The 72,089-nt window shown below is 35.1% G+C and overlaps 2 protein-coding genes across 3 annotated transcripts; both read right to left on the minus strand.

The window, feature by feature from the left end:
- Positions 1–7,555: 7,555 nt before the first annotated feature.
- Positions 7,556–11,161, minus strand: LOC120072005 (uncharacterized metal-dependent hydrolase YabD). Of its 2 annotated transcripts, none has more exons than XM_039024436.1 (9): positions 11,005–11,161; positions 10,166–10,311; positions 10,002–10,075; positions 9,820–9,901; positions 9,312–9,362; positions 9,057–9,157; positions 8,786–8,939; positions 8,267–8,494; positions 7,556–7,821 (listed from the first exon to the last, which is right to left on the minus strand). In XM_039024436.1, the coding sequence occupies exons 2-9, from the start codon at positions 10,307–10,309 to the stop codon at positions 7,711–7,713; spliced, it is 945 nt and encodes a 314-aa protein (XP_038880364.1). In that variant the 5' UTR covers positions 10,310–10,311; positions 11,005–11,161; the 3' UTR covers positions 7,556–7,710. The 2 variants fall into 2 exon arrangements, with proteins under 2 accessions (XP_038880364.1, XP_038880361.1); XM_039024433.1 differs by lacking the exon at positions 11,005–11,161 and adding an exon at positions 10,577–10,998.
- An 8,049-nt stretch (positions 11,162–19,210) lies between these two features.
- Positions 19,211–19,693, minus strand: LOC120066975. Its single transcript, XM_039024896.1, has one exon. It carries the CDS (start codon positions 19,691–19,693, stop codon positions 19,211–19,213), a length of 483 nt encoding a protein of 160 aa, XP_038880824.1.
- Between the last annotated feature and the right edge of the window lie 52,396 nt (positions 19,694–72,089).

Consider the following 72,089-nt stretch of genomic DNA (forward strand, 5'->3'; position numbering starts at 1 on the left):
CTTTACCTGATGTCTTTGATCTTGATCTTCCAATTGCCTATAGGAAAGGTACTCATAAATGCACCAAATATCCCAATGAAAACTATCTTTCTTATCCTAGATTGTCCGACTGTCATAAAGCCTTCACATCCAAAATAACCAACCTATTTGTTCCAAGGAATATACAGGAAGCCCCAAATGATTTGAATTGGAAATTAGCAGTGATGGAAGAGTTCAATGCACTGAAACAAAATTGCACATGGGACATAGTTGAACTACCAAAAGATAAGAAGACAGTGGGATGCAAATGAGTGTTCACTATAAAATGTAAAGTTGATGGTAGTATTGAAAGGTACAAGACCAGATTGGTTGCCAAGGGGTTCATTCAGACCTATGGCATTGATTATCAAGAAACATTTGCTCTAGTAGCTAAAATTAATTCTATTAGAATCTTGTTGTTTGTGGCAGTTAATTTTAATTGGCCTCTTTATCAACTTGATGTGAAGAATGTCTTTCTCAATGGGGATCTTGAAGAAGAGGTTTTTATGTACTTGCCACCTGGTTTTGAGGTGGATCTCGGGATTAACAAAGTGTGCAAGTTAAAGAAATCATTATATGGGCTTAAACAATCTCTCAGAGCATGGTTTGAACGGTTTGGAAAGGTAGTCACAAGCTATGGATTCAGTGAAAGTCAAGCTAATCATACTATGTTCTATAAATATACTGGAAGTGGTAAGTTGGTCATTTTGATAGTGTATATTGATGATATCATTCTTACAGGTAATGATGAGACAGGACTGAATATCTTGAAGAAAAACCTTGCTAATAATTTTCAAATCAAGGACCTTGGAACCTTAAAGTATTTCCTAGGAATGGAGTTTTCCAGATCTAAAAATGACATTCTTATCAACCAGAGGAAGTATATTCTTGACATATTGAATGAGACAGGTTTACTTGGTTGCAAGATAGCATAAACTCCTATTGAGAAAAATTTAAAATTGGTTGCTGCAACTGAAAAAGAAATAAAAGAAAAGGAAAAGTACCAGAGGCTTATAGGGAGACTCATATACCTCTCTCACACACGTCCTGACATTACTTTCGCAGTTAGTGTAGTAAGCCAGTTCATGCATGCTCCCGGGTCAGTTCACTTTGAAGCAGTTTATAGAATTTTGAGATATTTGAAAGGTACTCCAGGAAAAGGTATATTATTCACGAAGTATGACCACCTAAACATTGAGGTTTACACGGATGCTGATTGGGCAGGAAGCACGACTAATAGAAGATCTACTTCGAGGTATTGCTCTTTTGTTGGAGGAAATCTGGTTACTTGGCGAAGTAAAAAATAAAGTGTGATTGCAAGAAGTAGTGCTAAAAAGAATAATAGTTTTTAGCATAACAACCCTCAAACTATCTCCACAATGGTATGATATTGTCCACTTTGGGCATAAACTCTCATGGCTTTGTTTTTTGTTCCACCCCAAAAGGCCTCATACCAATGGAGATAGTCATCATTACTTATATACCCATGATCCTCCTCTTATCTAACCAATGTGGACTTTGGTCGCATTCCTAACAATATTATGCATCTTTTAGGATTTGTAGTTTCCCATGTGCGGGAAGAAGTATTAGTATTAATGGTTTGATATGAAGGAGATGTAAGGGTTTGATAATAGGTTCTATATTTCATCCAATGGAAAAAATATATATTTATTTTAAGTTTTTCCATTGTTTTGTAATATTCATCACGAATCTCACTTTGTTTAGTTTCGGTAAATGATTCAAAAAATTTATTCCTTTAAGAGTTTATTTTTGTCAGACCAAAACTCTTTATCTAATTCTATTTTGTTAATTATAAAGGGTTTGGAAATAACATTTAACTGGTTAATATTTTGTTAATTATAAGGTTGATTCCTTATCTTTTGTATAAAAAGGTTGTGGTATTATATTATCAAACCGTACTCCTGGAAGATTTATAGAAGTATTTGGTTGAGGAGGTTTATACATAGTAGAAAATCTAGGAGGTTCATACGTAGTAACAAATCTAGGAGGTTCCAATCTTGAAGATTGAAACTGCATTTCTACACTTCCGTCTTCATTTTCAATCATACAGGTTAATTTTGGATCTTCAATTGAAGGTTTAAAAGCGTCTTCTAAATTCCATCTGGGATTATGAGTAATTTGATCCCAAGATAACATTTTTGGAGTAAAAGTATTTAAGTATTCCGTATTGGCTTCCATTAGGAGGGTTTGGTCTTTGGGAGAAGTCTTAAGAGCTTCGGGGGATAAATTTGTATGCATTAGTTTATAATGTATTCGAAATATTCCTACAATAGATTCAGTTTGTGGTTCCCAATCCATGTTTTGAATTTTAATATCAAGCATTAATGATCTAAGTATATTTCAATTACTTAAAGAAACTGAAAAGTTTGGATAACAATTGAAATAGCTGGTCCTCGTTCTAAATTTGATTCGACTATAGAAAGTATTGAGTTTGAAAATTTTTTGTCTTTTATCACGTAACAGTAATAGAATTGGAGTATCTAATCCTATTCTATAAAGTGGTTTTATGGCAATTTGAACTAATCCTATATGAAGAAATTTATATTTTTCTTGGTATTGAAGAATTGATTGTCTTGAAAATAAACAAAGAATTTCTTAGAGTTTATTGATTGAGACTAATTGTTCTGTGGTTTTGATTCTATAATCTTGAAGAAAATCAAATTTTCCTATTTGATAAATTGTTTTAATATCTACTTTTGGTATATTCCAATTATGGAGGTTTTTCTCTATTTTTGCTATTTGATTTCTTGACTATTCACTATGGAGGGTTGAGAATCATTTGAATAATCTTCCATTAAATTTGAGTTTTTTGTATTATGAGTATTTTTCCATTAAAGTCCTATTATAATTCTAATTATCTATTATGACAAATAATCAGGATGCTGAAAATTCTACGGAACACTGAGCTTACCAACGGTCTTACGATTCTACTGATGAGAACACAAGGCTTACCAAAGAGTTATCCAATAGAATTAACCAGCAAATTTGGTTATTACCACAAAGGATAATTAGAATGTTATTAAGACAAAGACTTAATGACAATTTAATGCTAATGTAATTGGACTAACACACTCTACCAGTAAATGATCATGAAGCATGGAATAAAGCATGGAAGAAATGGAAAAAATGGAAAAAATGGACACGTGATGTGTGTGTAGCATGAAGAATATGGGATAGATGGAGTTGATGGAAGCATGCATGGCTGTCACGTGGCAAAGAGAAAAGTGAAATGATAATTCTTATAATATGGAAAATTATGATGATAGAATGAAATGAGCATGTTGGTATTGATGAGGCAAAGGTTTAATACAATATGTGTGTTTGAAATGATGATGAAAACTTTGTGTAAATTGAAAGTTAATAAAAGAAGACTAAATTATTGTTCAAATTATAAAAATTGGTGAAGAAAATTTGACCTAAATAAAGTAGGTATTGAAAATATTAAAATACTTGGAACTTACTTGAATTGTTTTGGAGAAATGAAGAACTTCTTTATTTTATAACACAAGGTACAAGTTCTCTTGATTTTCTCTCAAGGAAAAAACTCAAAAGATGCGGAAGGAAAAAGTCCCTAGATTCATAATAAGTCTCTTTTATAGAGATAGGAAGCTTAACCATTTACCTTGGGTGGACACGTTATAGGACACATGACACTAAAGTCTAAAAACCAAACATTTGTATAATACATTGAAGCTTAAATTTGACACGCGTACAACATTTTGTCTTCAATTGGATTTTGTCGTCTACTTATTTGGATCTCATTTTCTTCTTGACTGGTAATGGATGGAGATGAAATTTGTTGAAAAAATAATATTGAGCTCTTCTTCATTAATTTAATTTTAATTTAATTTTCAAATTTCAAAATTAAAAGAGGGAATTAACTTTTCTCCACTTAATTCTCTCAATCATTAATGTGCGGTGATTTTGCAGGAAATTTCTTTTTTCTCTTCTTCTCTTTTGGGTTGATACAGGAAAAAAATAAAACTCTCTGTAATTTTTCAAAAAAAAAAAAAACCATGCTAATTCCTCTAAAAAATCTCTCTGTTCTAAAATCTCAGAGCCCACACCTCCTGAGAAATTCTGATCCCAAGAGAATACAGAGGTCATTCTTATGGTGGTGTCCCTTGGATTTACCATTCGTTGGATCGTGATTGTTCGTGATCGAAGAGGAGCAAATTCGTGAAGAAGGTTTCGGCATTTTCAAGGGTAAGATCTTCTTCTCCTTCTTTTTTGCATGTTGTAAATTAAATATTAATTGCATAAAATGTGTTATGTAGTTTTATTGTTATGTAAAAATTAAAATTGGGTCAATCCTCGCTTCCGCCATAGAACTTCACAATTCCTTCAATTAGATTTTTAAAATTAACTCTACTATATAACTTTTGGTAGAAGTTATTTTCTCTTTACAATATGTGAGGTGGAGATCATATCTCAAAATTGGTGATAGTACAAATTCATGTAAAGTTGAGCTATACTCTGTTGATAATGCAAAGTTGAGTTATGTTCATATTGACTAAAATTTATCATCTTGTAGTCATCATGTCACAACAAAAATTTTAAAAAAAAAAAAAAATTAAAATATCATTTTAATTTAAACTTTAATTCTGTATCTATAAATGTCCAAATTTAGACTATACTTTCAAGTTTCACTTCAATGAAACTTCAAAACCCATAATGGTATTGAACACAATAATAAATAGTAGTAATAGTCTTTCATCGAAAAAGGGAACAAAAAGGAGTATACAAGAATATAAAATCAACCACATACCTGAAAGTCCAATCGAAACGTGGAACCGATGGTTGAAAATTCCCAGCAAGTGCAAATTCCAACAGAAGAAACAAACCCAATTAAAAGATGAGACGAAGTACTGTGATGGGATGGGGATTATGACTAAAGATGAGAAATGGTGAAGCATTTGCACAAGTAACATTTCTTCCGTTTCCCGTACTGAAGATTCAATATCCGATGAATTTTCTTGATATCAAAATGTTACAAAATTATGCAATAGGTCCTTTGTGATTAGTCAAAGTGCACAAGCAAAGTGCTCAATTGAATGCCACCAAAAACAAAAAACCTACAAGCTATGGCTACTTTAATATTGCATACAATTCATTAAATAAAAAGTACGGAATCAAGAAGATGAAAAGATGGAGAGTATGGTCCGGATTTTAATTATTGGTCATATTCTCTAATTGACGGGATTTCGTTAAAAATTTCCTTCGTTTTGGGAAAATCTGATATGAAATTTCCTTCGTTTTGGGAAAATTTGGTATGAATTATGATGGGATAGTAAAAAAAATGACCTATAGGAAACCACAAGGATCCTAATTGTGGCCGATGAGACAATATTTATGAGAAAAAATTATTTGTCGATCTAGATAAATTATATTAATTTTAACCCTACACATTCAATTTCATCCATCTAATGATTGAACCTAAATTAGGATTCATTTTAGGGGCTGTTTGAGGTGCTGAGATGATATAGGATGTGGAGAGTTCTGATGTCTAGAGAGCTGATGTTTGGAGAGTTCTGATCGAGTATGTTCAAACATTGAGATGATATACAATATACAGAAGGAAGATGACAGTGAGATACAAAACACGTTTCAAAAATAGGCCCACAAACAATTAAAATTGGTGAGATAAAATAATGGACCTCCAAACACTGAGATGATATAGGATGTGGAGATATACCATCTCATGTTGGACCCCCAAACAGTCCCTTAATGTTGTCTTATCTCTTCGTTGTTAGGACTACAGTTGCGGCCACTTTGAGTCAAGATAAGGCTATAAATAACCTAGTTTAATTCATACGTGTTTTAAGGTTTTCCATAAGCCTTATTCCTTGTGCAAAATTTGTGTAAAGGGTTGTAATTACTTTGATTCTTAGCGTTTTAGGTTTGTATTAATGGTTCTTGAAGGCTGAAGTTTTTATCTTTGGTTACTTAGTGAGTTAACATCACAAGTTTATCTCCAAGAGGATGAAGACAATTCAGCCATAAAATAGGATAGTGTGCACTTTCAGGCAGGTGGCTAGTTTTTTATATTTTCTGAATGCTGGACCCTAATGTGTTTTATTTAAAATAAATAAATCCTCTAAAATGTTTTATATTTAACAATGTCACTAAAAATTAGAAGGCGAAATCTTATTTCAAAAAAAAAAAAAAAAAAGAGAAAAAAAACTAAAAACTAAAAGGAAAAACCTACTGAAGAAGTAACTAAATATAAACAGCAATAGTACCAATCAAAAGTTAACAAACAATTATCAAAATGCTTTTTTTGCTCTGCACGGCAATGGAATTACCACGTTGACAGAACAAAGACAGTGAATACACAAACCTCTTTCCTCCATTTTAATTCTAGAGAAAGAATTAGAATTTTTGCACATATATAAGCATATATAAACAGGAGATGAATTTTTGCTCGTTCATACAACAAGCGCTTAGTTCATCTAAATGCATTGTTTTGCTCGTCCATATAACAAGCAAGCATATTCTAAATGCATTTATTTCTTTACCCAAGGATAGCAAATTATGCTTCTAAGGGAGGGAGAGGGAAAAAGAGAGGTAGACTCGCAGCAAATAAATTACCTGGTGTCTGCTCATCTCTTAGTCCATCTTATGACCTTACAGCTCCAGATTGAACTCTGTTTGTGGCAGCATTAATGCTATCACACTCTGACGGCCACTTTCGCACGGCCAATTCCGACGAACAACTCCTGGCTTCCACAATCACCTCCGACGACCAACTCTACCTTCGCACAAACAACTCTGACGACATACTCTGACGACCACCTTTGCATGGCCAACTCCAAGCTCCGGCAACCACATCAGGTAAGTAACTCTAAGACCCAACTCTAGGCTCCAACAACTACCTTCGACGAAGACCACCTTCACACGGTCAACTCCAGGCTCTGGCAACCACATCTAACAAGTAACTCTAATACCCAATTCTAGGCTCCGACAACTACCTTTGACGTCAACTCCGACAAAGACCACCTTCGACAATCAACTCCGGAGACGACCACCTTTGACAACCAATACTAACATTCACCTCAGGTGACCAACTCCGACAAAAACCACCTCTTACTTGTAGGGTCCAAACTAATTGCACAATTCTCTTAATAATTAATTCGAGGTTAATTAGTTTTAAGTTCAGAGTCTACTTTGAATGCAAGAACACTAGGTACCATGGTCTAAGTTTATTGTTGGGGGAAACAGAAGCTTTTGGTTTGGATGCTTTGGTGGGTTCGGATGAAACAGAAAAATCTTACTCCAGGTTAGCACATCTACCTCTGAAATGCCATGCATCTCGGCATTGCCCATCGTATCAATTGTCAACTTGCCTACTATTAGTCATCTATGTCATCCATACATTTGAAATAATTATGAACGAATATTAGGTCAGTGGTCTAACGACCATGTTAATACATAAATCTACCTCTTGAACGCCATTTGTCCTGCACTGCCTGTGTTGTTAGAAAGTTCCCTTTTGTTGTTGATACACAATACCAAATACACGCACCATAAAGGCATCGCCTACGACTTTTATTCCACAAAAGAAGAGTTTATTGCTAGATGGTAAGATACATGTTAGTAAGATGAGAACACGAACAAGAGGGGGCATTATATCAAGTTGTTAAAACATCACCTAAATATTAGGACTCTTCCCTAAGAGGTTTGTAGACCTTTGAAAGAGAATAAATGCTCCGCATTTCTATAACTCAATTCAGCAAGTTCTTCTTTACTGATATCCAATAAAGATGCAACATAATCAAGGACCTGCAAAAGAGAATAAAGCATATGTTAAAAAAAGATGATGGAAAATGAACCAAGTCAAGACTGGAGCCGTAGACTTTTTTAATTTAAGATACAAAACAAGGCCAGCATGTGATTTAATTAAACGAAATGGCGGCTGAAGCCAACTCTACCTCTCTACTCCCGTTCTTGCTGAAGAGTAAGAGAGATTATACTTTTACTAATATTAAAAGTTGATAATCCAGATTATAAAATGCTATCAATGATCAGCAGACAGCTGTTATGCTGGTTTCCTTTAAGCCTTTTTTTTCCATTTCGTTTTTCTAATGTTTCTTAAGCCTGTTAATATAATGTACCATGGGTTGCCAAGTTGTTAAACCAACTATACATGCCTCTTTCACTTTTTAATGATATTAGACGAACATAAATATCCATCAACCAGCTATGAATAAAATATTCAGTGAAGTACATTTTGGATGTTTGCTGGGTGATTGAGAGTCTCTCTCGGCAGTGTTGATGCATCTGTAGAGGAACAAAGCAAAGTACTTTGTTGTGAGCCTGTTGGGGCAGATTGTTCTTGGGTCTTAAGAAATTCAGAAAGGGAAGGATCGCCTTCAACCAAATATAGGGAGTCTGACTTTGACTTGGGAAGTGCATCAGGCGCATCAGTCTCCAACAAAATCCTATCTGAGGGCACCTGGAAAAATTCATAAATCATGATGTTACAGATATAAAGGATTTGGTGGGTTCCATTCTTTCAAATGGTGCACCCTAGAGATAGAAGTTTTTACGACATTTCAGTTACATAATCCAACAGGATGAAATTTCTTTTGACCAACGGACTTTAGGCTGAATATTCCAATCCACCCTCTTTTGTACTCACATATTCTTGTTTTGTATACTTGTATCTTATCTTTTATGTGTATACTACACACACGCACACAAGGATTTTCCAAAAGATGAGAAACATTACAGAAAGGGAACCAACCATTTTCAACATTTTCTTTGCCTTCTTTGCCTCCATGGACATGAGAAAACCAGAAAATGAAAAGTAAGCACCTAGCTTGGAGAACTCCGGAACCATCTGAGCAGATCCTAGATAAGAATGCAGAATGAAACCAGCAGGAAAAGGCCCCATAGATCTGAAGCAATTGCAATGACAGAACACGGCATGCAAACAAATCAACAAATAGGGGACATGACCAAGAATGGCAATTTGAAACTAACAATAAACATATAATTATTAGGAAAAGTCATACTTCATTATCTGAAGCAGGTCACCAAAAGCACGGACACAATGGATGGATGCTGGTCTTTCTAAGGACTTAGCAAGCTCTAGTTGTTGCTGAAAGACCTCAATCTGCAGCACTGTTATATGTCAAGAACAGGCTGAGGATAGTTTTATAAAAAAATCACTGAAGTATTTAAGAAAATCTGTTTCTTACAATCTGAAAATGTATAATAGGCATACATTTTCTTTCATAACCTCATAAGGAAATGTACAATAGCCATACCTGATCTGTAAAATTGATCTCCTTTCCTCGTGAACCTTTGTCCAGACCAATCTGAAAAGGTAAACATTAGTCCTAAATTTAGCAACCTACTAAAAGGATATCTCATGTTGTGGCAACAAATTAATCATAAGAGATCTTTGTGCTATTCTGGATCCTAGCACGTAGTTAAAGGACAAAGATAATAAAATTAAGGGCGCACAATCTAGGAAGCTTTTTTCATAAAAGTTATTGTATGTACAAGAATATCCAAAATCAAGAACAACAGGGCACTAGCAGCATGCATAAGCAAGAAGACCTCAGTATAAGTATCGGTTACTTTGTTTCTCCAAAAGAGAAAAAGAAAAAGAATTATTGAGCAGAAAGAATTCATCTGATTCCAAATTTCTTCCCTCTTTTTTCATATTTTACCTAAAAATGAAATTTAGAACTTTAATTCCTAACAAAGTATCCGAAGCAAAATTTGATTTTCAAGGATGCAGCTTTGCTACAAATGGCTACAAATACCAACCTCTCCAACTGCTGCGCTTGGTACTGCTTCAAAAAATTCCTTAAGTTTTTCAAGCCAGCCACGAGTTCTTTCAGGAACAGACCTAAATACAGCAAAATGGATGAATGTCATACAATATACTTCATAATGGCAATAAAAGAATAAAAGGCGTGTATACGGGGGTGAAAGTGGATAGTGCTTACCAGGGATGAAGACCAAAGGATGGAACTATGCAAGGATACGATTCACTCAATTGCTTGACCAAATGCCAATCTTTCTATGAAATCAACAAGAAGAAAAAAAAATGAGCAGGAGACAGCACATATCAAAAGAACAATACACAACACAAGATGAATAACTATTGTACCTCGGAGATTCCATTAACAGAAAAACGAACAACACCAGAATCCACTGCTGCACTAATTAATTGAGGTGCTTTATCAAATATTCTTGGATCTTGGAGGTGACAATGTGCATCAAATAGTCTCAATGAAGCAGACAATTTAGCCATCCCTGTGTATAAAAGCAGAGGAAGAGTTTCATCTTATGTCAGGAAAACATATCCAAGCCGAAGAGTTCTTCTTATGTCGGCAAAAGAATTGCAACTTAAAAGTTCTTCAAAACGTAGTTAATCTTTCCAAGAAAATGCATAAGAATATTTCCTGTTCAGAGAAATCCTCCAACTTCAATTACAGTTCAATGACAGTAGAAGCTTTTAAAAAAATTTGAGATTCAGCGATAGAGAAAACATAAGTAAATCGCACAGCTAGAGCGGTACCTTCAGTTTCCATTTGTGGATGATTAACTTTAAAGTGTAGAAGCCTATATCCATTCAAATTTAATACTTCATAATGTAATTTACCACGTCGAAACAGTGCGTTAGAACATTTTCTTCTCGCGAAAACCTAATACAATAGCTAATGCAGAAGATTTAAGAAATTGGAGAATTTAGCGAGCGAGAGAGATATACAAAAAATCACATAGCGAGCACAGGACCTTCGTTATCCAACTGCGAAGGATTTCAACTCAAAAGCCTATTATATCCATTTCAGTTCAATTCTTCATGGTGTAATTTATCGTATCGAGAATATACGTAAGAAGATTTCCTACTCAGAGAAAACCTACGACTTCATTTACTGCAGAATTTAAGAAATAGGAGAACGAGTGAGCGGGAGAGAGAGAGAAATCACAAAGCTAACACAGCACCTTCGTCTTCCAATCACGAGAGTCCGCAGAACGAAGCGAATTAGAAACGAAACGGAAACGCGATCAATTTCGAAACGAGAAGAATATTACATACATCAAAGTAGAGATACAATTCAAGCGTCTGAGTTGGTCCCTAAGATTTTAAATTCGCCATATTCATCTTCAAGTTTTGTAATATAAGTTTTGGAAAATTTCACAAAATGATCCAAAAATCAAAATTTTTTCTAACCTCCTCATGTAAACTTTTCTACCACGAACCCATGCAAAATTCCAAAATTACCTCTAGTTTTAAAATAAAATTCTTCCGACCATTTGCGCGCCTTTACGAATACTTTACAACGATAGGTCCCTTCACTTCATTTCTTTCATTTCCTTCTCAAAGCATTTATCTTCGAAGAATTTTCTCTCAAATTTGCTTCTGTTTTCTCTCCGAACTTCAGTCGAGAACTCCTTGCAGGTTTCTCTTCGAACTTCATTACCACCGTCGTCGTGATCTGAAAGATATGAGACTCTTCTCCTTGAAGAATGTAGGTTGATATTTGAGGATTGACTATCTTTTAGGGTTTAATCGCGTATTTGTTCGTAATTGATAGTTGAGAGAATACTAAGCGATCAGATAGAGAATACTAAGTGAACGTTTAGATATTTATTGTGTGATCGTTTAGCTAACTGTTACGTCCGATTGTTTAGATATTTAGGGTTTATATCGTGTGATAGTTTAGCTAACTGTTACGCGATCGTTTAGATATTTATTGCGTGATCGTTTAGGTTTATATCGTGTGATCGTTTAGATATCTGTTGTGTGATTGTTTAGTTTTCATTATGCGATCGTTTAGATTTTTTTATATGATCGTTTAGATTTGCTTGTAATGTGCACGATTGTCAGATTGGTAAGATGGCGATTGTTTACTAATTCTTGTAATGTACACGATTGTTAGATTGTTAAGATAGTCGTCCCTACTGAGAAATATTTCCCTACTCCAGTCGCTTGCCAAGTCCATAAAATTATCCCTATGACTAAGAATAAGTTGACAAAAGAATAGATGAGACTGTATAGGAAAACGCCTTTTAGTCCACTGTTGGATATAGATCTTGTTTTTAATGGACACCTTTTGCACCACTTTTTGTTAAGGGAGGTAGCCGATGTGAACCCAGACGTTATATCATTCAACATTCTAGGGAAGAAGGTAACATTCTCCCAATAGAATTTTAACTTGATAACTGGGTTGTGGCTGACCAGGGAAACAGTAGAAAGAGAAACAAGCGGTGAAAGGCAGCGATAACTCATTCTTGGACCGAAGGACCCAAATGGAAAGGATAATTCTTGCAAGGATGTGGAGACCACATTTGAGAACTTATATTTTACAAATGACGAAGATGCTATCAAGGTTGCATTGGCATTATTTATTGAAACGATGATGATTAGGAAAGACAAAAAAACCCAATTCGATGTGAATATATTTGGGATTGTTGATGACCATGACGTCTTTGTACATTACGACCGATTTTCTCTCTTTTACCAACATACATTGAATAGCATGAAGACTATCATGCGCGGGAAGAAGGAGGCATATGATTCAAAGAAAGCAAAAGGTGATCATCGTGCCTCACATTACTGTATAAAGGGATTCGTACTTTCTTTTCAGGTATGTACTTTTGTTTCTAATTCATTTTAATATACATCGAACCTGTGTGTTATGCACATGTAACAAAGTTTCCATATCGTAGGTTTGGGCTTACGAAATTTTATCCACATTAAGTAAGTTCATAGCCACCAAAGTCAATAAGGATGAAATTCCTAGAATTCTTAGATGGACTTGTTTTTGTGCTCCATCTTATAAATCATTTAGCAATAAAGTTTTCCACCCAAAAAAGTAACTGATCATTTCTGACTTGCTCATTTGTTTGTAGTTTCATGCATTCTGACTTGCTCATTTGTTTATGTACAAACTATTGTTGTGTCGAGACTTGTACCTAGCGCAGAGGAGATAAAGTACAAGGTGGACCGACTGAAAGAACTTAATGTGGTTCCTGTTGTTGGAGCAAGAAGGATTGAAGGGGTTGAACACTCAATCGATACTCACGAGTCCTTTGGGGGGCACAAAAGAGCATGAACCCTGTGTAGAAAACTTTGAAAATGTGCAAGGTATAGAGCTAGAACCACATATGCCGGTTCAGGCTAACCCAATAGAGTTGGAACCACGTAGGTAACAAAAGTTATCAAGGCATCGTCATTCTAAATCATACAAAATTCTTAGGGAGGAAATTAAAGAAGCAAAGATTTGGAGAACTTGACTACCATGATCCGTCGGATGGTAGATACATTTACTGTTTAACATCATCTGATGGGCCAACAACTGAACGAAATAAAGATAATGGTCCATCGTCTGAATGAGGTATGCATTTCTAGACGATAAGTTAAATAGTCTTAAACGATCGTTTAGGTTTTGTAGACGATCGTTTAGATTATCATTTACATATTCTTAAATGATCGATTACTTCCCTTAACAGAATAGTTCGTTTGATTTGTTCAGGATAGTAATAGTAATGAGGGTCCTCGTGATGATAATAATGGTGATGGTGACAATAATGAGGAACCTCGTAATAATGATGATCCCCTTCAGACTGATGCATAAGATCCCCCTCATAACTACCAAGAAACCTACAATGTAAATGATCCCCTTCAAACTGATGTAGAAGAACATGTCAATGAACAGCCAGTTGGGACGATCAGTGAAGTCCCCACTCAAGTGTTCAGTCTTAGAGTCCATTTCATTGTGGATTTAGCCAAGGTTGTGGGGACGTCAACTAAAAAGGATGCTACTGAAGTCGAGGTATGACTACTGCATGAATTAGTCTTCTTAATATTATATATCACTAATTTATAATTTAAATATAGGAAAAAAAATGACCGAGAGCGTCAGAAAAGAAAAAAATCAACCAAGCTCTCATCTGAGTTGGTGAAAAGGGGGAAGAAGGGAGATTCTCAGCCCCAATCTTCTTAGTCTCAATCGGTCACAGTCAATCCCAACTCCTTGGTCCCTGTACCTGACTTCCCCATAAGAACCGTTAGTTCCTATGACCCATGCTTCCCAGTACCAGATGTTCTGTGGAATGCATACAAAAGATGGAAAAAGAACCCTAAACCCAAAAACGAGGAGTGAACGGTCTAAGGACCAAGGGTTTCTTCAAAATGCTTGAGCAGAACACATGGGTGCTTGGAGACATGAGTATTTCTGTTTATTCATTAACCAAGATCGATCATTCAGAAGTTTCTTAAGCTATCACACAGATAACTTATATTTTTCTTTGTTGGACCAGACTATGGATCTTCTTTTGATGCACGTGAATTAGAAGTTGTACTCAATATCTGACCTGTGCACATGTCGTTTCATGGTGATTGACTCGAGCTTCACGGTATGAAAATTTCACATGTTTGTTGAAACTACTCTTCACTCAACCATGTATTTACATCTTACCTGTCCCAGGATGCTTTGATGGAGCCAGAGTGTATTACTTGTAAGATCCAGTTAGGAGGTATTGAAATGGAGAGTGGCAAAGTGGCAGGTTGGTTGGATCATTATGAAGGAAAACAATCACGAGGATTTTCATGAGCAGCGGAAGGATCGTTCCAAATTCCATTCGAATTTAACATAAAACAATTACAGTCTAATTGGAGACTAACAGATCATGCACAAAACGAAATTATAGCATTCTTTAAGATGATACAAGGGATAAAGGATGCATACCTTTGAATAACCATTCTTCACGAATCCCTCGATCAATCTACAAGCGTCCACAACAACACAAACGCAATGAACAGATTGCTACCAACAGCACGAACACAACGAACAGCCAATAGCTCCTCGAACCCAATCGAGTCACACTCGATTCACAAACTAAGTGAGGACACCACCACAATGGTTACCTTGGTATTCTCGGTGTGAGAATCTAGGAGTTGTGGGCTCTGTATGATCTTGGCTTGAGGAAGAGACTGGAGGACAACAATCGTGTAAACAATCAAACAAGTGGGAGATAGGATGTTGTTTATCTTATAGACGAAGTGCTCGATCGTGTAGTAAATGACAGCCTATCGCATAGACTTGCCACTATGATCTTTAGCTACGATCAGCTGAATGACTACCGTATAGTCAAAGCTCCACGATTGTTTAGTCTCTACACAGCTATTTCTTAGTGAAACACTTTCACTTGATAGCTTATTGATGCATTATTTTATGCAATGAAATAATAGAGTGGAATGCGTTGGTGGAAAATGCGTTGTGCAAACAAGTTTTCTCAACAGGACCCAAGTATAAATCCTACTGAGTTTCCTGGTAAGCCTAGGGTCGAACTCAGGGACTAAGGAAAATAATATGTGGTCGTAATTTTTAGATCGCGGTAACAATAAATCAAAGAGTTGGTTGGTTTGTTGCTTACTGTATAAAATGTATGTGGCGGAGTTAAGAAAAGAGTTAATACTACGAAAGATGCGATGAATATGTGGAGGAACGGGTTGAGAAGGGGTTCAGCTAACACTTCCTAGGATTGCGTTCATGTTATGCAGTCATATTACATGCATACAATAGCAAATCATCTCTCAATGCAAATGCTACGGCTTCTAGTTTAGAACGCATGCGATATATGCGATGATGTCTATAGGACTTACACATAAGCCTCTATTCTTGTCTATGCAATGACAATGGACACACACACATACAAGACGACTGCATAATACCATACCTAGCTCTAAGGTGTATGCGATGCATGTTGACAAACAAAGCTTATCTCTAAGTCTCTATCTCTTGGTTATGCGGATCTAATCTTGCTCTCTCGAGTCTAGATTCTAATCTAGCTCTCTCAAGTCTTAGGTTCTTTCTTTAGACTCTCTCTTGAGTAGCTCTAAAAGGTGTTGGGCGCAACATAAGACAAGATGATCACATGCAATGAAGATCCTAGGTCATGTTAGCTGAGTTCTTCTCAACCCATTCCATAGATTTAGCTACTCATGTGTGCTTTAAAGAGAGTGAACAGATGTAGATAAGCAAGTTCCATTTTATAGATATATAATCGAAATACAGAATGACAATGAGGAATAAGAATAAAGAGTCTGGTAGCAATTTCTTGCTTCCCAAGGCTTTTACACTATTCTTCTCTATTCGGCTCAAAAGATAATTTTGCTCGCGCAAGAGTCAGCCTTCTCTTTGTTTTTCCACACCTCCTGGTTTCTCTCTTGAGCTGACCAGGGCAATCTTCCGGTGTCTCTTCCCTTCTCTCACTCCACCTTCTAAGTATAAGAAAATATGAACAAGGCTACTTCTATCTATGGAGAAAATTATCGAACTGAACAAACTCCTTTACTGAAGGTGGCCTTCGGTATTTATAGAGCTTCGGGGTGGAAGACTTCTTCTCTCTTATGATTGCACTGATGGGATGGCATTAATTCTCTATCTGATGCGCCGAATATTTGTCACCAAAAAGTTGAGTGTACTTGCTACAGTAGTTCGTTAACAGCTTGTCAATTTAATTCGAAATCGATCATCATTAGCTTTCTGTTCCATTGTGATTTCTTACGCTTTTCACCCAGATGCGCCCACCATGATGCGCCGGCTCTATGTGGTAACCTTCTTGAGCAGATATTCGTGAGTGCAAATGATCGCATAGTCTTGCGTCAACACAATCTCTCAATGCACTCGGACGTTAATTTCTTTGGATCGCATTTCTGCCTTGCGTCAACACATTTTCCTGCACAAAAATACATAAGTCAACTGTTTTAATGCGATGGACGCATGCGATTGCAATATTGTGAACTTAATGCTTTTGGACACAATATTGTATATTTTTATCATCGCAATCCTGCATTGTTTTATGACTTTGCACTGTGATAAAGTGCATTTCTGCCTGTTATCACTTATCCTTGAGTTCTTTCTGAATGAGGCAACTTTATTATTTTAGGAAAACATTTTTCCTTTTTATCTTACGGTTACTGTAAAACCACCGATAACCTCCCACTCAATTGGTTACTAGAGAAAAAGATTTACTTATCACATAATTAATATATTATAAATAAATATGATAACCAACTTACCATATTATATTTTTAACCACCAACTTACCATATTATATTTTTAACCTATAGTTTTAATATTTCATCTCATGAAACATACAAACCATAGTTCTTTTTCTATTTTATCGCACTTAATGTAAATCATATTTACATTAAATCCTCCACTTAATGTATTTCATACATCACACCAATTATATCATATATAATTGAATTTCCTCTTGTTAATTTGAACACTTCAAACTAACCTCAAGAACTGATTCTTAACTTGAATCCATTAAGCTACCAATGGGACTGTATGAACCTGTAGCTTGAAACTTCAACAGTATGTAAATAACTGACTAAACTCTTTAATCATGGGATCCACCATCCGTTAACTACCAAGCACTCCACTAAAGACCAATAGTTGCACTCTTCTCACACATATATATTTTTGTGTCCATATCAACCAACCAACAGTGCGATAACCCTTCAAAGATCACTCTTAAGTATAGCTAAGCCAATTTACCATTTTGCCCCTATAGTTACATCTTACTCCTTAAGTACCACTGATTTCTCTAATGAACAATAAGTCATAGTCCTACTATGACTGGGTCCTCTCTTCCAAAGAAAGGATGTGGCCACTATGTTCAAGACCCGGAATCAGCCCTTAAGGGAGCAATCTATCTACTTACCCCTACTTCGGGGAAGGATTCCATCTTGTGTAACTGAGTTCCCAGCTTCTTAATCAGACAAATCCCCAAAAAGGTAGGCTTGTTGAGTTGGCAATCTGGCCACTCTCACCCATACTAATCAAAGGACCGCCCTCAAAGACAGGAGTTCCCAAAACACTCAGGATTAAGGTCATGTCACCTATGGTCATTTAGGTGAGATGTAAGTCTCAAGTATCAATGGTGTTATATAAAGAGACAAATCATCTCATGGTTCGGTCTTATACAAACTCTTTGTATGGGACACCCCCGCTCGCATATCTCCCAATGAATGGTCAAGATTAGGCTATCGGTAGCAGTTTACAACACTTGCAAATCTCTACAAAGCGGGTCGTATCCGTAGTGTCACCAGGATAAGGTATCCCTCATTTATTCTTGTACTACAGACCTTTTAGGTTATTATTTAAGGCATGATCCACTTGTATATCTCATATACATGCTTAAGTTTACATACAATAACCATGAAGCTTTGTTTATTAAATATGAGTAAATGCAAATAAATAACTCTTATTTTATTAATAACAATGTGTCCAAAATTTACAAACTACGAGACTCTGGGAGAATTAAGACACCAATCCCAACACATGAAGCACACTTGAGGTTTCAGATGGACTTTCACTTCTTTATTGACTTCGTGCTTGGACCGTATGAAGAATACAAGCCAACATGGATGGATGTTGACTTCGTATTTGGGCCAAACAACACCGGCTTATGTTGGCCATCAATTTAGAGAGGTGCACAATTTTTGTATTTGACTCAATGATGAACTACATCAATGGCGACATACTTAATGGTCATCTCAAGCTTGTGGCCAGAGCGATACCTTCAATGTTGATTTCTGTCGGATTTGACAAAGAACATGAGACATTCAAGTACGGGCAATGGGAAGTGAAGAGATTGAAGGGGACCCTCCAAAAGGGCAAATCTCTTGACTGTGGTATTTTTTTGTGCTAAATTTGTAGAATACTGTGTAACCGGTGCTAATAGGGCTAACTTAACACAAGCTAATATGGAATTGTATAGGAAATAGTATGTTGCCTAGTTGTGGGCAAATAAATTTTTGTGGTAATAGAATTGATGTTTGACTATAATATCATTTAAGAATATGTACAAGATCGTTTAAGAATATGTATAGAAAATGTAAACGATCGTTTAATGAAAATTTAAACGATTGTTTGATACTATCTAAACGAAATAATGATTGTTTAACTAAGTGATCGCACGTACTTAGGTGGATCGTTTAGAAAATCGTGCCAAGTGTTATCAATATTTGTCTATACGTTTTCTTGTTATGTCATCTCTGACCACATCGTGTACACCTATGTATTTGTCGTGGCACCTCTCTAATAGAAGGTATCTTGACGGTTTGATGTCAACTTACACTTGTTATCTTTTGTGGTGGTAGAATCGGTTCAAAATCTTCAAAATCTTGTCTTCAGCTGCATTCTTGTCTATGTCCAACTGGGAAGATTGGTTCGGCATAAGCAGCAAGCACACACTCAACTGTAAACCATTTTGCACATAATGTTTGAACCTTAATGTTTCTCAGGGTTGCTGCAGATATTGCATGGGAGCACGGGATCTCGATGCAATTAAACTCCATACAAGTACATGTTCGTGAACGAAGATCAACCAACCCCTCTAAATATCCACCGTCCACATGAATTATATGCATATCCACCGGGGAAACACGATATGTTCTAGACATCAATTTTAATTCCTTAAGAATACTCATTGCATAATCAGTTACGATGTTTATGCATGCATCTTTCAACACTCCATTGAGGCATTCTACTATATTTGTCATCATCTTGTCATACGTACAATGGACTTGATAAACCCTTGCCCACCATTGTAATCCAACCTTCTCAAGATAGATCGTCACACCAGGATACTGATAGAGCTTAGCCCAATACATCTAAAACTCAGACATTCTATAAGCTTTCGCCCCTAGGTAGAAGTGTGGGATTATGTCCTTATTATTGAATTTGTCAACCAAATTGTTCTGAATATGGTATATACATAAAGCATGAAATGCATCAGGGAATATACTTGCAACAACCTTTGCAATTGAGATGTGACGATCTGATATAATCATTAAATTCAGAACGTCTCCTGTCGAAGCCTTCAAATGAGTCATGAACTAAGTCCATGATATATCGTTCTCACCGTCTACAATATTGAAGGCAATAGGATATATGTTATTATTGCCATCGATACACATTGCTATTAACAACACACCTTTGTATTTCTCATGAAAATGAGTCCCATCAACAATGATTACTGAGCTGATATAGTTCAAAAAACCCTTGATACACAGACCAAGTGCCATGAAAACATACTTAAAATATTGTCCATCCTCCACTTCAACCTCAAATATCGTACTTGGATTTGCAAGCTTAAGTGCCTCGCTATATGCCCTAACAATAGCATATGATTCTTCCGGCGACCTTCGTGTGAACACCAATCCGTACTCTCTAGCGCGATAAGCCAGCCCGTAACTTATGTTCGCTTCATAATCTCGTCAGACGTCCTTAACTATATCCCTCGGGCGACATGTTCGACCAACTTGTTCGTATTTGGACTTGATTAAGTGTCCAATAACTCAACTTTTTGCTTGTTGATGATTACCCATTCTCATTTTAAGAGAACTTATATATTCGCTCAGATATTTAATCACTTTGAAAAAATCACTTTCTTTCATTTTTTTCACATGGACCCTCTAATTGCATTCCTCCACCGAACATCAGACAGTTAGCAAGCTCTTTGTTGACTTTTTTACACGGTAGTCAAAGTTCTTTTTTATTGAAAGAATTTAACTGACAAATCAAATTTCGGAAAGAAAATTTGACAAAACTTTATATCCTTGTCATTCAGACAGTCATGAGGTATTGTGATGAGGTTGTCATACAATGGGCCCTCTGATGGTCTGGGTATATCTACATGGTTGGGTTGGAATGGTGGAATTCATTTGAACCGAAGGCATCACAATTGGTGGGACGAGAGCAGGTGGGGTTGGAACATGGATGTAAGGTGTTGGAGAAGTTTATGGTCATGAAGATTGTCCATATCCATGTTCAGTATCGAACTGTGAAATACATATGAGTTCACTGTTGTGACCAAACCAAGCTTCACTTTGGTCATCCCCAAGTTTTGACTGGTTGAAATGGGTTGATCGGTTGTATTGCAATGTTGGTACATATTGTTTGTGTGTACTCCATGACTCTTGCAAGGTATCACCGATACAAATAACAACATCCGAGATGCATCACTGCCTTCTTAAAGAAAGCTAAGGTCTTCATTATGTCGATTGGGGGAGCTAAGACCAATAAATTATAACAACATTTGATGTGTATATCAAACATATCCAGATCGATATTCAGTCGTTAATGCATCATACTCACTAATTCACTAACTGTTATATCATTTCTGACTTTCAGATCTTTCATATGATCTTCAACATAATTCCTTCCGGACTCATCCTAATCCCTACCAAATCGTACAAAGATGTGAAGAATGTCATTGATCTACAATGGGATAAGCAAATCTTAAGCAAATATTGTAATTTATGACTAATCGTTTATATATACACACACAATCGTATACTAAGTTATAAACGATCGAATACTAAGTTATAAACGGTTGTGTAGTAATTTATAAATGATCATGTAGTATTTATAAACGATCGTGTAGTACTGTATAAATGATCGTTCAGAAATTTATATAAGATCGCATATACAATACTAAGTATACGATCGTTTATAAATTACTACACGATCATTTATAAATTACTACATGATCGTTTATAAATTACTACACATCATTTATAAATTACTACATGATCGTTTATAAATGCCTACATGATCGTTTATAAATTATTACACGATCGTTTATAACTTAGTATACGATTGTCTAGTAATGCTAAACTACACTTATATTGTAATGAAAGATTGTGTATAGATTACTATATGATCGTTCATTTAAAGCTAAACGAAACTTATTATGAAAGCGGTCTGGGACAAGAAATATTGTAGAATATCACTTACATTGTCTCTATTTCTAAATTTGACGATGAAAGCGATCAACGAAGATGTTGGACTGAAACTCTGAGAGAACACTTTGAGAGAACGACGGGAGAATTTCGTGGGGAGTTCAATAGAAAGTGAATACTGAGAGTGACCTTCCCTTCTATTAATACCAATGTTATTGAACGATATTGGTAAAATATTAGTTGGAAATAAATGCTTTGGTGGAATGTTGGTGTTGTGTTGAATACACATTGAATGGTTGAAGGAAGAAGTGAAGGAACTCGTGTAATGAGAACTTAGAGCAGAAGCGGATCGACCAAATTCCATAAATTATCGAATGTAAAGTTTACTGTAAACATACAACAGATATGCATTTAAAATTAAATTATAGCATGTTGTTTTAAAAAAAAAAAGTTCAAGAAATATTACCTTTGAAGAATCTTTTCTTCACAAATCCCTTGAACATTCATGAATCCTTTTGAAGACTTTCTTCAAAATAACCTCGAAGAAAATCCAAACACAACCACAATGAAGTCCTCGGTATTCTCATGGTGAGAACCCAGGAGTCGTAAGCTCTGACTATTTTGGTTTGAGGGAAAGTTGGGTGGAGAAGGTGGATTGAAAATTCTCTTAAGAACACAAGAACACAGAACATTTCTGTAAAAAACTCTCTATCGTTCAACAACCTCAATCTCCAGTAGAAGAGAACGAAAAACTATATTTCTTTTATTCTCCTATTTGCCATAAAAAAGCATAACCACCACTTACTAATGTGGGTGAAGAGAAAAAATGGGGAAGGGAGTTGTAACTCCCTCCTTTATTATTCAAATAATAATAATATAATATAAATAAATGTGATAACTAATTTATCATATTATATTTATATTAAATTATATGTTATATCAAATATAAGATATAACCTATAGTTTTAATATTGTATCACATACAATATAAACTATAGTTTCTTTTTTCTATTATATGACATTTAATATAAATCATATTTATATTAAATTTAACAACTATGAATCACATTCATAGAAAATATATTTGAATCTCATTCAAATATTTATTTCCTCCCATTAAGCTATAATGTATCAAATACATTATGACAATTATATCATATATAATTGAAACAATTTAATTATATCATATATTTAAATCCCTCTATTAATTTGAACAATTCAAATTAATCCAAAAACTGATTCTCAACTAAATTCTTTTGAGCTATCAAGGGGACCTCATGGATCTGTAATTTAAAGCTCCAACGGTACTGAATAATTAATTAAACTTTTTAATTACATTATTCACCATCTGTTAACTGTCGGGCACTCCACTAAAGATTGACAGCTGCACTCTTCACACTACATATATATTTGTCCATTGGATATAACCAATTAACAGTACGATGATCCTTCACAAATTGCTCGTAAGTACAACTGGGCCAAATTGTTGTTTTGCCCCTGTAGTTACATCTAACTCCTTAAGTACCAATGATCCCTCTAATGAATAATAGATCATAGTCCCACTATGACTAAACCCTTCTCGGGCCAGGAGAGGGTGTGGTGCCACATGTTCAAGACCCAGAATCAGCCCTTAAGAGAGCAATTTATCTACTTACCCATGCTTTGGGGAAGGAGCGAATTCCATCTTGTGTAGCTGTGTTCCTAGCTCCCCAATCAGACGAATCCCCAAAATGGTAGGCTTGTTGAGTCGGCGATCTGGCCATTCTCACTCATACTAATTAAAGGACCGCTCTCATAGGCAGGAGTTCACAACTCACTCGGGATTCAGGTCGTTACCTATGGTCATCCTGGTGAAATGTGAGTCTCTATTATGAACGGTGTTATATAATGAGACTAAACATTTCGTGGTTCGGTCTTATACAAACTCATTATATTTATCATTTTTTTTACAATTTTTTTATTATTTTAATTCAAACTTGACATTTTAAAATTGTATCAGGTAGCTTTTTCCACATATACCTTAGGATTAATTAGAGAAATGGGGATGTTTTAGAATATGGGTTGTTTTCAAACTATTTAAAGAAAAAGGGTATTTTTGTCTTTATTTGCAAGAAACGCATTCAACATTATTTTATTTTTTTTTTGATCGGTTGTCTTGAATGTCTATCCTTAAAAGACGCATTCAAATAATTAAATAAAAAAAATAATAAAAGTTGGAATGTCAAATCGGTTTGAATGTGTCTGTTCAAAAGACGCATTCAGAGTGTGTCAAACCACCTTGTTGACTGTGATAGAACTTTTTGAATTTCTTCGTTTTCTACGTCACTCTCCCCTTAAATTTTACCCGTTTTCTCCTTGAATTCCATTACCTTCTTCCTCCATTTTCTCCTAACACCCGAGAAGCATTTTTTTTCTTCTATATTGTTCATATTTTCTCCCCAAACAACCATCCTTTTAACGTCTTTTTCATATTTCTCCCCCAAATTCGACAGTCATCTCAATTTCTACCATCTTCCTCACCTGTTCATATTATTATTTTATTTTAGTACAACATTTTTTTTGGTAAGTTGATATATATTTTTTATTTAATAAAAAATTAAGTTTCTCATAACCTTGTACTAATTTTTATTATTATTATTATTTTGTTCACAGTGGATATTATTTCGAAGAAAAATTCTATAAACGATCATTCAAAGGTTTTTTTTTCTTGTAAGGTGCAACATTTTTCTTTTAGTAAGTTGATATATTTTTGTTATTTAATAGAAAATTAAGTTTCTCATAATTTTGTATTGATTTTATTTTAATTTTGTTTACAGTGGATATTATTTCTAAGAAAAAATCTACAAATCATTCAAAGGTTATGTATATAGTTGTTTACTTTTATTTGAAATGATGTATTGAATATTGAATGTTTGAATGTTATTGCTATTGTTGTTGTTGTTGTTACTATGTTTACAGCTGATTTAGTCATTATCATTATTATTATGTCTATATAATGGAATATTTATAATTAATTTCTAAAATGAGGATGCATGTTATTGAGCAAGAAAAGTAAATAAATATTGCTTATTTTATTTATTTATGAAATACATTTATATAGGCAATGAGGAAAGTTACACATATGGGAAGCAAGATATAAACAACCCAACAAAATACATAACAAACCATAACCAACTAATCCTAAAACTCACCCACAAGATGGAAGAGATAAGTCAATAACTTCCATCTTGGACATAAAGGAAAGAAAAGAAGAAGCTAGTAAGGCCTTGGTAAAAACGTTAGCTAGCTACAGTTGTGAATGAATTGGAAGTAACTTGACAGTGCCAAGAACAACATGATCATGAATGAAGTGGCAGTCAATTTCTATGTGTTTAGTTCATTCGTGGAATATTGGAATTTTCAGCAATATAAACAAAAGTTTCATTATCACAGTATATTAAGGAAGGATGAACAATGGAAATAGAAAGATCCTTGAGGATCTGATCAATCCACAATAGGTCACTCGTTGTAGCTACCAATGCTCTATATTTAGCTTCTGCAGAGGATCTTGAAATAGTGGATTGCTTCTTAGCCTTCCAATGTATGATAGACTCTCCCAAGAGTATACAAAAATCAGAATCAGACTTCCTTGAGTCAAGGCAAGATCCCCAATCAGCATTCGAATAAGCTTTCAAGTGGAAGAAGGAAACAGGTTGTAAAAATATGCCTTGACCCGGAGAAGCTTTCAAGTATCTAAGTAATGATAAGGCAACATCAAGATGTTGTTGTCTTGGCTTGACAACAACCTGACTGAGCTTTTGGATAGCAAAAAATATGTCAGGGCGCGAGATAGTTAAGTATGGTAGACGTCCAATAAGTCTTCGATACACCGCAACATCTAATAAAAAGTGCCAACCTCATAACTAAGCTTCAAATTTGGGTCGAGAGGCAATGTAATTGGTTTACAAGCAAGAAGACCATTGTCCTCAAGAAGTTGTAAAACATAATTGCGTGACAAAACAATGTCTTTTGAAGATCTTGCTAACTTCAGACCTAGAAAATATCTAAGAGACCTCAAGTCTTTTAGTTTGAAGGCACTGTGAAGGTGCACTTTCAACTGATTTAACATTGGTAATGAAGCACCAGTAACTATTATATCATCTACATACACTAGCAAGGCGATAGACGAATTTCCAGAACCGTAAACAAACAATGAGTAATCGAATTTAGACTGAGTAAATCCAAGGTGAATTGGAGCACTTGAGAATTTGTCAAACCACTGCCTAGAGGCTTGCTTCAAACCGTAAATAGACTTGTGCAAACGACAAACTAAATGCTCCCCCTGACTGTGAACATTATGTTTATACCCTAATGGCAAGTCCATATAAACCTCTTTAACTAAATCTCCATGCAAAAAGGCATTATTGACATCAAGCTTAATCAAGGGCCAATTCTTAGAGACTGCAAGGGTAAGAAGAACTTTGACAGTTACAAGTTTGGCAACAGGAGAAAAAGCTTCGATGTAATTGAGCCCCTCTTGTTGTGTATATCCTTTAGCTACCAAACGAGCCTTATATCGATCAGTGCTCCCATCTGCCTTATACTTGACTTTTATATATCCACTTGTATCCAATTGAATGTTGTCCACTAGGTAAAGGAACTATAGACCAGATTTTATTAGTTTCTATAGCAAGAAGTTCATCTCTCATGTCCTTGTGCTAATGTTCATGAGGAGCAGGTTGATGGTAAAACGTTGGTTCATAAGTAGCAGACACATTTAACACAAAGTGTCTATAGGAAGGCTGCAACTTGTCATAGGACAAAACATTCTACAGTGGTCTGTGCATGAGGTCTTTGTAACAATAGATTGCAATGAGAATCACGAAGTTATGATGGTTGTTTGGTTGTTCTAGTAGAACGTTTGGAGGGAGGAGGTTCATTCAAAGTGTCATCATTTTGGGCATTAGAGGGATAATGAAGGTTCTCATTTGTAGAATCATCATAATCATTAACATGAGGCTCAAAAACTGCATCATTTGTCTCAAGTGCAACATCAGTAAATGTTGGAGTGATGAGCTGATCATAGGGAATTCCTGAAAAATTGAAAGGAACTAGTAAAACCAAGTAAGGAAAATAATCACTGACTTCTTCTTGAGAGCTAATCTGATGGAAAGGGAAGATGTCTTATGGAAAACAACATCTCTAGATATAAAAAACGTCTTGTTTCTATCAACGGTAGCCTTTCACTCCTATAGGATATCGAAAAAAAAAACAGATACAATAACTCTTGGATGAAACTTTGATATGTGAGATGATAAGGTAGAAGCAAAACATAGACAACCAAAAGTCCGAAGTGAATCATAATCAACATTTTTACCATTTAATCGATAAAAATGAATGGCCAAGATAAAATATTGGATGGGACTCGGTTAATCAAATAGGATGTAGTAAGCACACATTCTCCCCAAAAAGCAATTGGCAATCTGGACTAAAACAAAAGAGCTCGTACAAAATTTAATAAATGTTGATGTTTTCTCTCAACCACCGAGTTCTATTCAAACCTTTCAACACATGAAAATTGATGTAAAACGCCTTTGGAAGAAAAAATACTAAGTGAATGCTAACTCTGGTGCATTATCAGATCTGAAAACTTTAATGGACTGGCCATATTAAGTTTCAACTAGTTGAAAAAATCAAGGAACAATGGAGATAGCATTAGACTTGTTTTTCATTACAAAGACCCAAGTATACCGCAAAAAATCATCAACTATGATTAAGAAATACCGATATCCAGTATGAATAGGAACATGATAAGGCCCCCAAACATCATAGTGTATGAGATCAAAATTGTGATCAGCAAGTTTATTATGACTTTGAAAGGACAAACGCTTTTGTTTAGCTAATGAACATATCAAACACTTATCACAACAAGTATCCAAGAAAGAACCAACATGTAAAATGTCTTTAAATGAACTAAGATGTTTGTAAGAAGGATGTCCAAGATGATTATGCCAAGTAAAAACAGAGTGCTTAGTAGTAGAAGAACAAACAAAATTAGTTGACAGTGTAGAATTCAAAATAGAGAAGTTCAGTGACTTATTGGTCTGAGTTTGTAGTAGATACAAACCTTGCCACTTTTTAGCCTTGCCAATCGTTTTCAAAGAGAACTTGTCCTGAATTTCACAATAATCATCACAAAGTTTAACTGTAACAGGCAGACGAGCAGTCAAAGAACTTATGGAAATCAGGTTGAAACGAAATGTTGGTATTCTTCAATATAGTCTCTGTAGTAACTTGGATATTGCCAACAAAAGCAACAGAAATCTGAGACTGGTTTGGTAAAGAAACACTGTGTAACATCCCAAATTTTTTAGGTAATTTTCATTCAATTATCTTGAAATATTTGAGCGTTATTTTGATATATTTGGATTAAAAGTTTAATTTGTGAGGCAATATAACTAATTTAAAAAATATTTGTAAGGAATTGAAATTTTAATTCAATTTAAGAAAAAAATTGGATTAATTTACTTGGGGGAAAGTGTGATTTTAAATTATTAAATATTTTGAATGATGTAATTTATCTCAACTATTGCATTGTATGTTCCCTTTATTTTGGTTTGGAGCCAAAATTAAGTTAATTAGAGAAGTTAATGAGTTTGAGATTAATTTGAAAAGAGATTTGATTTTTTTTTTATTATTTTGGATAAAGATTTGAAAATTAAAAAAAAAAAAATTGGAAAAGATTTGATAAGAGATTTGGAATTTTTGGATTATTTTGGAGTTTGAATTTATTTATTTTATTTTTTTTGTAGAAGTTTGAGAAATTGAAATTTTGAGAATGAGATATGAGTTTGTGCATATATATTGCATTGAAATCCAAACAGGATTTGGATTTAAGGGTTTTATTTACGTTTTTTTAAGGAGAAGGGAAAAGAGGTTTTTAAAATAAATATATAGATAAAATGAGTAATTTAAGTGAAGGCAGTTGGAGAGAAAGGTCGAGGTAAGGGTTTAGTATGTAGATATTTGTTTTAATTTAAAACTTTCAAGGACGAAAGTTTCTGAAGGAGGGAAGAATGTAGACTACCGAATTTTTCAGGTAATTTTCATAAAATTATTTTGAAATATTTAGGCGTTATTTTGATAAATTGGGACTAAAAGTTTAATTTGGGAGACAAAATAATTAATTTAAAAGATATTTGTAAAAAAATTGAAATTTTAATTCAATTTAAGGAAAAATTGGATTAATTTAATTGGGGGAAAGTGTGATTTTGAATTTACTAAATATTTGGAATGATGTAATTTATCTCAACTATTGGATTGTATATTCCCTCTATTTTTGGTTTGGAGCCAAAATTAAGTTAATTAGAGAAGTTAATAGGTTTGAGATTAATTTGAAAAGAGATTTGAAATTTTTGGATTATTTTGGATAAAGATTTGAAAATTAAAAAAAAAAATTAAAAAAGATATGATAAGAGATTTGGAATTTTTGGATTATTTTGGATTTAATTTTAATTAATTAGATTATGGAATTTCTAATTTAGTGAAATTGTGAAATTTCTAATTCATTTAGAATATGAGTTCCCAAATCAATTAGGTTATGAATTTTCTAATTAATTAAAATATGAATTTCCTAATTAGAGAAAATGTCTTATTCAAAAAGGAAATCTTATCTATATACTACTTCAAGTTATGAAATCTCAAATAATTTAGGATTAGATTATTTTTTCTCTATAAATACAACCATCCATTTCATTCTAGTTTGGAATGAATTTGGAGCAAACAAAGCATTCAGAACGTTAATTCAAATTTTAGTTGGAGATTGATTTCTTGGATTAATTTTGGACTTTCAATCCAAGGTAAGTGTCTTTCTACTAGTTCTCCTTCGAACCAAACGTCCCTACCACTTGGATTGTTTACTTAAGACTACTTGGACTGTTTCTTGAGACTGTTAAGATTGATTTGACTGATTATTCTAGACTGTTTGGACGGATACATTATGACTGATTGAACTACATGATTTTAACGGAATTGACTAATTAGATTATAATGTTTTAACCATGATAAATGTACTGTTGATTGAAGATATACTAGAAATTTTACCCCTAAGATAAACAACGGTAAAATATAACACAAGAGTTATAAGAAAACTGATGTATGCTAAGTTATAAGGTTTCTGTTAGCTTTTCTTATCTGGGCAGGTGTACACATATGACTGTATATGTGCACATTATGACTGATTTGTGGACCTTCGGGTTACACAGCATGTTCCTTTGAGTTCATGTCTATGACTGATTTGTAGACCTTCGGGTTACACATTATGACTGATGCATGCTCCTTCGGGTTCATGTTTACGACTGATTTATGTACCTCTGAGATACAAACTATGACTGATCCATGTTCCTTTAGGATCACGTTTATGACTAATACGTGACCCTTCGGGATCACTGTGACTAATATGATGGATGTACACCGATGCCTAGATAAACTACTTAATAGGCTACCTATAGGGCTCAGTAGCGGGTCATTGAGTATTTTATACTCACCCTTTCTTCCTTTATGTTTTTTAGGCAATGACACAAATAGATTGGCAAGTGATAGATGAGATTCGTGATAGAGTCAAATGGGGACAAAAGAAATCGCTTCCGCTCAGTTTATGTTTTTGGTCATTTGATTATTTTGAAACTAGAATTTAATGTCAGACAGAATATTTTAATATTTGAATGTTTTCTTAGTAAATATTTTAGGGGCTCGAACAAAGTTTTTACTTATTTGTTATTTATTGACTTTCTAGTTTATTTTGGAAAACCATCTTTATTGTTTTAATGAATTTTACTTCAATGATCAAAATGTTTTGGGTTTTAAATTTGTAATTATGAGTAACAGCTCATGTCAGTATACAAAAAAGGTCGGGTCATTACATACTGGCTCTTTTAAAGGGCCGTAAGGTAGTAAACAAGGACTTATTATAGCAAATGTGAGTAGAAGCACCTGGATCAATAATCCATTGCTTAGAAAATAGATCAGTAGAAGAACAAATACATGATACATGAGCATTAGTATTGGATGATCCTGACATAGTGTTGGATGACTTTGTCTTGTTTAGGTGGGATTGAATTATGGCTAATAAGCCTTGGCATTACTCAGCAATAAGAGAAGACAAAGAATCAGTAGGTTCTGTCTTTTCTGGTGTATCAAGAGATTTATAAAGTCTATGACTAGAAGGATATTTGTGGAGTTTGTAGCAACGATCCATAATATGTCCCTGAAAATTGCAGTGAGTACAGATTGGTTTCTCTTTCTTTCTGTGTTGATTATTCCTTCGAGAATTATTCGAGGTATTAGAAGGTGAAGTGACGGAGGGATTATTTTTCACAAGAAGAGCAGCAACAAAAGTTGTTGATGGCAGATTGAGATTGAGAGATGAGTAAAGTGCCTTTTGATCAACTTCTTGTACAACCAGGGAGAACGCACGGTTGATAGTAGGTTCTGGCCCCATTAGCAACAATTAAGACCGAATTGGAGCAGAGAATTCATTCAATCCCATGAAAAATGTCATAACATGTTCGGTTTGAAAATAAGTTTGCAAATTTTTAACTCCTCCATAAGTACACTTGCCAATAGAACAAGAAGGATGATATGAAATCAATTCGTTCCACAAAGTCTTCAATTTCGCATAATATGTAGCGACAGAGTCTTAGTTTTAGGTTAAGTTCGACAGTTCACGCTTGATCTGAAAAACACGCGGTCGATTCTTAGGTTGATATCTTTCTTGAAGATCATACTAGATCTCTTTAGCAGAATCAGAAAAATTGATACTCGCAGAAATTTCAATAGAGAGTGAATTAAGAATCCAGGTTGTAAGAACTCCATTACAAATGATCCATGAACTTAGTAACTCACTAGAGGGACGAGGAATATTTCCATTGATGAACCTAAGATTATTCTTGACAGTAAGTCCGATTTTCATCGCCTGACTCCAGGAATTGTAGTTCGATTCCATAAGAAGATTGGAAACGAGAACAAGGTGTTGGGGTTGATGCCCTAAAGTCTCGAAGTCTTGTAGTCTGTAAACAGTTTGTACGAATTCTTGTGATGTATAATATATGATATTTACTTCACTTCTTGATTTTGCTCATTTGGATGTTTTATTTGCTTTACCACAAACCAATAAACTAAAATCCCTAGTTGTCTTAGTTAACTTAAGCATGTATGTGGTGATATACAAGTGGATCATGTCTTAAGTGATAACCAAAATGGTCTGTAGTATATGGATATAGGAGGGAAACCTTATCCTGATAATGCTACGGATGCGGCCCGCTTTGTGGAATAGTTACAAAAGTTGTGACTTGTCACAGATGGTCTGATCCTGATCATTCATGTAGGGGACATGCGAGTAGGGGCGTCCTATATAAAGAGTTTGTATAAGACCTGACCATGAAGTATTAACGTCTCGTTATATAACACCGTCCATGACAGAGACTTCACTTCACTAGGATGACCATAGGTAACATGACCTCAATTCTGAGTGAGTTGGGAACTCTTGCCATTGAGGGCGGTCTTTTGATTTGCATGGGTGCGAGTGGCTAGGCCGCCGACTCAAACCTACCACTTTGGGGATTCGTCTGATTTAGGAGCTGGGAACTCAGTTACACAAGATGGAATTCACTCCTTCCCCGAAGTAGGGGTAAGTAGATAGATAGCTCCCTTAAGGGCTGATTCTAGGGCTTGAATGATGTGGTGCCACATACCTTCTCATGGCCCGAGAGGTGTTTACACATTGTTGGACTATGTTGTATTGTTCATTAAAAGGATCAGTGGTACTTAAGAAGTGAGATATAACTACAGGGGCAAAATGGTAAATTGACTCAGCTATACTTACGAGCATCTGTGAAGGGTTATCGTATTCATGATTGGTTATACCCGATGGACACAGAAATATATCTGTGGTAAGAAGAGTTCACCTGTCAGTCTTTAGTGGAATGCCTGATAGTTAACGGATGGTGGATCTCGTGGCTAAAGAGTTTAGTCAGCTATTCACATACCGTTGGAGCTTCGAGCCATAGGTCCATAAGGTACCTTTGGTAGCTTGGATACAAGTTGAGAATAAGTTTTTGGGTCAGTTTGAAATGCTTGAATTGACAAGAGGGAATTCGATTATATATGATATAATTGGACTGGTTTATTATATATGATATGATTGACTAAATGTATGAGGTACATTATTTTAGAAAAAATTGGATATAAATATTATTTATATCAAGTAGAGTAGAAAATACCATAGTTGATATATGATATCAAACTATAAGTTATGAATATAATATGATTATATTTATTATTTTATTAATTAGACGGTTATGAGATAATTGGCCACGGTTTTCTCCGAATTCGTATGTTAGTGGGAAGTTCAATTCCGTTCTAATAACTGAAGAATAAAATGAAAATTGTTTTCATTTTGCAATAGACACGCATAGCTCACGGTGTTTTAGCATTTGATCGCTTAGTGTTTGAGAGCCTATATGGTAGCGCCCGCTTACTAAAAGATCGCATACCCACGCCTGCGCTTTCCTAAACGATCGCCCACGCTTTTTTAAATGATTGCTTACCTTTTCATAAACGATCTCTTAGCGCCTTAGCGTAACTAAATGATCATATAAACGATCGCTTAGCTTTTATTACACGATCGTGCACCTCGCACTAAACGATCAAGCACCCGACTATATGATAGTCTTTCACTTCTCCCACTTGCTTGATCGTAGTACACGATAGCCTTTCCTCCTCACATCTACCAATTCCATCAAAGCCCACCCTTTGGATTCTCACTCCAAAAATACCGAGGGCTCCGAGTGGTGGTGTCGTCCCCATTGCCTATTGTTCGTGTAAACGACCGAGGTGTTGTTGGGCGATTACTTGCTGGACTAGCAAGAGCGAGAGGAGTTCGTTCACGTAGAGAGCGAGTTTGCGAGTTTTGTGAAGAAAAGTCTTCAACTGGTATGTTCTCTCATTCTCTTGTTTTTATCCTTTAAGAATGCTAGTAATTTAGCATTATCAATGCATATCTGTATGTTCGAATGTATATGTAAAAATTCTGTCACAATGAATTGGAAAGATCCGCTTCGACCGTCATCAGCTTTTTGTCCCATCGTGATTTATTAAGCTTTCACTCAGATATGCCCACCTTGATGTGCCGACTCTATGCGACCACCTTCTCGAGCGGAATTTTGCGAGCGCAAATGGTCGCATAGCCTTGCGGCCGTAATCTCTTAATGCGCTCAGATGGTGATTTCTTCGGGATCGCATTTCTGCCTTGCGTCAACACATTTTCCTGTATAAAATACATAAGTTAGCTGTTTTCATGCGATGGACTCATGTGATCACAATGTTGTAAACTTAATGCTTGTGGACGCAATATTGTATATTTTTATCATCCCAATCCTGCATTGTTTTATAACTTTGCGTTGTAATAACGTATATTTCTGCCCGTTATCACACCCCCAAATTTAAACAATGCTTGTTCTCAAGCATAAGCTAAAGATTTCCTTTAGAAAGTCGACCGCCTTCTCTTTCCTAGATTTCTCAAGGATGCCTTATTCAAATCCTATGCACCAAAATCTCCTTAATTTTTATCCTGGTCTCTTCTTAAAATATTTCTAAAAGTTAGTGACCACAAGTTTAACCTTCAAAAAGACTTTTCCAAATTCTAGGGCATCGCATGATTTATTTCAAAAAAACTTTTTCACTGGGGTATTTTCAAATGATTTTTATCCTTGCGCATTTTAGACATACATATACTTTTATTATTTTTTAATTTATTCTATGACCTTGCACTGATCCAAGTGCCTAGCCTTTGTTTTGGCTTGCTCCCACGTGTGTCATGCGGACATCCAACTACGAGCACGACGTTCTTTCTCAGTCTAAACTCATGTTATTTGGCAGCGGAGTTTCGATCATTTATTTATGCATTGATCACGATTCTTACCTTCATTTTGGCTTGCCTCCACGGGTGTCATGCTGACATCCAACTACGAGTAGGATCCGATCGCAATGTAATAATAAATTTTTTTTGGCAAAAAAATAGCAAGGTCGAAAATGAATATTGCATCCCCAAATTTAAAATGCGGCAATGTCCTCATTGCTAAAAGATTGAAAGAATTCATACGATGCTCTTGGAAAGTTTCGTAAAAAGTCAATTTGAAAGAAAGCTAGCAGACCACTAACTTCTAGAAATATTTCATGAGTTGACTATCCTAAAATTAAGTTGACTTTAGTGTATACGAAAAAATAGAGGCATGCATTTCATCATTGAACTCATACTTGGCAAAGAGAAATAATGCAGTGACTTACTAAATTAATCAATGTTAGATGATTGCGCCGACCAAAGAGGATGCGATGCTAAAATGATCAAATTAAAATGCAATGCGATAGTGCAAAATTTGGAATAAATAAAGTAAGGGAAAGATACAACCCCCAAATTTGCGTTGTCGCCCGCATTATTTGTGAATGCATCCTGCTTTGCGGCGAACTGCTTTCTTCGATTGCGGTGACGGAATAAAGTAATTCGTCTTTCTTTTAGCGCCTCCGCAATCGTTCACCTCACTCGTTGCAAAGAAAACATTGAGAGGGTCAAATAACAAAACAAAGTTAACAAAATCATTTACTACGATCGTTCACCACGATCTCATTTTTTTATATATAAAGATATGATAACAAATAAAAGCAAGGTAATGAAAGTTCATGAAGCATTTATAGGAAGAAAAATATTCCAAAGGATTGCATCCCTGATGAGTTTGAGTTGCATTGTAACGTAGGGACTGCTTATTTCAGTTTGGACTTTTTACGTCTATGGCGACTTTCTCTTCTTTTCTCGATCTTCTGGGATCTTGATTGCCTTAATCTAGAGCTTTTCCCCATTGACGTTCATCATGATCTCCCCCTTGTGCACATCAATTTGAGCGCGACCAGTCGAGAGGAATGGTCGCCCCAATATGATGGACGCATCTTCGTCCGCTTTATAATCCAGAATGATGAAGTCTTCTAGCAAGATGAATTTGTCAATTGAGATTGCGGAATCTTTCAACTCTCCCCCAGGATGTATTTGGGATCTTTCTGCAAGTAAGAGAGTCTCCGTCGTAGGCGTGGGTTTGCCCATATTCAATCGTTTGAAGATTGATAGCGGCATTATGTTTATACTCGCCCCAAGATTGCATAGTGCTTGACTAATGTTGACCTCTCCAATTGAGCATGATATCGTGAAGATTCCTGGGTCGCACATTTTTTGTGGGATCGTCGTATTTTGCGTTACTGCTATTGTAGTGATCTTTCCTTCATCATTCTATTTATTTTTCAATCTTTGCGACAATGGTGGTTGCTAGATTTCTTCTATCTCGTGTTCTAGAGGCTTGAAGGTGGACTCAACTTCCAGGTTCATCTTCTCGGCCTCTTTGGAATCATATTGCAATAGGTCCTCAGTAGTCACTACATTCGAGTTGGTCATGATGGGTTCCTCCCCTACTTCCGCTATCAGTTTTTCGCTCAGCAAAGATACTACTAAGCATTGTTCCTTTCCCATACCCCTAGAGTTGTGAGGGAGCTCAGTTGAGCTCGGCAATGCTCCTTGCGGTCTATTTTTGAGTTGGCCCGCAATCTGTCCTAGCTAAATTTCGAGATATTGGATGGACGTTGCTTGATTCTGAAGCACTGATTCATTCTTTTCAATATACTGCTTCAACAAGCTCTCTATGGGTGAAGATTGCGGTGCCTGCGAACTACTGGCTTGGTTATGCGTTTGACCATTTGTTCGCGAGAAAAATCCTGGTGGCCCTTCCTTTTGTGCCACTGGTTGAAAATTGGGTTGCTGATTTTTCCATGCGAATTTGGGGTGGTTTCTCCATCTGAGGTTGTACGTATTGGAATAGGGGTTATTCTTTATGAAGCATACTGACTGCGGATTTCCTGGGCATTCTTCCATCAGGTGTGCTTCTCCACAGATGACACAACTTGTGGTCGTTTGAGCAACTGTGTTGACCTGCCTTTTTTGCGTTCCCATGCTATTTATTATGATGCCTTGTATCAAACTCATCATCGCAGTCATTTGGTTCTGAAAGGATGCGATGGCCCCATTGTTTGCGTCACTGTCTTTAATTCTTAACCTTTGATCGCTTTCTCTCCAGTCCTCATAATTTTTTGAAATGCGATCAAGTATATTTTTCGCCTCGCCATAAGTTTTATGAAGCAGACTACCAGCTGCTGCCGTATTGGCAGCCGTTTGAGAAGCAAGGTTTAATCCTTGGTAGAAAATCTCCATCTGTAAGCAGTCTGGTAAGCCGTTATACAAGCAATCTCTTACCAGCCTCTTAAACCTCGTCAAAGCGTCGTTGAGCGGTTCGTCATCATCTTGTTCAAAATTCGTAATTAACTTCCTTCTTCATGCGTTCTCCGTTGGAAGGAAGTATTTCTTCACGAACTTTTCCACCACTTGTTCCCACGATGTTATCTCCCCGGGTTCGAGAGAATAAGCCCACTTCCTTGCTTGATTGCATAAGGAAAATGGGAACAACATTAGTCGAACCTCCTCGGTAAAGCTCTGGAGATGGGCGTACGGATCCTCGCCACGCCTTCCACCAAATTGTCCGGTCGTTTTGATCATCTGCAACATAACCGGTTTCATTTCAAACCTCGATCTGTTCAGCGCCAGCCTCATGATTCCTAGGGAGAAATCATATAGGTTGGGCGACGCATGTCTCGAATGGGTCTATTGCGGTCATTCGCCAGGAGGATGGGGTTGGCCATTATATTATTTGCGTTTGCGACCCTATCTTCCGGTTGTTCAGCCATTCTTAGAGTTCTGTCTGGTTGTTGTTGGCCGTTGGTTCTCAATCTTCGTCAGAACGTTCTTTCAATCTCTGGGTCGTAATTCACCAGAGATTGAAAGCTGCAAAGAAAATAAAAAAAAATATCATTAGCACAATGTATTGCCGAAGTCCCCGACAACGGTGCCAAAAACTTGATGAGTGTTGTTATGCGATGAAATAATGGAGTAGAATGCGGTGGTGGAATATGCGTTGTGCAAACAAGTTTTCTCAGTAAGACCCAAGTATAAATCCTACTAAGTTGCCTAATAAGCCCAGGGTCGAACATAGGGACTAAGGAAGACAATATGCGATGATAATTTCCAATCACTTTGCGGTAACAATTAAATTAATGGTTTGGTTGGTTTGTTGTTTAAGGTATAAAAAGTATGCGACGGATTATAGAAAGGAGTAATTATGCGACAGATACACTGAGTATGCGGCGGAAGGGTTGAGAAGGTCTTTAGCTAGCGTTTCCAGAGAATGCGTTCAAGCTATGCGATCATGCTACACTCATGCGACCGAATTCATTTTCCAATGCAAATGCGATGACTCCTATTTTTAGGACGCATGCGATGAATGCAATAATGTCTATAGAGCTTATTCCTAACTCTATACTTCTTGTCTATGCGATGACGAAAGATGTATACAAGGACAAGGCGACTGCATACAATCATATCCTATCTCTAAGGTGCATGTGATGCGTTAATAGCAAACAGAACTTATTCCTAAGCTTCTATCTCTTGATTATGCGATTCTAATCTGACTCTCCCGAGCCTAGATTCTAATATGACTTTTCCGAGCCTAGATTCTATCCTTGGACTATCCTCCCGAGTATCTCTAATGGACGAATGAGGCATACATAATATAAGATAATCGCATAGAATGAAGATCCCGAGTTATGCTAGTTAAGTTCTTCTCAACCCATTCGACAGATTTAGCTACTAATGCGTAATGTACAGAGAGTGAACAGATATAAAGATACAATTTTCATTTCTATAAATAAGTTCAGAGTACAAAATGACAATGGAAAATAAGGGTAGAGAGCCTGGTAGCAATTCCTTGCTTCCCAAGGCTTTTACACTATTATCTCCATTCTACTCAAAAGATGTTCTGGCTTCTGCAAGAGTTGGCCCCCTCTCTGATTTCAACGCTCCCGACACTCTCCCGAGTTCACCAGGACGATCTCTCGCTGTAATCTCCCTTCACTCGCCTTCGCCTTCTAAGTAAAAGAAAAACTATAAACAATGTTACTACTGTCTATATGGTGAATTATGTAAAACTGAGCGAACCCCTTTACTGAAGGTGGCCTTCGGTATTTATATAGCTTCAGGGTGAAAGGCTTCTTCTCTCTTATGATTGCACTGATGGGATGACATTAATTCTCTGTTTGATGTGTCGAGTATTTGTCACCGAAAAGGTGAGTGTACTTGCTACAGTAGGTCATTGATGGCTTATCAACTTAATTCGGAATCGACCGTCATCAGCTTTCTGTCCCATCATGATTTATTAAGCTTTCACCCAGATGCGCCCACCTTGATGTGCCGGCTCTATGCGGCCACCTTCTCGAGCAACATTTCGTGAGCACAAATGATCGCATAGCCTTGGGCCGCAATCTCTTAATGCGCTTGAACGGTGATTTCTTGGGGATCGCATTTCCACCTTGCGTCAACGCATTTTCCTGTATAAAATACATAAGTTAGCTGTTTTAATGCGATAGACGCATGCGATCACAATGTTGTGAACTTAATGCTTGTGGACGCAATATTGTATATTTTTATCATCGCAATCCTGCATTGTTTTATAACTTTGCGCTATAATAACGTGCATTTCTGCCCGTTATCAGTACTCTTGTATAAGAGTTCCTTCACAAGGTTGGTACTGTCAGAAGAATGAAGATAATATGGATTATTGTACTACTCAAGAACGGAAGAATTTGTAGGTTGGGGGTTTCCCATGGAGTTGTTCGAGTTTGAAGTTTCTGAAGAATAAGGAGGGAAAAAATTAGAGGGAAAACTTGATTTTTAGCTCTAATACCATATTGAGCAAGAAAAGTAAATAAATCTTGCTTATTTTATTTATTTAAGAAGTGCCTTTATATAGGCAATGAGGAAAGTTACACACCTGGGAAGCAAGTTATAAACGGCCAAACAAAATACATAACAAACCATAACCAACTATTCCTAAAACATGCCTAAGAAAATTTTATGATGCATGAAACATGATTCGTTTAAAAAGTAATTTTAGTTTATTATTCTCTTTCATATTAATATATTTTCGTTATTTAATAGAAAATCAAGTTTCCCATGATTTTGTAGTGATTTTTATTATTATTATTTTGTTTAAGGTGGATATTATTTTCGAAAAAAATGTTCTTTTATTAAAATAAAAAACCCAAAACCAAAAATAGGAAAGGAGAATATCATCAAATCGACATCCAAATATGTTAATTAAGTAATTTTTTGTTAAGAATTAAACACTAGTTTAATAACACATACTTTCCATTTTCAACCCATCGTTCGAACAAACATTTTTTTAACAAATGAATTGATTGTGAACTTATGTTCAAATGTTTGAAATGAATACAACCAAAAGGTTAATTTTTTTTTTTTTTTTTAAATATAGTTGGCCTAATTAAACGCTCAAACAAAAACTATTAAATGTTTTAAATTGTCAAATTAGAATTTCATTTTGAGTGAAATAAATCTTCAATTTATTATGATATATTAATTTAAACCATAAATTTTTTTATTATGATATATTAGTTTAAATCATAAGCTTTTTTAGTTCATCAATTTTAAATATAAACTTAAATAAATCTTCATTCCATAAAGATTCTCTATCTAGTTTATAATGACATATTAAGCATAGAGATATTAAATTTGGACATTCTAACGTAGATGGAATATTAAATTTAGATATTTATCTTCTTAATATATACTTACATAGTCTATGATAAATATCAGACTGCATTGGCCAAACTACAATGAACGTTGTTGGGTTTCTATGTTATATGCATGGAAACATTGTTAATGGACCAAACGGTATAGAATATGATAGACAACCATCTATAATGTAGAGGATGAGCCTTGTGATCCAACTATGGCCACAAACGACAAAGAAGTTGAAATAGACGATGATGATATCGATCTAGATCAACTAACTACCTGGTGAATTTTATGGTGTTCATGAAGTCCCCGAAACTTTTACTAAGATACACCTGAATGACATGAACATTGTACCCAATTCGACAACGGAGGGAGAAAATAATATGGGGTCTAATTCTTTGCTTAAGGGGATGATATTGGCAGGGTCGAGTTTTTACCGTCGCCCGTAAACCCTCGCTACACAAATAATATTTATAAATCACCGAACTAACTACTTATGCTAACTAGTAGTACAAATGGCAAGTCTGAGGTCAAACCTCGGGGAAGTGCAAAATATTAGTTCATCAAAGCTCGTTTTTAGTTAAAGGATAAATGGAGGGGTTTGGTGTGGATTGATAAACCAAATTGCACAAAATAAAGTACAAGAAAGGTAAATATAGAAGCACAATTAATCGAGATATCTTAGCTTAGAGGAATAGATTCACCCAATGTAATTTAGATCATTAAACCAATTTATGACTTAAACTTCTTTATACTTAGCCCAATTGATTTGAATCCCAACCAAAGGTCCTAATTATTTAATTAATCAAAATGCACAAGAAACGAATCTGCTCCATACAAATTAACAAATCGCATTAAGTTCTAGGGATTACGCTAAGATGAGTGTTTAACTTCCAACGTCTAATTAAACAATCAATATGGTTTTTCTCTAGGTTGCTAGAAGCAGTCCTTTTTGCCTAACTAACCTATTGTTTCCAATGGGATTAACTTATAATTATATGTCAAATATTACAAGTTAATCACAAAGCATTAGAATCACACAACAAAATTATTGTGCATCAATCAACAATTAAAATCATGCAATTCATAAATGTAAATTCAGATTAAATCCCATAGATAAGTTTGTATACATCAATAAATCGAAATCTCACGAAATTACATCGAGTTCCTTTGAATCCCTAAACTAAGAAACCAAAATTTTACCTTCCCATAGAGGATAAGAAGCTTTAATTCGGCATTACTCGATTAACTACTAAAGAAACACCCAAAATACAAAGTGGAAGAGAAAAGAGAGGGGAAATTCAGCTAAAGGCCGAAGGTCGGTAAATTACTCTAACCTAAAGCGAAGAGACATATATATAGGAGTTGGTCGCAGCGTCGCAACGTTTTGCCTTGCGCGCATGTCCGTCATGATGTTCGTAGCGTTGCAACGCTACATGTAGCATTGCAACGCTGCCCTGTTTTGCCCAAAAAAGGTAGCTACTGCCTTATAGCATTGCAACGCTCCGTCCAAGGGTGTTTTCGTCCGTTCATGTCCTTTTGAAGCCCAATTGCTCAAATTAGCTCCCAATTTCTCCAAATTAACCTCGAATAGCTCGTAACAACTGATTCTACCTCCAAGATGCTCAATACCTACAAAATCATCAAATAAACACATTAAACATAGTAACGACTTAGAATTAAGAAGAGGAAAATAGCACATTTTCAGTGTTGTCAAATACCCCCAACTTAATTCTTGATCGTCCTCGAGCACGGTAGAATCACACATTCGCACAAAAAATTATGCTTGCTTCATCACAAAGGTTGTTACTCTAGTCTCAACAGTCTATAAGGATGAGATTTGCAATAAAAAACAAAATCTGATTATAATCAATCAATGAAGCATGTTTTAAAAATGATTCTAAACTATTCATGCATGAGTGAGTCAAAACCCTACTAATTAAGCTCACAAAACTCGAAACAGTTTTATAAGGTCCTCAATTCGTTTTCCCCTACACTGGCTCGAAGGTTCAAGAGTCAAGCATCCTAGACTCATCTTTGTAATAACACATTTAAGGAAACCAAACTTTTATTTTATTTTATTTTATTTATTTATTTTTACTTTACACAAAAGAGGAAATCTTATCTAGATACATCACCTTCGTTTTGGCTTGCCCACATGGGTGTCATGCAAGTCATCCAACCACGAGCAATGTCTCATAACAAGGTGCCGAAGCTTACTCATTTCTCGAGGTACTTTAGCTCAGAGGGAAACTACAGGTGTCATAGTTGCCCTAGGTTAATCATAACCGAAGAAAGAGGAGTAATCCCCTTAAAAAATAACATACAAACTTGCTTTTACTCTTCAACACACTCTACCTTTTACAAACTATTTTTTACATACTCTACACTTGGCTTTTACAATACAAAACAAGAGTTTAGCAAAAACTTAAGCATGCATTACTAGGTTGGGCTTTCAGTCACTTAACACATATCACCTAGGCCTTTCGAGGTGACAACAAAAATATAAGCCCAATAATACAATTCTAGCACACAAGACCTAACTTTGATGAACAAGGGACTTAAAGATGCATGAGAGATAAGAAATTTTTTTAAAACGGGCTAAAAATCATGATCATGCTCTTTAAACATAGTTTCATGCAAATCTAATCACAAAAAGGGTGTGTCATCAACTACTCATCGTAACAAACCAAGCAAGAGAGCAATCAAACAACTCAAGCACACAAACATCGTCTAAGCACAATGCTCAAGGACCCCAATAGTTACAACATACCCCACTCCTAACTTAAAATGATACATTGTCCCTATTGTATCTCTAATCTAAGCCTAATAAAATCAAATAGATAAGGGAACAGAAAACCTCCCCTGATGACATTTCTACACATGGGATGGTGGTAAGAGGGTTTGTTAAATTGATCTTCTTCTTCTTTAGGGTAGAGGGAAAGATCCTACAAAAGAAAAACAAAAAAGACCTACAAAAAAAAAACCTACAAAACAAAAGAGAAGTTAGCAAACTAAAAAGAAAGAAAAATAACAAAGGAAAAAGAAAAGAAAAGATAAAACCGAGGGCACATAGTAAGAAATAAAAGACTATCCTCAATCAAAATCTGGAGAGTTTGATTCCCTCTAAAGACCACTCTGGAAACCAATGCTAGCATAGTAGAGACGGTTCTCCTTAGCCACGAAGTTCACCATTCTTTTCATATGCCTCGCCCGATGAGCAATCTCTTGACTCACTCTCAGTGACTCGGTGTCCACCCTGAGCGCTTCAATGGACATCCTCAATGCCTGCTCCGCGTAGGACTCCCCTACTACTAGAACATCGTTATGATCCTGGGTACCAGCGGGAGGAATCTCCTCTGCCGCGGGAACCTGCTCATCCTCGTCATCGTCTGACTGATCTACTCCACCCCATGGAAGGCGGTAATTGAAGACATGAAGATGGGAGCTCGACGCCCCATCATCTCCACATCATCAGAAATCTCCACCCCAAACCTCCGACACAACTCCGTGATCAAATTCGGGTGCCCTAAACTATCGATGGTGGAACAATGCCCACAACGGCAAATCGAAGCCCTAATGACTCGTCTGGCGTTAATGGACATCTTCTGAACAAGACAATACAGAAGTTTGGCCCGGTCCTTGGTGACATCAGTGAGGCACAACACTAGCATCAGCCTGGAACACACGAATGCATGCTAGATCTGGCCAGAGATGGACATATCCGTACTCATGAACCTTACTAAAACTCCTCTGAACCTGGCCTACTAAACTCTAGGACCACATAAGGCTCTAATAACCTCCTCCTCTAGGAACTATTGGGAGCAGAATCCACTGTACTCATCATTAAAGTCACGTAAACCGTAGACTTCATTGATGCGAGCCGACGAAAAAGGGACCCTAATGCCTCTAACTAACGAGTAATCCCTACCCTCGTTCATGTTAGCATGGAATTCCCTAACAAGGGGGACAACCACCTCGCCAGGACGACCAACCAAAGACTCTCATCCTCTATCCTGTATCTCAGCAGTGATGTGGGGGTAGTAATTGGCCTCTAAGGTTAAGGCTCTCTCAGAGACAAGTTTCCTAGAAGAGATTACGAAGTGGTATCTATCTAGGGCTTCTCGAGAACTAAACATAGGATGTTAAAAAACTGGCTCATGATTGCGTCCATCCCCACTGGAACTAGCCTCCCCCCTTCCTACTCTCCTAGGACCTAGGATAAAGATTTCAAAAAATGGTAAGTTCACAAAATTTGGTTCCTAGGAAAACTCTCACAACTCCTCTTCTAAACTCCTATCCAAACCACCCCAAAACTCTCAACAACCAACCAAAAATTCACCTGCACACAGAAAGTTCCCAACAATTTCATTCATATATTCAATTTTAACACATTCAAATCTTCCAACCCATTCAAGAACAAGCAAGAAATCATGCAAAATAAAGAAATCTCCAACCATTCAACAAAGATATGCACTAATAGACAAAGAATGGGAAAAAAAACTTACTTGAAGTGGAGAAATCCAAAAGACGGTAAAACTCGCTAGATCTTGAAAGTTGGAGAAAAACCCATGAAAATAAACTATGAATCAATGTAAAACATGAGGATTTGGAAGGAATGAAGGGGGAAAACGTGTTTAAGATAAAAAAAAATGTGTTGGGATTGGTGTCCTAATTCACCCGGAGTCTCATTGTTTTGTAAAGATACACATTATTCAATGAATAAAATAAGTGTTATTTAATTCTGGCATTTACTCATATCCAATAAACAAAGCTCCTTGGTTATCTTATGTGAAATTAAACATGTATATGTGATATACAAGTGGAGAATGCCTTAAGTGATAACCTAAATCGGTCTGTAGTATAAGGATTAAGGTGGGATACCTGATCCTGGCAACACTACAGATACGGCTTGCTTTGTAGAAGTTTGCAAGTATTGTAAACTACTATAGATGGTAAATCCTGACCATTCTGTGGAGACGTGGAGCGGGGGTGTCCTATACAAAGAGTTTGTATAAGACCTGGACCACGAGATGACTAGACTTTGTATATAATGTCGTTGATACTAAAGACTTACATCTCACCTAAACGACCATAGGTGACACGACCTCAATCCTGAGTGTTTTGTGAACTTTGCCTTTGAGGGTGGTCCTTTGATTAGTATAGGTGAGAGTGGTAGATTGCCAACTCAACATGCCTACCTTTTTGGGGACTTGTCTGATCTGGGAGCTGGGAACTCAATCCACAATATGGAATTCACTTTTTTCCCGAAGTAGGGATAAGTAGAGAAATTGCTCCCTTAAGGGATGATTCCGGGGCTTGAACATAATGACCACAGCTTCTCTTTGGAAGAGAAGACTCAGTCATAGTAGGACTCTGACTTATGTTCATTAGAGGGATCAATGGTACTTAAGGAGATAGATGTAACTACAGGGGCATAACGGTTATTGGCCCAACTGTACTTACAAGTGATTTGTGAAGGGTTGTCGCACAGCTGATTGGTTAAGATGGACACATAATATATCTGTAGTGAGGAGAGTTTGACTGTCGGCCTTTAGTGGAGTGCCTGGTAGTTAATGGATGGTGGATCCCATGACTAAAGAGTTCAGTCAGTTATTCACGTACCGTTGGAGCTTCGGATCTATAGGTCCATGAAGTCCCCTTGGTAGCTTGGATTCTGTTGAGAATCAGTTCTTGGTGTTGATTTGAAATGTTCAAATTAACAATAGGTATTTTTTATTATATATGATATAATCGGTATGATGTATGAGATACATCTAGTGGAGGATTAATGTAATTGAGATTTTTACATTAAGTAATGGAATAGAAAAAGAACTATGGATACTTGTTGGAGGTTGGAAGATGAAATATTAAAACTATAGGTTATAAATGTAGTATGATAAGTTGGTTATCATTTATGTTTATAATAATATTAATTATTAGATAATTAATTCCTTTTCTTTTAAATAACCAAAGTAGTGGGTGGTTATTGGATCATGGTAACTGTGAGTATAAAGGAAAGTGGTTTCCTATTTTGAAAAGGGAGTTTTACAAAAGTTTGAAAAGGATTTTTGAGTTTTCTCTTCGCGAAAAAAAACTCATGGAAGTCGTAAAGTAAATACAGATTTATTAAACGCCGGCTGGGCGAGCTAAACGATCGTGCAGGTGTGAACTATTGTGAGTTTTACTAAATGATCGCTTGAGAGGAAAGTAATATTATATTTATTTATAATGAACTATTGTGAGTTTACTAAAAAACTCAGGGAGTTTTACTAAACGATCGCATAACTTAGCTAGACGATCGTTGGCCCAAGGTAAACGATTGTGTAGAGTATGTAGGCGACAAACCGAGCTAGACGATAGAGCTAAACGATCGCATAGCTTTTGCTAGACGATCGCATAGATTTATCTAAACGATTGGGCATCGACCTATACGATAAGTCTCTGCCATCTCCCACTTGCCCAGTCGTGTACGCGATCGTTCTTTCCTCCATTCATCAGCCTCACACCAAGTCCAACCTGAGACCACCCTCTGGATTCTCAGACCGAGAATACCAAGGTCGCCTTGTTGGTGGTGTCAGATTCAACTCGACACCGTCGAGGTTTTCTGGAGGCCGTTCGTGGTGCTGTGGAGGCCGTTCGTGTCGCCGAGGATAAGTGTGGTGTTTGTTCGTGTTGCGGAGGAGATCATGACCGAGGAGATCGTTGAGGATGAGCGCGAAGATTTCATGCTGTGTTCGTGCGATGTTTCGATCGTGTAGATCGAGTGTTCGTGGTCGCTGTTGTTTGAGCAGTCGCGCATCGGAACGTGGAAACACTTCTGCCTTTGTTAGTACAATTTTTCCCTCTGTACATTTGTTGTTCATGCTGTAATTTCTCTGTAAATTGTATAACCGCTTGTTTTGAAGTCGACTGTAAATGATTTGTTGATTCATGGTTGTAATTTAGAATAGTCTTGTTTCTACTGCTCACAGAAATCGAGTTTCCAATTTTCTTCAAAATGATGAAGGAAATTGACAGAAAATGGGGATGGAGGCTCGGGCTTGAGAGGAAAAATGAAGAGGAAGGTGAAGAGGGCGCTGCAGAATAGCGTTATAACGTTGTTTTGCTGTGCAGCGTTGCAACACTACGATAGCAACGTTGCAACATTGTGCCTTGATTTTTTTTATTTTTGACTTTTTTTAAAAAAAGGAATTTTAATTTTAAAAATATACCTTAAAAATAAAAAGTAGAAATATAACCTAATAAAATAAAATTAAAAAAAAAAGAGAATAAAAATAAGAAAGAAAAGAAGCAAAAAAAAAAAAAAAAAAAAAAAAAAAAAAAATGGCTGCCTCCAAAAAGTGAAAATTTTTAACATCGGTTGCTCGACGCGACCTGTCCCCTATCAAGGACAAAGAATTCTTATTTCTCTCATCCTTTCTTGGATGAGTCAATATAGCCCAGTAAGGCTATAAGGCTTCTCATCTTCTGAAGAGAACCAAACATGTCAAATTTGGGTTTTAAGAATATGGCAAAAAAAGCAAAAGAAATAATCAAATGACTCAAATGACCAAAAAAAGTCAAAACAATAAAAAACTCAATAGATTCGTAAGGACTGGAGGAACAAAATCTAATATATACGAAATACCAGAAGTTAGAATAGGGCGAGATCTTTCGACCTCTAACTCTATCACCTGGATTTCATTAGATTTAGACTCTAAATGCTTTGTTACCTCACAAACTGGCAAGCATGGAGTGACGCCTTCTTCATCACTGGAGTTAGTAGCATTCTGCCAGGAACTCGACCTCCGAGGTACAGATGATGGGCTGCTCTTTGTTGCTGTCTAGTCTCTGCATGGCCTCAGTTAACTAGGTAACGTGGGTGATCAATCCTTGCAGTTGAGCTTGAAGATCCTACTGAGACTGAAGAGTACTATTAGTAAGTTCATAAATTGAAAACTCCATAGTCATACCTGGACATAAATCTCTTAGAAAGTGGTTCCTGGCTTCCTCCACCGTGTCGACATGGACTACTTTATGCCTCTAGACCTCTGGAAAATCAAAGGAATAGTCTGGCAACGGCTCGTCCGGCCTCCCAACTGAAGTTGCAGACTGAGCAATAAGGTCACTCAGACTTTGCAAGTCAGTCCTACCCTCGGACTTAGGGCGAAAACTCTCCTGCTGGTTGCGCTTGAACTCTTGCTGCCTACGAAGGTTGTCCTACTCAAACTTAAAAGCTCTGTTAGCAAGCTCCATAACCAAAGCATCTAAAGACTTACTTGACCTTGAAGAGTAAGCATGGGTCGATTCGTATGATGCTTGAAATCTTGGTCGCCAAAGCTATGTTGTCATCCTGAGTATCCATGGTCGAAGGACTCCTTCCATATAGAATGATGAGACTCGTAATCCATATGACCATAATACCCCTCCTCAGCGAATCCACATGGTTTTGGCATCCACTGCAACCTCGGGCATGTTTGCGTGGAATGCCCCTCGAGTAGGCAACTCCTGCACACCTCCACTTGCTGTGATCTCCTTTTCACCAAGTGACCAACTAAGGAAGTCAACTCGGCAAGCTTGTGGTAAAGGCCACTTACCTCGTCATCAAAATTTGAAATTTGACCTTCGGACGTCCAAGATTGATTCGGAAATCCTGTCATGCTTAACTGGCACAAAAAGAAAACAAATCAAAGCAAAAGAAACTTTAACCAAAAACTAACTAATAAGAATTAATTGGCTTTCCCGACAATTATGCCAATTTGGCATGGTTGAGTTTACCGTCGCCCGTAAACCCTTGCTACAAAAATAATATTTATAGATCACAGAACTAACTACTTATACTAACTAGTAGTACAAGCGGCAAGTCTAGGGTCGAACCTCAAGGGAGCGTGGAAGATTAGTTCATCAAAGCTCGTTTTCATCTAAAGAGATAAATTAGGGGGTGGGGGGAGGGGTTGGTGTGGATTGATAAACAAAATTGCATAAAATAAAGTGCAAGAAAAGTAAAGATAGAAGCGTAATTAATCGAGACATATTAGCTTAGAGGAATGGATTCACCCAATATAATTTAGATCATTGAACCAATTTATGACTTAAACTTTTTGTTTATGCTTAGCCTAATTGATTGGAATTCCAACCAATGGTTTTAATTATCTAATTAATCAAAATGAACAGAAAACGAGTCCACTCCATATAAATTAACAAATCGCATCAAGTTCTAGGGATTACACTAAAATAAGTGTTTAACTTCCAACGTCTAATTAAACAATCAATATGATTTTCTCTAGGTTGCTAGGAGCAGTCCTTTTTTCCTAACTAACCTATTGCTTCCAATGGGATTAACTTGTAATTATATGTCAAATATTACAAGTTAATCACAAAGCATTAAAATCACACAACAATATTATTGGGCGACAATCAATAATTAAAATCATGTAGTTCATAAATGTAAATTCAGATTAAAACCCATAGACAAGTTTGTATAAATCAATAAATCGAAATCTCATGAAATTACATCGAATTCCTCCGAATCCCTAAACTAGGAAACCAAAACCTTATTCCCATGGAGGATGAGAAGCTATAATCCGGCATTACTCAATTAACTACTAAAGAAAAACCAAAATACAAAGTGGAAGAGAAAAGAGAGGGGAAATTCGGCTGAAGGGCGAAGGTGGGTAAATTATTCTGACCTAAAGCGAAGAGAACTATATATTGGAGTTGGTCGCAACGTTGCAACGTTGCAAGCAGCATCGCAACATTGCCCTGCCTTGTGCACACGTCTGTCATGATGTTCGTAGCGTTGCAATGCTACATATAACGTTGCAAGGTTGTCCTGTTTTGCCCAAAATAGGTATCTACTGCCTTATAGCATTGCAACGCTCCGTCCAAGGGTGTTTTCGTCCATTCACGTCCTTTTAAAGTTCGATTGCTCAAATTAGCTCTTATTTGCTCCAAATTAACCCCAAATAGTTCAAAACGGTTGATTCTACCTCTAAAATGCTCAATACCTACAAAATCATCAAATAAACACATTAAACATAGTAACGACCTAGAATTAAGAAGAGGAAAATAACACATTTTCGGTGCTATCATATATTAAATTTGAAATTTGATTTTAAAAATGCAGGGAAGAGCTATTCAATCATTCGATATCAAAATTATAAAGTCATTGAGTTGAAGAAAACAGTATGGGATGTTAGTGTTGGGGTTTGTGCCCTAAAGTCTCACGTCCAGTAGTTTGTAAACAACTTTGTACGAACACTTGTGATGTATAATATAAATGATATTTACTTCACTACTTGACTTTACACATTTAGATGTTTTTTCATTTTACCACAAACCACTTAAGATCCCTGGTTATCTGTATGTAACTTAAGCATGTATGTGGTGTCATACAAGTGGATTATGTCTTGAGTGAAACCAAAATGGTCTGTAGTACATGGATATAGGAGGGAGACCTTATCTTGGTAATGCTACGGATGTAGCTCACTTTGTGGAATGGTCACAAGTGTTGTGACTTGTCACAGATGATCTGATCCTGATCATTCGTGTAGGGGACATGAGAGCGGGGGCATCCTATACAAAGAGTTTGTATAAGACCTGACCATGAAATGTTAACATCTCGTTATATAACACCATTCATAACTGAGACTTCACTTGACTAGGATGACCATAGGTAACATGACCTCAATCCTGAGTGAGTTGGGAACATCCTGCCATTGAAAGCGGTCCTTTGATTGGCATGGGTGCGAGTGGCCAGAACGGCGACTCAAACCCACTTTGGGGATTCGTCTGATTTGGGAGCTGGGAACTCAGCTACACAAGATGAAATTCACTCCTTCCCCAAGGCAAGGATAAGTAGATAGATAGCTCCCTTGAGGGCTGATTCTGGGGCTTGAACAATGTGGCGCACACACCTTCTCTTAGCTCGAGAGGTGTTCACACATAGTTGGACTATGTTGTATTGTTCATTAGAGGAATCAGTGGTACTTAAGGAGTGAGATGTAACTACAGGGGAAAAATAGTAATGCCCAACTGTACTTATGAGCATCTGTGAAGGGTCATCGTACTCATGATTGGTTATATCTAATGGACATAGAAATATATCTATGCTAAAAAGAGTTCAATTGTCGGTCTTTAGTAGAATGCCTGGCAGTTAATGGATGGTGGATATCGTGACTAAAGAGTTTAGTCAGCTATTCACGTACTATTGGAGCTTCTAGCCATAGGTCCCCTTGGTAGCTTGGATACAAGTTGAGAGTCAGATTTTGGGTCAATTTGAAATGTTCAAATTGACAAGAGGGAGTTCAATTATATATGATATAATTGAACGAGTTAATTAAATATGATATAATTAACTTTATGTATGAGATACATTAATTTGGAGGAAATTGGATATAAATATGATTTATATCTAGCAGAGGGAAAAATATTATAATTAATATTTGATATTAATTTATAAGTTATGAATGTGATAAGTTCACATTAATTCGACGGTTTTAAAAGGAAATGGGAAGGCGCCTCTTTGTTTAAAATAACGGACGAGTGCATTATAAATAGCAGACGGTATGTTGATCTCAGTATGCGCGGGTATTGTGAAAAAGATAGTGACATTGTTTAGAAAATCAGTGCCTATACGATAGGACTGCACAATCGTTTACATATACGATATTGTTAAGCGATCGCATACCAAGTACACCGTTGCGCGCTATTATCTAAACGATCGTTTACTTTTTTACTAAGTGATCGTTTAGCTCCCAGTATTTACTAGACGATCGTATAGACGATCGCTTAGTTTTTCCTACGCGATCGTTTTAGACGATCGCTAACCCTTTTCCTACACGATCATATAGACGATCGTTTACCTTTTCCTACAAGATCGTATAGATGATCGTTTACTTTTACTACACGATCGTATACTTCACCTAAACGATCAAGCATCATGTCTATGTGATAGATGACCTCTTCTCCCACTTGCTTGATCATTGTGTACGATCGCTCTTCCTCCTTCCCTCGACCAAATCCGAACAAAGTCCACACTTTGGATTCTCACTCCAAGAATACTGAGGGCTCTAAGTGGTGTTGTCTTCTCCGATTCCTTCTATACTGAGGACTCGAGAAATCTTCATTTGGTATGATTTCTTGATCCCTTTAGTATTATGAAAGTATATTTGATTGTATATGCGGTAATTCTGTCACAATGAATTGGAAAGATCCGCTTCAGTTCGTAGGGTACTCTTGAATAAGAGTTCCTTTAGTTAAGTGTAAAAGATATGGTAATGGTTGCACGTAAAGACTTCATGTTGTCTACCGTAAAAGACACAACAATTTTGAAATTACCTAGTATAATGGCCCTTAGTCCTGTATGTATGTAAGACTAAGTCAAGATCACAATCAATTGGACTCAAATCTAATTTTGTCTGAGGTAAGAAGCATAGTTAAAAAAATTCGTCTGTTGATGTCGAAACATTACAAGATATTATCTTGAAAAAATATGGTTATTCTGTTAGTTATTGTAAAATGTGGTACGAAAGAAGGAAAACAATTTCTAAGATATTCGGAGATTGGATCGAATCGTATAATTTGCTGACTAGATGAATGAATATCATACAAATCACAAACCTTGGTACAGTTATCCATTGGAAGCTAAATGAAGTGGATTGTGATGATAGGATTGTCATGTTCGATAACGTGTTTTGGTCCTTTGGACCTGATATTAAGGGTTTCAAGCACTGTAGACCGCTACTTCAAATTGATGGAACCCATTTTTATGGAAAGTATGAAGGAACATTATTGATAACTACTTCAATCGATGCAAATGGTCACATCTATCCAATTGTACACTTTATTATACCAGAGGAAAGTGTTGATTCATAGGGTTGATTTTTGAAAAAATTATGAGATCGTGTGGTGCATAGGAGAGAGGGAATGTGTCTAATTCATATAGACATAAAAGGCATTATATCTGTCGTGAGAAACCCTAACAACGGCTGGGCATGAGTACACCACAGGTTCTGCTTGCGACATGTGGTGAGTAATTTAACGAAAAGTATAAGAATAGTATATTAAAGAGCTTGATGTATAGAGCAGGATTGAAATTTCAAGTCTAAAAGTTTAATGATTGTATGGCCAAACTTCAAAGAGAAAAACCTAATTGCTTACGATTTTTTGCTTCCAAAGATCCTAAACAGTGGATATAGTCACATGATGGTGATCATCGTTATGGATGGCTAGCCACGAACGTGGCCGAAAGTACGAATATTGTTTTGAAATGAGCGAGAAAGCTACCCATTACTGTACTAATCCAAGAAACATTCTATCGAACTATCGTTCATTTTGCTGCTTATCATGTAGAAATAAAGATTGCTCTTGAATCTAGATAGTATTTCACAAGGTAAATTATTCACATCTTAGTTATCCCACATGTTCATACTAACTACGGAGGTATTCTAAGAAATTGTCGTATATGTCATAGGTATGCGGTCAAGAAATTAACTCGATGGGAACAACGTGCAACTAAACATGTTGTTAACATATTTGACCATCGGACAGGGTTGTTTGACATCACCACATCAATCAACCCAATAACACTGAAGGGTGGAACCACATACCAAATAAAGTTAAGTGAAAGAATATGCATATGTAATAAGTGGCAGAGTTATGAAATCCCATATTCTCACGCTATGGCTGCGTGTAAGACCATTGGGTTAGACTACTTGTATTACATTGAAGATTATTACAATATCTGGCCTGTTATTCACCTCAATTTGAGCCCATCCCCAACAAAAAAATTTGGCTTGATCCTAACTTCCCCACTATATATCCAGACAAATCACGAGTTAGAAAAGTTGGCAGCCATGTACTTCTTGCATGCAAAACGAGATAGATCGAAGGGAACGTTACAAGACACGTTGCACAATTTGCAGACATGAAAAACATAATAGACAAAATTGTCCCAGTCGAGCTCGCGATGCGACTTAATAAAGGGTGTATTCCTTATTGATTGTAATTGTCTTTATTCATTGTAATCGCATTGATTTGTAGTAAATATTAAAGTTAAATTTAGTCTTATTTTTATGTGATCAGATGAATGATGATGTTAGCACAAGATCATACAATGACTCAGTTTTGTACTTACAGTATAGCCATAGATCTGAAGTTGTTTAGGAAGACGAGCATATTGATGTTATGCATTGTTGATGACGGGAGGCTGTTATTTGAAGCCAAGAAGACCTAGACCCTCGTATATTGAATTATCTACGAGCCGCAAGATTCTATGGAGTCTCCTGTATTAGATTTATACAACTAGATTGACATTTGATAACAACATTAGTGGAAAAATGGCGACAAGAGACACACACTTTCCACATATTGCATGGAGAGTGTACGATTACACTGCAAGATGTAGCTATCCAATTTGGACTCCTGATTAATGGAAGACCGTTGATCGGGTCACTAAATTATGATCGGGAACAACTTTATCCCGTCCTTTTACGTATAATAACAAATGACGTCGTTCTTAAGGGAGGTCGTCTTAGCCTGCCATGGTTAGCTGATCAATTCAACAACTTTGCCAATCTACCAGATAATGCAGATGAAGAGGAGCTCCAACGATATGCTCGAGCATATATTCTCACATTGATTGGAGGATTGATATTTTTCTGACAAATCTAACAACAGAGTGTACCTAATGTATCTTCCTCTCTTATTAGATTTTGATGTTGCTGGGACGTACAGTTAGGGGGCTGGATGCCTTGCATGGTTATATAGGCAACTATGCAAGGGTGCAGTTGTAGATGGCAAAGACATTACAGACTCGCTTCTATTGCTGCAGATTTGGGCGTAGGACTGATTTCCTTTTTTAGCACCTCGACGACTCCACCGATATGAGAACAACTTGGGGGATAGACCACTTATAGTATAGTAAGCATTTTTACCTCATTATTGTTTTCTTCATTATGAAATACTAATAACTTATATTCAACTTCTGATTGTTGTAGATAGAACGACAACTTTTCTGTAATCAGAGCACCGACACATTTTCTACGTAGAATAGATACATATTGGATACGCATAAGCCTAGCCAAGTAATATTATATTTATTTATATATTATATATTAATAATGTTTCAATCATTTAGTTCATTCATATTTTGACACATATGCATGCAGATTATTTGGGAGCCATAAAATCATCACATCCAACTATTGTCGCCATATTGTCTCGATGGTAATAAGATATGAACATCCAGATGTCCACTCATATGCCTTTTTGTTGTGGAATGGTATCACCCAGATTATGTGATGGGCCAATTTAGGATGTTGCAACAGATTCCTCAACCTTGTGATACAGACACTCGACTCCAGTCACACGATCTAAGAGGCAGGTATGAGTGAGGCTGAATTGCATATTTGGCTCCTCAATTTTCAATTTGGAAAAATTGTCAAAATTAGGTTGTTAATGAACCTCCTATTAATAACGGTGTAGATACAGGATCTGGATATATTGAATGGTATTCCACCGTGAGCAGGTGATATATAACGAATGCAGGAGCATCCTATCACTTGGGTATGAGTTTATTATTTACTAGGATTGTTTAATTTTATTGCTTCATTGTATACCAAAATAATTTTTACAGTTATTAACTTGTTATTCAATTATTTTTTAGGTCAGTTTACCAAATATGACATTATCTTCTATAAGGATCTTACATAGACTCACCTTTATATATCGAGTGCAATATTTCGACGGTGGTGTTCCAATGGAAGAACAAGGTGATCCAGCAAGACATCATGATGTTCCTATTTGACCTAATGTTCAGAATGAGTATCCAACAATCACACTCGATCATTTTACACGTAGTTCCATGATGTCATATTCCTCAACATTTGAATTATACTAAGTATGGAAGAAGGGCAAACTTCACATGTCTGTCCAGATGTCTATGATCAATACGTGGCATATCGACATCGTGGTAAGGGTATACACTTTACAGATGAGGGCCAACCATCAAGTGTAAGAGATCGTGGCAATCGTGGACACTATGTGACTAAACACGATCGATCTAGGCGTAATAGAAGATCTTATTCTGGTCATGAAGAAAGAAAATTGTACTTATAATCAAATTCAAATAAGAAAATGCACTTTAACCTTGAATATTATTAAATATTTCTATTCAGGAGACGCATTCACCTTTTCTTTCTTTTTTTTTTTAATTTAATTATTTGAACGTGTCTTTTCAAGATACACATTCAAGGCTCCGGTCAAAAAAAGAATAAAATAATGTTGAATCGTCTCTTGAAGAGACAAATTCAAATAAAGGCAAAAAAATACCTCATTTTCTCTAAATAGTTTGAAAACAACCATTTTTACCCAATTAAGTTCTAAAACATCCCTATTTCTCCAATTAACCAGACCTTAGCATTTATATCATCTTTTTTTTTTAATTGCAAATATGGTAAAAATATATAAAAGAAAATAACAAAATATTCAAATTGTGTTTTTCTGTGGGATTTTTTTCCTTTATTCCAAAATTACCCTCGCATGATATATTTTTCAAATCTTAATCGTGCGATATTCTCTCCTCTCGCGTTTTCCTTTCTTCTGCAATGCCCTAATAATCGTGTGGTATTCAAATTTCCGCATCACCCTATAATCGCACTCAATTTCTCAGCCGATTTCGAATTTCACATTCAACTTTCTCCCGTATTTTCAAATTTCTCAGTCGATTTGTGAATGTTTTTTTTTTTTCAAAAACAAACTTGATAGAAAATTTTTGGATGGTTTCTACAACAATCATACCTAAAAATCGCGCTTAATTGGTTTCATTTATGGTTTAATTTTGAATTCCTCGGGTTTGTTTTCGAATTTCTCAAATTTCTATTGCGTTTTGATTTCTACTTTCTTAGGTTTTGATTTCTAATTTCTCAGCAAATTCGTGGAGGTTTTTTTAAAAAAAAATGAGAAATTCGGATTTGAGGATGGTTGGTTTGTTTTCGTAAACAAGCCTGAGATATTCAAATTTGTATAGGTTTTGTTTTCAAATTTCTTGATATCTCAAATTTGTGGATTCTTTACCCTCTTGTTCTTTTCTGTATCGATCACTATTCTGTTAGCTATTATTCTGTTCTTGTGGAATTCTCAGTTTCATTAGATGAATCCAACCTCTAATTTGATTAATTCTATTTTTCTTTCATAAGTCTGTTTTAGTTTTTTTTTAATATTTTTTTACGATTTCTTGAAGCACTGGAAGTTTATTCTGCCTTTTATGTGTATGATGTTTTTTTTTTTTCACAGACAGAGAAAAATAATATCTTCCTTTGTAATTGCTATCTGATTATCATCTGATTTCTATTTGATAATACATAGTTTGTATTTTTTATCTGATTGACATCTGATTTCTATTTATTACTTGGTAGTTAGTGATTTCTATTTGATTGTCACGTAATGGCTATCTTTTGTGTTATTTACTAATATATCAATGTAAGTTATATCATTTTGTTTGTTATCTAATTACTATTTGATTTCCACGTGATTACTTTCTGGTGGCAATCAAGTAATACAATGGGATGATCTTTTATTTCTATCAAATTACCGTTTTGAGTTATATCTTATTTTATTATTTTTTTTATATATTTTTGCAGCATTTTGTAGTTATGGTTAAACTTTCAATAGTCGTTTTCCACGGTGGTCAATGGGATGATCGACAATACTATGTAGGTTATAAAACTATTGGTGTTTTAGTTGAGAAAGTGATGTTTTTTTAGTCTTTTGTTAACTTCATGTGAAAGGAGCTTCAACTTCATTCATCTATTGAACTTAGGTAGTACTGAGGCTCAACATATTGTTAAGATAAAGATGTATGTTGGTTTTTTACTATGGTTAAAGATGAATTTATGAAATATCCTTTAATTGCTTTTGTTGTGAATACACCTTTAGAGGTTTCAGTTGCTTCTCCTTCTTCTATAATTGAGGCTGATTTTGAAGGTGAATTAGAAGTTTTTAGAGATTTCCACATTAAAAATATATCTTTTACATTGTCTTTGGAGAAGAAAGATTTGTTTGTTAGTAAGAAAATTTGTTGAAGTCATTTCAGTTCATAGTTGTAAAGAATAATTTTGAGTTTGAACTTTAAGGTTAAATTCAAAATTTGTTGAGTTGGAATGTACTTTAGATGGTTGACAATGGTTTTTAGAGCATCGCGTCATAAAAGCAATAAATTGTGGATGATTCATAAGTATCTTAGTGAACATAATTGCTCTTTGATGGTTCATGCATCTAACAGGCATGTATCTTCACAGTTTATTAGTCATTATATGGTTGAAAATTTTAGATATAGCTATGATCATTCAACACCAAAAGATGTAATACATCATATGCGAATGAATTATAGGGTTCTTAGTTATTAGGGCAAGACAATCCATTATGAAGATGTTGAAAGGAGATGTCGGTGATTCTTATGCCTTGATTCCCAAGTTCTTTTTGAAGTTAAAAGAAATGAATCCATGTTTATTCTTTTCATTTACTTTGGTATGTTGTCGATCAATTTTATAGTATTCAAATAGTAATCAGTTGACTAATATACCTATTAATTAGTATATCAGTAAATAGCTTGTCATGCACCTATACACTAAGTTCTTTATTTTTCTCATCTTTTTTCTAGGGTCATTTACTGAATATGAATTAGATTCAAATGATCATTCTAAATATTATGGCTAGAAGGTAATCAATTGAAGGTTGGATATATTGTAGATCAAATATTTTTTGTTGTTGGGACTTTTTAAAGTGTAAATTTGCTAGAGCGTTATTGACTGCCTCAACAATAGACGATAATAGTAATATTTTTCCTCTTGCTTTCAGTATAGTAGATTCAAAAAATGATGCCTCTCGGACGTGATTTTTTTAGAAGTTAAAAGTTTGTTTTGGAGATAAGGAGGGATTAGTTATTGTTTCCAGGCTATAAGCATTTTGAAAGTTATTTTCAATGTGTTTCCATTAGCTCAGTATTGTGTTTGCATGGAACATCTCTTGAACAATATAAAGCTTTCATTCAAAGATTCTATAATAGAAATTTTTTTCGTGTGTGCAAAATCATATACAATAGATGACTTTGAGTTGTGTATGAGATGGATGGAGTCAATATACTCATCTATTAGAGAATATCTTAGAATGTCGGGTTTGAGAGATGGGCCCATGTCTAAATATATTCTATGCAAAGAAGATATATTTAGACATGTGTGACAAATATATGGATGGATATGTATGAGATGGATGGAGTCAATATACTCTACGCAAATAAGATATCAAACGATGAAAAATAATATTTCGAGAGTTTGAATTAGATGTGTGACAAATGATATAAATTTACCCCTCGTTTCACTGCTTGATGCAATCCAAGAGTTACTTCAACAGTGGTTTTGTGATAAAAGTAAATCAACATCCTCTTTTAAGAGTATTTTGACTAGTTGGGCTGAATGAGTGATGAGAAATCTAGCTGATGAATCACAGAGTTTCACTGTAGGTAATTGCTATTTTATTTCTGTTTGATTGCTACATTGTTATCTTATAATGATTGCCATAAGGTTGCTATGTGAATTTTATTTGATTGCTACATCATTATCTTATATTAATTATTGTCAGTTTGTTATTGAATGATCATTTTATATTGATTGTATTAAACTTTATGGATTAGTTATGATTTATTTTCGTTTACATGCCATGTTTATATTACTTATTTTGATTTTATAGGTTTTTAGGTTAATTCTATTAGTGATTTTGAATATCAAGTACTTGATGAAAGTAAAACCTTTTTGGTAAAGTTGAATTGTAATAGTTTCTCTTGTCGTGTTTGGGATTTGGAAGAAATATTATGTACTCGTGTTCTTGTTGTTATTCATACACTTAATTAAATCCTTATTCTTTTATCCCAAAGTATTATTTTACTAGCATATTGACATCAACTTATGATGGTGTTGTTCGTCTTGTTGGTAACTATAATGGATGGAGTATTGTAGCGGTGAATAACACTGGATTGCCTCCGTTTGTTAAATATCCAATAGGAAAACCTCGAAAGCAAAGGATCCTATCAATTGACGAATTGGGAAAGTGCAAGAAGTGTACCCATCATAACTGTAGTAGTCATAATAAAGTAACATGAAAAAATCCACCTATTTGAATGATCACATTGTGGGCATTAAAGATAGCTTTATTATTTATTTTCATTTGAGTATAATTTTTCTCATTTGAGTAAGAACAATGTGTTGTTTTAATAGGTTCAATACAACAGTGTATTGTTTTAGTGGTTTTTTAGTATATTAGTAGATTGATTTTGCATCTTTTTTTGGTATATGAATGATGTTCCTATTATCCTTTGAGTGAAACTCAAATTCTCTACAGCATATTAAAGTTATATACATGCATTTAAGATAATTCGGTGACAATATGACAAAGATTAAAAGCAATCATATGGCAATCATTCAACTATAAGAAAACTATTAACTAATTGACAAAAATAAAAGGCAATCAAAATGCAATCAGAAATTAACTAATTGACAAAAATAAAAAACAATCATATGGCAACCTGTTGCTGAACGTTGCTAATAAGTGGCACATCAAAATCTAATATCAAATTGTGATAGATTTCACATTTTAAGTAAAAACTTTTCTTTCTTGAAGGCTTTACAATTCATGTCACTATCAATCAAAATATATGTGCCACCATCAAAGATTAACATCAAATTCTAACATTAGGTGACAACATTGTTCAACTAGTTATCAATAAAGAACATAACATGTTATTGACAAAAGACAAACTATAACATCAAAGTCCATAGAGTTTCCAAAAGAAAAGAAAAAGTCTCATTTTGGTTGTAAAATGTTCAATTCAAAGTTAGGCACTTCAATAACAGTGTATGTATTTTGTTCGTTCTTTCTTTCTTCCTTTCTTTTTTTTTTTCGAGATTTGTGTTTCTTTGCCATTTCCAAATCAGCATCCTTGGGAGTCGGTTTCAATTTTCTTTTTGGTCGTTCATTCTCCACTTTTGGCTTATCTCGAGATGATCTTCTTGTATGCACTCGATTCTCAACAACCTAAAAAAAAAAAGAATGAATTAGAAATAAGTATATGAATAGTAATGGAATAGCAATCTGATAACAATAACATGGTAATCAAATAACAGTCATGATGAAAATAATGTTATCAGTTTTTTGCCTTTGTCATGTTTTTTTATTTTTTCAAATTATTGGGTTTCATGTTTTTCAACCTATTACCAAAACACACAAAAAAAAATGTATAACTATGTGCCCCCAAAAAAAAAAAAGATAATTAGATGGCTATCAGATCATAAACAAATATAACTATGCAACAAAAAATAGATGATGAGACAGTAAATTAATGAAGATGATCATGAAGAAAATAGTGTTACCAAGTGTTTGCCTCTGTCATGATTTTTCTTTGCCCTTTTCTCTATATCTTCTTCTCTTATTTCTTCTTCTTGGATTTTATGTCCTTCAGCCTATTATCAAAACACACAAATCATTTTTATTCAAACAAAAATAAGAATCAAAATTGCATAAAAACATGTTAATTATTTACTATTTACAACCCACTGATCTATTCTCTTGTATCTTATTTTTCCTTAGTTTTATCTTCATTTTCTTATTCTTTGAAGTCTTTGTCAAACTGTTATATATGAATAAATGTTTATCAAATGACAATCACAAAATTCAAATGACTATTTAGTATCAATTAACAATTAGATGACTATCAAAAGATAAATATATGCTAACTACATATAAAAAAGAAATAGAAGAAATTAGATGTCAGACATAGTCAAACGGATGGGAATCATATATCAATTAGAAGATAGTCAGAAACAACTTAATTTGGAAAAGCAATATCATCTGGTTAATGCTGACAAGTTCATCAATTGATTTCAAAAGTTTTCCACTTCTCGTTCTCCTTTCTCTTTTCCTTCTTCTTGTTCTTTTTGTTTTTGTCATTCATTTTCTTCTTGTTCTTCTCCTTCTTGTATTCCTATTTCTTCTTCTTCTTGGTCATTCTCTTTTTGTTCCTGTCCTTGTTCTCTTTCTCCTTCTTGGAGTTCTTCTTTTTGTCCCTCTTCTTCTTCATTAATCTAAATAAAATTAAAAAGTATAAATAAATTAATATACATTCATCTTCTAAGCAATGTACATTCATCTCATCTTCAATTATTTTAAGACTTTTTGCAGGATAATTATTTGGATAGATTGAATCTTGAGACCGCTTGTCCAAATTGTTCCTTGGAGGTAATCTTTCATTGATAATTTCTACAATGGAGTTTAGCAATCCCAACGCTTCATTTGTAGCTTTTGTCAATCTAGTAGCTTCCTCCTTTCAAATGGCCAAATCCTCTTTTACTTGTCTCATTTCGACTCTAAGAGGGACTTCTTTCCTTGAACTCTCCCTTGATTTTTCATTCAAGCCTTCTTCATCATCATCCAAGTTTATTGTCATTTTATATGTCCATCTTTCTTCAATTACGTACAATAGTTCATTCTTAAAATACTGGTAGTATTTGAATGTAATTCAAAATCAGATAGATTTAAAGGGACAATAATAAACTGTACAAAATGAATATAATTTATAATCAGATGGTAATCTATAACTATTAAATATATAATTAGATAGTAATCTGTAGTTGATATACTTACATCGCTTGATTTGAAGATGTGCTCCTGGAGGAGTTTGAATTAGGCTTGTTTGTTAGTCTCCACCTCAACATTCTAATGCATTTTTCATTAATTTGTGTTACTATACCAATACTTTTTTTAGAGATTTTTGGGATGATTTCATATGCTTAACACATCAAAACTTGCGGGAAATCTTGTAATGTAAAGTTTAAGCTTTCACATCGTGTAACCTTTCAGAAGAATTTCACAGTCAAATTGAAAACTAACCTACCCCAAGGAAAGTTATTTAAAGTTTCCTCATCCTCCATCATCTAACTTCTTTCCATTTAATTTTATTATGCATTTGCTTACAAAGTAGATGACATTCTAAGATTAATAAGTTCACAAGCTTAACCCTGGACTCATCGTCTAAATGGCCTACTTGAAAAAAAGCATCTATGCTTTTTGTCCACTAAATTTGTGTTCTTGAAAATATAATATTTTAGAAATGTGGTGTATCTTCTCCATTGGACATTTCTAAGGATTTTGGAAATGGACTACAATTAAGATCAATTATCAAAGAAAATTCTTTCATCGAAAATCTAACTTTGCACCATTCTAAATGAAACACGAACTATTCATTTGTACTATTCTTTTAGAAAATCTTCATATGAAATGAACTAACAATTGCCCTTGTAATTTTTCGAGTCTAAAGTCTACAAAGAATCCAAATATGCCTCTTTTAAATATTTCCATTTGTGTTAATGTTACGTTCTTAATCAAAGTTTCAATAATTTCAAATTTAGAATAGTAATGAACTTTTAGTCCATGTGATTGAATTTCCTCTTCAAGTAAATCAACATGAGTGAATCAGTATGCAATCAAATAATAATCAACATACAACCGAATACAATATATTACTTACTTCGGCGCTTTCATTTTCCCTTTGTTATTATTATTATTATTATTATTATTATTATTATTATTTTCGTGTTGAAGGTTCTCCCTTCTCAATTTTTCTAGGTCGTTTTTTGCTTTTTTTTCATCTTCCTTGTTCTTCTTATTATTTGAGAAAAAAAATAGATGGAAATCAGTAGATAATCAGATGGTAATAAGTAGACAATCAAATGACTTCCATAAACTACTAAATAATTGAGAAAAAAATATAAGGCAATTAGATGGTGATCAGTAGACAATCAAATGACTTCTAGAAGCTACTAAACAATTGAAAAAAATATATAAAAAATTTAAACTAAATTAGAGACTAATTTCTAACTTTCTGCAAATCATAGAGACAAAATTTGTAATTTAAACTAGAAAAAATATATAAGAGACATTGGTTCCATCACGTACAAGGAAAACTAAAACAACAATACTGGCTCACTCTATTTCAAGCTAACTTTAGTTTGTTCAAAATAAACAACAATGAACTTAATTAGGCATCAATTCATTTCAATCAAACAATACAATGGGGTACTGATTCTCATGTTTCACTCACCAAAAAAGAAATACATACAAATGAGAGAGTATATTTGATTGGAGTCAGAATCATTTCAAATTTCCTTTGCTTTTTAATCCCATCAGTTTGTGGAGTCAGTTAAGGGGAAAAAGACACCGACATAGTATAATCACATCCGACTTTATTCTAATTCAATACAAACATATATCTTAAATTAACTCAATTACTAGTAAGAGAACTATAGATGGAGGAAAAACAATTCAATCAAGGCAATGCATGCAGGAATCAAAGAACTATTTGGGGGAAAACATATATCTTAACTTAATTTAACTTCCTACTAATGCAATCAAAGAATCACTAAGAATCTTAACAAAAATTTTAAATGCATGAAGAAAACGAGAAGAATGAACTTTATGGTAGAAATTTAAAAATCTAAAAATCGCGTCTCATTCTTCTTTGTAACTTGAAGCAAGAATAATGAACCTAAGCAAGAAAATCAGTAGAGGACAAAATCGAAGGAGAATGAAAAAGAAATTGGAGGAGAATGAAGAAGAAATCGAAGAAGAATCCGTTGAAGAATAAAGAACCAGTTGCGATAACCCTAATGTCTTGTGAAGGCAAAAGAAGTTAGGTGCAAAGAGATTTTCAATTGTTGGGGTATTTTGGACTTGTGTTTATTAATCAATTAGTGAAATTGGGTTGAACTTATGTATTTTGCCATTCTTGGAAAATCCATATAATCGAGACTATGGGCCTAATTTTAATAATCTTTTTTGACATGGCTGCAACTGACCCTTAAAAATTGTTGGGTTTTATGTTCTAAAACTCGTGATAGAAAATGTAAATAATTGACTATCATCAATAAAGAGTTATCAATGTTATTTCTGTTAGAATTAGAAAACAACAGCAGAAGTAAAACAGATCATTAAGCATTCTAATTTATTAATTTTGGTTTTAAATTAAGCATGCTCATAAACCAATAAGAGGGTTTCATGACGTACCTTTGAAGAACCACTTGAAACTCGAATTCCAGTTTCAAATCTCCTCCAAATCTACTTGTGAACCACCTCAAGACCTTCCGTACTATCCTTTTGGTGCCTTAGATTGAGTTGTGAGACTCAAAATAAGCTTAGATTAAGGGAATTTAGAGAATAAGATCTCTAGTTTTAAGACTATGAAGAACACTTCATCACAACAATTTTCAACCAAATGCAACCCTTTGCATGCCCGAATTCCACTTCAATCTTCTTTATTTATTGCATGACTTTCATGCAAAGAGGATTGCTATATGAATTGCAGCTCATGCTTGAAAGATTGACTCAAATTCATAGTGGAGAATGTGTGAGTAAGTTGGTTGAAAGTAAGAGAAATCCCACTTTTGGGATTTTTCATTTTCCATCTTTTTCTTCAATTTTGATTTAGTAATTGATTTCTCAAATCAATTTTTGTTTTAAAAAAAAATCTTCATTAATTTTACAAAATTAATTCATTAATTAATTTTCTAATAAAATTAATAATAAATAATTAATTAAACAATTTAATTAATTCTAATTAATTCAATNTAATTAATTTTCTAATAAAATTAATAATAAATAATTAATTAAACAATTTAATTAATTCTAATTAATTCAATATCAAATATTAAATTAATTTAACACTAATTCTATCATCATGAATCCTTATTCATGAATTTAATATTTAAATCATATTTAAATATTAATTGATTCTCCAATTTCGTTTAATTCCAAAATTAAACGCATAATTATATCACATATTACTACTAATTCTCTTAATTCTAATTTGAACGTTTCAAATTAACTTATTACGCTACTCTAAGGCTAATCCATTTATGAGCTAGTAGGGGACCTTATGGACCTACCGATCATAGGCTCTAACAATTCGAGATTAATTGGCTAAATTCTTTACACTGAATTAACCCCCATTCGTTAACTACTGGGTCACTCAACTAAAGCCCAAAGTTACATTCCCCTCACTGTATATATTTTATGTCCACTCGATATAACCATGATTAGTAAGTTAACCCTTCACAGGTTGTTCGTAATAATGGTTGGGTCAAATGGCTGTTTTACTCCCGAGATTACCTCTTGTTACTTAAGTCCCATTGATCCTCTAATAAACAATTGGTTTGTGATCCGATCAACAAACCGAGTCCCTCTCAGGCCAATGAGGGGGTGAGGCCCCTTGTTCAAAATTCGGAGTCAGCACTTAAAGGAACAACCTCTCTACTATCCCTGAAAGCAGGTAGGAGTGAATTCCATCTTGCAACCTATGTCCCTAGTTATCTACCCAGTCTTATCTCTGAAATAAAGGTTTATTGAGGCGGTGCTATTGAGCCAACCCTCACCTATACAAATCTAAGGATAATCCCGAATAAACAGAAGTTCATAGTTAGCTCAGGATTAAGGTCAAGTTACCCAGGTCATCGTTTTGAAATAGTCAGTCTTAAACAGTAAACAACGTTATAAAGTAAAAGTGACTTATTTCGTGCTCCAATCTTGTACAAACTCATTGCATAGGACGCCTCCACTCCTCATGTCATGACATGTACGAATCAGGATCACTTTGTATGTAACACTTTTCAACTCCTTGTAGCAACTATAGAGTGGGTCGTATCTGATAGTGTTACCAGAATAAGTCACTCAACCTTATTCATATACTATAGATCATTTTGGCTATTTACTCGAACTTGATCCACTTTTATGTCTCCACATAAAGTTCAAGTACTCATGTAATGGTCATGGATTTTTTAGTTTATTGGATTTATTTCTAAAACGAAATAAGCAATTCATATATTCAATAACAACTTATTGAATTTTCAGAATAAGTTTTATAATTTACAAACCACGAGTTTTAGAACATAAAACCCAATAATTTCAATAAGTGTATTGATTGTATTGAATTCGTTTTGTCTTAATAACCCTAAATCCAATAAACTAACATCTTAGGTTGTCTTCTTAGTCTTTAGCTGTATGTAGAGACATATAGGGATCAATGTTCAAGATACAGCTTAAAGGGTCTATAGTATAGGGATAAGGCTAGGTAGTTTATCCTGGTAACACACTATGGAGACGATCCACTTTGTATTTGATACAAACTTAATGATCCAAAGTATTCGTATAGGCGACATGCGAGTCTTATGCAATGAGTTTACATAAGACCGGACTGTGAAAATAATAACCACTAGATGTAACTTCGTTGACTAGTTAGGTTTCTATTTCAATGGGATGACCTAGGCAACTTAGTCTTAATCTTAAGTCTATTATGAACTCCTGTTTGCGAGTGATTGTCCTTTGATTTTTATGGGTGAGAGTGGCCAATTTGCCAACTTAATGAGCCTACCATTTTAGGGACAAAACCAAGGCGGGAGTTGGGAACATAATAACACAAGATGGATTTCACTCCTTCCCAATAATAGGATAAGTAGATGAGTGTTCCATTAAGTGGTGTCTCCGAGACTTGAACAAAGGACCCTATCCTCTCACTGGCCCAATAGGGGTTTTCTGTATAATGGTTAGACCATAAACAGGTTGTTCATCAGAGGAACACTGATACTTAAGGATAAAGAAGTAACCTAAGGGCAAAACGGTAATTTTGACCCAATTGGTGTTACGAACACTCGTGAAAGACTAACTTGTTGTTATTAGTCTATATCTGTAGATACAGAAATATATATGCAGTGAGAAGAGTGTAGTTGTAGGTCTTTAATGAAGTGTACCCACAGTTAACAAATATTGATTAATGTGGTTAATGAGTTTAGTCAATTAATCTCATATCATTAGAGTCTCTGATCTATAGGTCCATGAGGTCCCCTTTCTAGCTCATAAAGTGAATTGAGGTAATTATGTCTTGAATAGAGTTTGAAATGTTCGAATTCACTTAGGGAAATAGTATAACATATAATGATACATTATAACATAAACTTTATATTTTAATTAAACTTTATAATATTAAATTTAATTTTGGATATGATTCAAAATTAATATATGAGAAAATTAAATATTTGAAGGAGTTCAAATATTAATTTAATATGAATTGGATTCATATTAAAATTATAGGTTAAAATTAATGTGTATTAGATGCACATTAAAATTACAGATTATGAGAGAAATACAATTGAATATGATTCAAATGTAGGCTAAATTAAATATTTGATATTTAATTTGGTAACTAATTAATTGGAGAATTAGTTATTTATTAATTTAATTTAATTAAAAATATAGGTTATGTGAGAGATGTTTCATTTAAATATGATTTAAATGAAATCATTAGTCAAATTATATTTAATTAATTATTAATTATTTTAAATTACTTAATTTAATTAGTTATTTGATTTTTAGTAAATCAAATAATAGTTCCCACGTATGGGAGTTATCTGAAACGTGGGATAGCTCCCACATTTCCTCTATCCATTGGTTGATAAACCTGCAAAATGTAAGTTTTGCAGGTGGTGATTTCTCTTTTACAGAACTATTCTGGGGGAAAATTCTCCAAAAAATTTATCCTTTTCTTCCCAATTAATAGTCTGGTTCCCACAAACCAATACCAAAATTCTCAAAGAATAGGGAGGTTCCCAATCGGTGATGTTCATGAAATCCATATGAGAATTGGCATTCTTCTATTTGAGTCATCAATGTGAGTAAGTGGATCTCTTTTCTCTGTAGGATTGAATTCCTACTTCTTTTAATGCATGATTAACCTAAAAATTTATAGCAGGTTTAATTATTTTAAGTCCTGCGATATACTGTTTTTCTCTAGTGTATTGGTATTTCAATTTCACAATTGATTTTTGTTGGGGTTTGTGCCCTAAAGTCTCGTATCTTGTAGTTTGTAAACAATTTTGTAAGAATGCTTGTGATGTATAATATATATGATTTTTACTTCACTTCTTGACTTTGCACATTTAAATGTTTTTTATTTTACCACAAACCAATAAACTTAATATCTCTGATTAACTTTAAGTAACTTAAGCATGTATGTAGTGACATACAATTGGATCATGTCTTAAGTGACAACCAAAATGATCTGTAGTATATGGATATAGGAGGGAAACCTTATCCTGTTAACACTACGGATACGGTCCGCTTTATGGAATTGTTACAAGTGTTGTGACTTGTCACGATGATCTAATCCTGATCATTCGTGTAGGGGACATCGAGCGGGGGCATCCTATACAAAGAGTTTATATAAGACCTGACCTCAAAGTGTTAACGTCTCGTCATATAGCTCTATTCATGACTGAGACTTCACTTCACTAGGATGACCATAGGTAACATGACCTCAATCCTGAGTGAGTTGGGAACTCCTACCATTGAGTGTGATCCTTTGATTTGCATGGGTGCGAGTGTCCAGAGCGTAAACTCAAACCTACCACTTTGGGGATTCGTTTGATTTGGGAGCTAGGAACTCAACTTCACAAGATGGAGTTCACTCCTTCCCTGAAGCAGGGGTAAGTAGATAGATTGCTCTCTTAAGGGCTGATCCCGGGGCTTGAATGATGTGGCACCACACACCTTCTTTTGACCCGAGAGGTGTTCACGCATAGTAGGACTATGTGGTATTGTTCATTAGAGGGATCAATGGTACTTAAGGAGTAAGATGTAACTATAGGGGCAAAACGGTAAATTGGCCTGCTGTAATTACGAGCATTTGTGAAGGGTTATCGTACTGATGATTGGTTATATCCAATGGACATAGAAATATATCTATGATAAGAAGAGTTCAACTGTCGGTCTTTAGTGGAATGCCTGGCAGTTAATGAATGGTGGATATCGTGGTTAAAGAGTTTAGTCAGCTATTCACGTACCGTTGGACCTTCGAGCCATAGGTTCATAAGGTTTCCTTGGTAGCTTGGATACAAGTTGAGAGTCAGTTTTTGGGTTAGTTTGAAATGTTCAAATTGACAAGAGGGAGTTCGATTATATATGATATAATAGAACTAGTTAATTATATATGTTATAATTAATTTTATGTATGAGATACATTAATTTGGAGGAAATTGGATATAAATATGATTTATATTTAGTGGAGGAAAAATACTATGATTAATATATGATATTAATTCATAAGTTATGAATATGATGTGATGATATTGATTGTCTATTAATTGGACAGCTAAAGGGGTAATAGAACGACATCTCTTCTATTTTCATAACGGATGAGTAAGTTGAAAAATCACTTCGAGACGCTTAAATAGCTCACAGTGTGTTAAGCATGGGATTCACGGACATTGTGTTGAAGAGTGTCATTACTTAGAAAAACTTGTGCCTATACGATAGTGCTTGAATGATCGCTTACCTATACGATAACGCTAAGTGATCACTTAACGATTACACCCGTGCACACTATTTACTAAACGATCGTTTACCTTTTCCTAAGCGATCGTTTAGTGCCCGATATTTACTAAACAATCATATAGACGATCACTTAGCTCTTCCTATACGATCGTTTAGATGATCGCTTACCTTTTCCTACACGATCATATACTTCACCTAAACGATCAAGCATTTTTGTCTATATGATAGACGAGTCTATCTCCCACTTGTTTGATCGTTGTATACGATCTTCCTTCCTCCTTCCATCTACCAAATCCAAACAAAGCCCACACTTTGGATTCTCACTCCAAGAATACTGAAGGCTCTGAGTGGTGGTGTCATCCCCATTTTCTTCTGTTCGTGTGGAGACTGTTTGAGGTAGATGATTGGGTTTTGCTGAGCGATTGTTTACCGTCTCAGCAAAAGCGAGATTTGCTGTGAAGAATAAGTCTTCAACTGGTATGATCTATCAATCTCTTATTTATTGTTCTTTTGAGCATGTCAATAATTTAGCATTATAAATGCATATTAGTATGTTGAATGTATATGTGGAAATTCTGTCACAATGAATTGGAAAGATCCGCTTCCGCTCGTAGGTACTCTTGGATAAGAGTTCCTTCAATTTTGAGTTAGGTCTTGATATGTCACATCCCGTCCCAGACTACTCTTTGAGCCTAGGAAAGGATATGACTGCAGCAGTTATCAACTCTTTTGTTGACACTTACTGCCTAATAACTCTAACGGAAAAAACTCTGATATCAACATGCAACTCATACATAGCGGATGTCTTTTAGGCCAAATTCATTAAGTTTAAACACACAACATATTTAGAGAGATTACATTACTAGTTTCACAAGTGTCGATGCCCAAAACCTTAGTCTCTATATGAACAACTGTAATATGTGTACAATATTTACTATAACCACTTAACAGACGGGTTACAATATCTTTGTCCTTTAATGGCAGAGTAGATGCAGAGTTACCTCCTGAGGATTTGACCGCTACCTAGGGAAAAGGAAAACATTTACCTCTACCTGGAAAAAAGGAAAACATTTGAAAATGGGATGAGCTTGCTAGCCCAGTGAGTGACTTAAGAAAGAAAACTGATTCTTATGCAAAAGTCTCAATAAATAGATTAAACTGAAATATAAATTTCTACAGTAACCTTGTACTGCAGTATAAACA

This window comes from Benincasa hispida, chromosome 1 (assembly GCF_009727055.1).
Source record: "Benincasa hispida cultivar B227 chromosome 1, ASM972705v1, whole genome shotgun sequence".
NCBI classification, from domain to species: domain Eukaryota; kingdom Viridiplantae; phylum Streptophyta; class Magnoliopsida; order Cucurbitales; family Cucurbitaceae; genus Benincasa; species Benincasa hispida.

Excerpts from the sequence above, each read along its gene's own strand:
- LOC120072005 (XM_039024433.1), bottom strand. Across the intron at positions 9,902-10,001 it reads TCCTTTGGTCTTCATCCCTG|GTCTGTTCCTGAAAGAACTC; the intron begins GTAAGCACTATC and ends TGCTGTATTTAG. Across the intron at positions 9,363-9,819 it reads CAAGCGCAGCAGTTGGAGAG|ATTGGTCTGGACAAAGGTTC; the intron begins GTTGGTATTTGT and ends TTACCTTTTCAG.
- LOC120066975 (XM_039024896.1), bottom strand. The coding sequence starts at position 19,693 with ATGTATTGGGCTAAGCTCTATCAGTATCCTGGTGTGACGATCTATCTT.